Source organism: Emys orbicularis, chromosome 25, assembly GCF_028017835.1.
Source record: "Emys orbicularis isolate rEmyOrb1 chromosome 25, rEmyOrb1.hap1, whole genome shotgun sequence".
Classification (NCBI taxonomy): domain Eukaryota; kingdom Metazoa; phylum Chordata; order Testudines; family Emydidae; genus Emys; species Emys orbicularis.
In genome coordinates, this window is record NC_088707.1 from 13,936,430 (window position 1) to 13,997,563 (window position 61,134).

A 61,134-nucleotide genomic window follows, 5' to 3' on the forward strand; every position below is an offset into this window, starting at 1 on the left:
TGGGTGTGTGTGACGGTGTGAGCCCGTTTTCCCTGGCAGCTTGGGACTTCAGTACCCTGTCTTGTTGAGCCAGACACACTAGCCTGCTGCAAACATAGACCCAGGTCTGAACCACGTCCCCCACAAGCTGCAGGCTTAATTGAAAACAGCTTAAGAAATGGTCCTGTCTCCAGCACCCTGATACCCAGCTGCCAATGGGGCCCAAACCCCAAATAAGTCCATTTTACTCTGTATAAAGCTTAAACAGGGTAAACTCATAAATTGTTCGCCCTCTATAACACTGATAGAGAGAGATGCACAGCTGTTTGCTCCCCCAGGTATTAATTACTTGCTCTGGGTTAATTAATAAGCAAAAAGTGATTTTATTAAATATAAAAAGTAAGATTTAAGTGGTTCCAAGTAATAACAGACAGAACAAAGTAAATTACCAAGCAAAATAAAACAAAAACATGCAAGTCTAAGCCTAATACAATAGGAAACTAAATGCAGGTAAATCTCACCCTCAGAGATGTTCCAATAAGCTTCTTTCACAGACTAGACTCCTTTCTAGTCTGGGTCCAGCAATCACTCACACCCCTGTAGTTAATGTCCTTTGTTCCAGTTTCTTTCAGGCATCTCTTTGGGGTGGAGAGGCTATCTTCTGAGCCAGCTGAAGACAAAATGGAGGGGTTTTCAGGGCCTCTCTTGTGGGTGGAAACCCCTTTGTTCTGTGCAAAATCACAACAACAAGATGAAGTCTGTAGCAACCTGGGCAAGTCAAATGTCTATGGATGATTCAGCTTTTTGCAGGCGGACGCCATTATTTACATGTTAGTTTGAACGTTCCCAGGAAAGCTCAGATGTGGATTGGCATCTCCCAAAGTCCATTGTCAGTTAAGTGTTTCTTGATTGGGCCCTTACTGAGAATAGTCCTTTCTCAAGAAGCTGACCAAATGCTTCACTGAGGCTACTTAGAATCAAACAAGTACATAGCCAATATTAATAACGTCAAATACAAAAATGATACACACATACAGACAGCATAATCATCACCAGCAAACTACAACCTTTCCATAGACACCCCACTTGGCCTCCTCTGTACAAGACCTGGTGCAACCAAAGGACCCTGGTTGCAACAATGATCTATATGGTCACAGTTCCTGTCAGTAACGTCACAGGGGGTGAGGCTCGGTGTGGGGGCGGGGGGAGTCTGGGTATGAGGGGGTCTGGATGCACAGGGGTGGGTGGATGGGGGAGCAGCTTCTCATACAGTGATCCCTCCCCCTGCAGCTGAGGAGCGATGGGTGCAGGAAGTGGGGCGTTGCGGGGAGGGGAGTTTGCAGAGCTTCCTGAAGCTGGGCTAGAAATCTGGGGGTGGGTCTGACCTGGCCCTGGATGCTGTGCAGGGGAAGAGGAAGTCCTGTTCTAACCAGACCAGCCGGAGCTAGCAGCTGAGCCCTGTGCAAGCTTGGAGCCACCACCGGGTTTTCCCGAGTCCCACACTCTATATGCGAACGGCATATTGGGCTGCATTAGTAGGAGCATTGCCAGCAGATTGAGGGAAGTGATTATTCCCCTCTATTTGGCACATCTGGAGTATTGCGTCCAGTTTTGGGCCCCCCACTACAGAAAGGATGTGGACAAATTGGAGAGAGTCCAGCGGAGGGTAACAAAAATGATTAGGGGTCTGGAGCACATGACTTATGAGGAGAGGCTGAGGGAACTGGGCTTGTTTAGTCTGCAGAAGAGAAGAGTTAGGGGATTTGATAGCAGCCTTCAACTACCTGAAGGGAGGTCCTGAAGAGGATGGAGCTCGGCAGTTCTCAGTGGTGGCAGATGACAGAACAAGGAGTAATGGTCTCAAGTTGCAGTGGGGGAGGTCTAGGTTGGAATTAGGAAAAACTATTTCACTAGGAGGGTGGTGAAGTGCTGGAATGGGTTACCTAGGGAGGCGGTGGAATCTCCATCCTTTGAGGTTTTTAAGGCTTGGCTTGAGAAAGCCCTGGCTGGGATAATTTAGGTGGGATTGGTCCTGCTTTGAGCAGGGGGTTGGACTAGATGACCTCCTGAGGTCTCTTCCAACCCTAATCTATGATTCTATAAAATCCAATGCCGCAAACTCTAGCTTTTGGAAAGGTGAAGGCGGGGAGGGCTTAATGGCCTAAGTGTCTGGTTTGAAATCCCAAGACCCCCTGAAACCATGGGGTCAAATGCAGACAGTGCTGAGCCCCAGAGGGATACACGGGATCCCATGCAGCTTGTCAACCAAAACCTTAAACAATGGAGGTCTTGTCTGCTCTGCATCAATGTTCACAACCAATGTTTGCCCTGATATTCTGGGCAAAATAGAGTGGTGGAGGGCAGATCTATCAGCCCTAAAATGATGAAAGCCCTGTTCCCTATGAGCTGAAAAAGGGTGACCTCAAGTTAACTAGAGACACCTGAGCCCAGCCCAGTTAAGGGCTGCCAGTGACCTTTAAAACCCCCTTTTCTGGTGAGAGAGGGGAGGGGAGAGATGAGAGACAGGCTGCAGCCGGGGCAAGGGCAAGGGCAAGGGCAAGGGGAAGGAGGAAGGAAAAGCTTTCTCTGACTGGAAGGCAGTCTCCCCTCCCTATAGGGAAAGAAACGAAGATAACGCTGCTTGGGGAAACACTGGCAACTAGGAGCCAGTGTAGTAGGGTAACACCCTGGAAGAAGAGGCGGGGAAAGCATTTCTGTTTGCATTGGGGGTTTCTGTTGTTTTGCTGAAGGGGACTTCTTGGGCCTACCCTGAGGCCCACTGTAGCGGGGTGGTCACCCGCTCCTGCCTGGGAAGGGTTAAAGCAGTCTGCCGCAGGGCGTGGGGCTGTGGAAGGAAAGACCTGGGCTGATTGGGGGAAGCAGCTGCAGCTGGGCCACGCCCCAATCAGAGCCCAGCTGGCCCTATAAAGGCCAGGGCAGCCAGAAACTCAGCAGTCTCTCTCTGTGCTCAGCGAGAGAAGGGCCTGGCTGCAGGGAGCTGAGATAGAGTACCCGGGTTGAGCAGGGCTGGGGAAAGGCTGAGGAGCTGGGGCGCTCTAGCCTGGAAAGCCCCAGGCTGTGGCCTAGTAGAAGGCCAAGGGGTACTGGGGGTTGCAGAGGACAGCCCAGGGCTAGGCAAAGGCAGCCGGTCCAAACCCAGCCTTGCCTGTGATGAGTGGCTTATACTGCAGTCTGCCCCAGGGCGCGGGGGCTAGTTGGTGACTGGCAGTGACCTTATTCTGAGGTGAGGTGGGGATAGTGGGTGGGGGTTCCCCTGGGAGGGGGAGACCCAGGTAAAGGGACACCGGGGTCCTGGGAGGGACACGGGGCCCAGTAGCGGTAAGGCAGATCACCGGCCTGCAGGCGGTGCTCTGGGCTGGATTGAGCTAATTCCCAGGATAACCAGTAGGAGGCGCCGCAGGGGTGAGTCCAGACCCTTACACCCACCATATAAGAAGGGAAAATAAAACAGGAGTGAAGAGAAAAACCCTCCAGAGTCAGATTGGTTTATTCCAGGCCCCCTATTGCCCAAGGGAGTAACGCGGAGGCCCGTGAGGCACAGGAGGTGCCCTGCCACTCCGCACAGTTGTGCTGTGTACAGGTGATTTACCTGGCTGTTGCCTTGCACTCAGAGGAGGCTGCGTTTCAGTGCTGCTTTTGTGTACACGTCGGTAACATGCCTTGAGTTGCAAGGGCTTGTTTATTGTCTGAGACTCCCATTCTCAGGGCTGTGTTCCCATTCTAGAACCGACATGAGGAAAAAAGAAAAGGTTCTAGAGTTAATGTCTCTGAGCACCCAGTCGATAGCCTTGAACCTTCAGTGCAGGACAAACACGAAGTTCTTTAAAACAGTACACTCACCTTTTACAATAGCTTCCCTAGCAAGCATTAGGCTGTGATGAGATAATCCCAACTACTATCCACCCTCTCCCATCGACCAAAGCTGTTCCAGAGGGGAGAGTCTACTGCCGAACTCGACTACAAAACCCATGCTTCTATAGTGAAACGTATTAAAATCATCTTTGCCCCAGCACTGTTCTCTGGCTGGTAACCTTAGTGACCAGAGGATCAGTAAGGATCTTGGGATGGTTTGATGCCATTTAATTGCACTGCTTGGCTGAGGATCTAGACTGGCTAATGGAGATGAGGCTGGTTGGAATTGCCATTCTCCTTGGGATGGCAGATGTTCTCCATGCCTTTGCAATCATGGAGAAGGAAGATGTATTCAAGAAAACACCCTGCCCGGCCTTCCTGATGTTTGACAATGCTGCCTACTTGGCTGACATGAGTTTTGAGCTCCCTTGTAAGTGCAAGCCAGAGGAGGTCACCTCAGTCGTGTGGTACTTTCAGAAGAGCATGGGCAGCCGGCAGACCAAGGTCTTAACAGACTTTGATGGAACCATGTTCTTGGACTCGGGCCACATCCGCGTGGGCAGCGACATGCTGAAGCGCTTCAGCATTAGGATGTTCAGTCTCATCGTCTTCCAGGCCCAGGTGGAGGATTCAGGCCACTATCTCTGTGGTACCAAGGCAGGGGACTTCTTCTATGGCTATGATGTGGACGTGCAGCCCTCCAAGGCCATCACCGTGGCCTTTGAGGACAGGAGCCAGCACCCACAGAAGGATCATACAGAAGAGCATTTCAGCGTGTTCACCACCTTCTGGGACTGGACCAAGTGTGACCGCTGTGGGGTGAGAGGTGAGCAACGGAGAATTGGCCTCTGCTATGTGAAGAGTACTTACCTCTACCCCAGGTACCGCACAGTCCCGACAGACGTGGTGTCCTGTGGCTCAAGATCTGTCCCTGGGCGCTTCCAGGGCACCATCCAGAGCAGGAAGCCTGAGGTTGTCATCCGAAGCTGCCTGACGCCCTGTGTAAAGACAAAAGGCCCCGAGGAAGGAGTGCTGTCCATCTCCAATCTCATTGCAAAGATTGGCCAGAAACCCTGGCTGCCCAAAGTCCCCATTCAGTTCCACAAGCAACTCCTTGGCAGCGGTCTGATAATTGCCTGCCCCGGGGCCAGGCCAGAGCATGCAGTGGCATGGGACAAAGATTCGACTCGATTGTACCGCACCAGCTTCCTCACTGGGGTCAACAAAAGCATGCGGGTCTTCATTGACCATGGCAACCACCTGCACATTCGATTTACCCAGCTGGACGACAGGGGCACTTACTACTGCTGGCGTGAGGGGCAAATGGTTGCTGGCTTCCGGCTCTCCGTGGGGTTCCGAGGTCACCGCAAGCGAACCCTCGATGACCCCGAGACGAGATATGCCATCAAGGCCATCCTCACAAGCTATGTCCTCATCACCATGGTGTTCGTCGGCATCCACGTCAGCCGCTGCTGCTGTTACGTGTTCAGATGCACTCCCATGGAGTAGCCTCACTGACGAGCGCTGGGTGCAGGCCAGGGAAATTATTTCTCTTGTTTGTTCGTGATTATGTCTTGGAACATTTTCGCTTGGGCTATTGGGAATTTTCCTAATGCACATTAGCAATAAATGCAAGCAAAATGCTACCAGTGCATGCTCATTAATTTCCTTTCATTGTGGAGAAAGAGAGAAGTGAACCATAATGAGAACTGCATTCAGCTTGTTAGGGACAGAGTCTGGGAACCAGGACTTCTGGGGTCTGTTCCTGGCTGTGCCACTGACCTGCTGTGTGGCTTTGGGCAAGTCACTCAGTAAAATAATACTAATATTTTGCATTTCCTTAGGCTAGTCTACACTAGAAGCGCTACATCAGCACCGCTGCACCGCTGTGGCATGTCTGGTGAAGATGCTCTATGCCGATGGGAGAGAGCTCTCCCATCAGCTTAACTCTGCCGAAAGCGGTAGCTATGTCAGTGGGAGAAGCGCTGTCCACACTGGTGCTTAGGTTGTTGTAACTTACGTGGCTTGGGGGGTGGCTTATTCACACCCCTGAGCGACATAAGTGATACCAAAGTAAGTGGCCAGTACCAGGTTTAAAGAGCCGGGCCCATGCTCAGAAGGGGCCCTGGCCTGCTCCACTTGCACTGCGCCCCGAGACCTGCCAGCCCGCTGACTCCCCCCGCCCACCACTTGCTCCTCTCGGCCAGCTGGCCCCACCCACCAGCTCCTCTCTGCCCCCTGGCCAGACCCCAGCACACCTCCAGCTCTGGGCAATCTCTGCTTCCCACCACCTGTGGGGCCCCACCTCTCTCCTCGAAACTGAGCTGCCTAGGACTGGTGCAGAAGCCTGGCTAGTCTCAGCCAGTTGGGGGGAGAGGGAAAGTGTGGGGCTGAGCAGAGCGGGGCCGTCCCCGCCATGCCAATTCCATGCCCCATTGCCACCGGCCAGCCCCTCACTCTGGGGACCGACTTCCCTGCGCCATACTCCATTGCCCCCATGGGGCCCCACAAATATGTTTAGCGCCGGGCCCACAAAAGGTTAATCCGGCCCTGTAAGTGGTAATGTCGACAAGGCTTTATTTTTTCTAGCCAAGGGTCTCAAAGCCCTGCACGGAGGTGGTTAAGTACCATACTATTATCCCCATTGTACAGGTGGGAAACTGAGGCACAAGGGGCCAGCTTTTCAAGGGCTCAGCAGCCAACATGCACCACAGTGTGCTGGGCTCTTCTGAAAGTCCAATCATTTATCTTGGCAACTAAAGGGGAACTGAGCTCTTTGGAACGCTGCCCCCATTCATAGAATCATAGAATATCAGGGTTGGAAGGGACCTCAGGAGGTATCTAGTCCAACCCCCTGCTCAAAGCAGGCCCAATCCCCAACTAAATCATCCCAGCCAGGGCTTTGTCAAGCCGGGCCTTAAAAACCTCTAAGGAAGGAGATTCCACCACCTCCCTAGGTAACCCATTCCAGTGCTTCACCACCCTCCTAGTGAAATAGTGTTTCCTAATATCCAACCTAGACCTCCCCCACTGCAACTTGAGACCATTACTCCTTGTTCTGTCATCTGCCACCACTGAGAACAGTCTAGATCCATCCTCTTTGGAACCCCCTTTCAGGTAGTTGAAAGCAGCTATCAAATCCCCCCTCGTTCTTCTCTTCCGCAGACCGAACAATCCCATTGCGGGTGTTGAGCCCGTGGAAATTCTGGCTCTAGTCTGATGGCTCCAGCAACAAGTCAGTTCAGCCCCTCCCCAGAGCAGCTGTTTGCGGGCTCCTCGGGAAGGCTTCCTGCTGCTCAGCTCCCCCGTGCTCATCCCCTCCCCCGTGCTCATCCCCTCCCCCGTGCTCATCCCCTCCCCCGTGCTCATCCCCTCCCCCGTGCTCATCCCCTCCCCCGTGCTCATCCCCTCCCCCGTGCTCATCCCCTCCCCCGTGCTCATCCCCTCCCCCGTGCTCATCCCCTCCCCCGTGCTCATCCCCTCCCCCGTGCTCATCCCCTCCCCCGTGCTCATCCCCTCCCCCGTGCTCATCCCCTCCCCTGTGCTTGGAAAAAGTTACCCTCGGTTCTCTCTCACGTACACACCCAGAACTACAGGGTGCCCTGTGGGGAGAATCTCCAGCCCAAACCCCCAGGCCTCAGGGTGGGGCACAGGTAGGGGACCAGATGTCCCGATATTTGGGGCTTTGTCTTATATAGACACCTATTGTTCCCCACCCCCGTCACACTTGCTGTCTGGTCACCTAGGCACAGGTAGGTTCCTTATCTCTCTCCAACCTCAGTGGGCTCCCTTTTCTGGGGCCTGCCATGCATTCTGGGGCCTGCCAATGCCACCCAAAGGAGGCAGTCCCCAGTCGAGCACCCAGTCTGTGCAGCTGGGAGCAGGAGCCTCCTGCAGCATGGCCAACCCCACAGGTTCAAAAGTCATGGTCAGACTCCAGACTCAGGAGATTGGCCCAAAATCATGTGATTTAAAAGACCACGATTTTGTGGGTTTGGTCTGTCTTTGACTGTAGATGCTCTGCCCCCGCCAGGGTGTGGGTGCGGATCGGTGCAGCCAGCACTGATTTTACAGCACTGATATTACAGGGATTTTGGCCCCTGCTGCAGCAGCAACCACCCCCATATCTGCCCATCCTGGTCGAGCAACAAATCTGCCCCACATCAATTCTGCCCTGCACCCTCTCAACTCTTCCTCCACGGGCTCTTCACCTCCCTCTCCCAGGCTTGGGGGGTTTCAGTGGGGTCCCCTCTGCCTATTCCAGGCTGGGGACGTGTGACTCCAGGGGCTCTTCAGCCCACTTCCCAGGTGTGTCCTGCTGAGGGAAGGGCAATGGGGCAGAGGCCCCATCCTGTCCACAGGAGGAGGCAGGGCTGAGCTGGTGACTCTCTCTGCTCCTTTTCCCTCCCTTCCTGTGAGAACTGGGTTCTTGGCTCCTGAGGGGAGGGGGTAGAGTGCTGCCTGCTTCCGGCAGCACCCATAATTGGCTGCTCTTCCCCAGTAGGCGGGGCAGTGGGGAAGGCAGCCAATCAGAGGGTGTTTCCCCCCAGGCAGGGCTGGCATTGGCAGAGGCATGGAGGGTCTTGCCCAGCAAACCCATGTGGTGGTGAAAAAGTTGCGAGGGCCGGTGACGCTGCTCCTGGGAGATGGCCAGTGCCTGGGCAAGGGGCCTGTGCTTTGGCCATCTGCCCCAGCTCAGGGTTGTTAGCTGTCAGAGCACAGCACGAGGCTCTCTGCTGCCCCCCTCCAGGCTGCGTCTAGACAAGGACTGAAAGGGTGGATTAGCACACGGAGAGGAGCAGTGGGACTTTAACGTGAGGCAGCTGGTGGTATTAAAGCCAAAGTTTTAACCGAACCAGCCTAGCCCCTAGTAAGGTCAGGGTGCCTTGTCCACATGGGCAGCAGCTGCCACCTTCCAGCAGCACCCCTTTAAATCCTGAGGCCCTAGGCCAGATGGAGGCGCTGTCCATCTCTCCCCCCTTTTCCCTTGTAAGGGTTAAGGCAGGTGTTAGTGTAGTGACGCCGGCTGGTCAGCACACCTGGGATTGAGCCAGGGACTTCCACAGCTAAATGTGTGAGCTGCTAAAGCTGCCTAAATACTGTGCCAAGCTCAGTCTGTGCACCAGGCCCTGTAACCCACGTGCATCAGCGCGTCACGTTACGCCCCATGTCTTTGGGGCAGGGCCTGTCTCTCACTGTGTCTGTGCAGCACCCGGCAGGACAGCACCCTGACCTTGGCTGGGGCCTCTAGGGGTGCTGCTGCCATAGAGCTAATGAATTATAAACTAATACTAATTGACGGGATGAGAGCACAGTCTGGAGAGGATCCCAGGGCACAGAGTGCGACAGACTTCTGTTACCAATCTGCCTGAGGCGTCAGGTGATCAGGCTGAGGCCGCAGGATTGTTAGGGGAGGAGATGAAGGAGCACACCAAGGGTCTACGTTTTAAAGCTTTATTAATAAAATCACAGCGGTGAGTGCTGGGAACGCTCCCATGTCACTCGGAGGAAGGAAGAAAGCGTTAGTGCCCCAGCCCTAACCCACTTTCACACTCACACACGCACGACCCGAGGGAGGGAGAAAGCGTTAGTGCCCCAGCCCTAACCCACTTTCACACTCACACACGCACGACCCGAGGGAGGGAGAAAGCGTTAGTGCCCCAGCCCTAACCCACTTTCATACTCACACACGCACGACCCGAGGCTGGCCAAGCCCGGGTGTAACGTCAGAAGAAGAGGGGGAAGGGTGGACGAGCGTTCTGTCCTCTGCACAGGCCATCCAGGGTCCGCTGTTGATCTCCGATTTGCTTCAGCTCTCAGGAGGGTTTTAAGTCCTGGGGTCTTTTGGGGGCGTTTCGTTCAGGGACCTCTGTCCCCCGTGCTCTTTGTACCAGTCCCAACCGGCTTTCTGTGGCCTCCTCAGCGTTCCCAGAACACACCGGCTTCAGGGATGTGAGACGGTTGTTTTTCCCCTCGCTGGCGTTCACCTTCTCCCCTGCAGTCTGGTTCAGCTCACTTCTCTTTTCTCACAGTGGGCTGGGGTTGGGTAAGATCCAGGTACAGCTGCAGGCTTCTTGGCTGCATAGAGTCTGTTCAAGCGCAGTGACCTTGGACTGGAGCCGGCGTCTTATCTTCAGAAGGGGCTGAGGCGTCGCGTTAACCCATTCTCTTCTCCCTTCCTCCCCCTTCGGCCTCTCGCAACCTGCAAAGGAATCTTCCACTCCAAACTCACACCTTTAACCCTTTAACCCTTCCCCAAATGCCTTGCGCTGCTTGCAACAGCGTTAGCAACATACAATGCTGATCTGCCTCCCCGGGGACCCCCCGAGGGAGTGGGCCATTGGGGTGTGACAAGAGAGCACTGCAGGCCCTGCCATCTGTGGTGCTTCTCTTCCAGCTGCCAGCCGTGTCAGTGCCCAATTGCTCTCCCCTGGGGGCTAACTCCCTGCACCTGCTTCTCTTTCAGAGCCTGCCCAGAGTTTGGCAAGGCCAGGGTAACCAGTGCGTAGGTCCTGGGGTGCTACACTGGAATGGGTCAAACCCCTTGAGCACTGCAGCACTGGGTGTTGCAAACCGTGACTAGTGGAGGAAGATGCTTGTGTCTGTAGGAGACTAGCCACAGGGGGTCCCATGCCAATTCAGGCAAGGGGTCCAGGCGTCCAGCTGGCCCATCTCCAGCCATGGCCAGCACCAGCTGCTTCAGAGGAAGGTGCAAGAACCCCCTACTGGACAATGGTGGAATAACCTGTCCTTAAGGGAAGTGTCTGCGTAGCCCTGTCAGTGGTTGGTTCATTCTCTGAAGCAGGAGGTTTTATATCCACTTTTTTGCCTCTCTCGTGTAACTGTGGATGGTCTCACTAATTAGCCATTGACATCCCACCAAGCTCCTGTCTCAGTGCAGGCTGTGGCAATGAGTTCCACAGGCTAAACCATATTGTGTGAAAAAGCATTTCCTTTCGTCACCTTTCAAGGAGCTGCCTTTGAGTTTCTCTGGATGTCCCCTGAGACAGGGCAGAGAGAAGCAGTTGATTTACCTTAGTTTGGATCTCACTGTCATGTTCTCTAAACTAAAGAGGACTGGTCTTTTCAAACTCTCCTCATAATGAAATCGCTCCAGGCCTCTGATCTTTTTTGTCCCCTGACTCTGAACCTCACTTGTGCTGCTGTGTCCTTTCTGAGACACATTAGTCCAGGTGAGGGTGAACCACTGATCTATATAAAAGCATTAGAAGATTTTCAGTATTATTTACCATCCCAGTCTTTGTGCATCTTAACACTGTCTGACACTCCAGTGGTGTGTGTTGGTTCACACCAGTCTCACTGGCGGTGTGTGTCTTTTCACACCAAACCCTCTGACGGTGTGTGTCAGTTCACACCAGTCCCACCGGCAGTGTTTGTCGGTTCACACCAGTCCCACCCATGGTGTGTGACAGTTCACACCAGTCCCACAGGCAGTGTGTGTCAGTTCACACCAGTCCCACCCATGGTGTGTGACAGTTCACACCAGTCCCACAGGTGGTGTGTGACAGTTCACACCAGTCCCACCCATGGTGTGTGTCGGTTCACACCAGTCCCACCCATGGTGTGTGACAGTTCACACCAGTTTCACAGGCTGTGTTTGTTGGTTCACACCAGTCCCACCCATGGTGTGTGACAGTTCACACCAGTCCCATAGGTGGTGTGTGTCGGTTCACACCAGTCCCACCCATGGTGTGTGTCGGTTCACACCAGTTTCACAGGCAGTGTGTGTCGGTTCACACCAGTCCCACCGGCAGTGTTTGTCGGTTCACACCAGTCCCACCCATGGTGTATGACGGTTCACACCAGTCCCACCCATGGTGTGTGTCGGTTCACACCAGTCCCATAGGTGGTGTGTGTCGATTCACACCAGTCCCACCCATGGTGTGTGTCGGTTCACACCAGTCCCACCGGCGGTGTGTGTTGGTTCACACCAGTCTCACTGGCGGTGTGTGTCTTTTCACACCAAACCCTCTGACGGTGTGTGTCAGTTCACACCAGTCCCACCGGCAGTGTTTGTCGGTTCACACCAGTCCCACCCATGGTGTGTGATGGTTCACACCAGTCCCACAGGCGGTGTGTGTCAGTTCACACCAGTCCCACCCATGGTGTGTGACAGTTCACACCAGTCCCACAGGCAGTGTGTGTCAGTTCACACCAGTCCCACAGGTGGTGTGTGACAGTTCACACCAATCCCACCCATGGTGTTTGTCGGTTCACACCAGTCCCACCCATGGTGTGTGACAGTTCACACCAGTTTCACAGGCAGTGTGTGTCGGTTCACACCAGTCCCACCGGCGGTGTTTGTCGGTTCACACCAGTCCCACCCATGGTGTTTGTCGGTTCACACCAGTCCCATAGGTGGTGTGTGTCGATTCACACCAGTCCCACCCATGGTGTGTGTCGGTTCACACCAGTCCCACCGGCGGTGTGTGTTGGTTCACACCAGTCTCACTGGCGGTGTGTGTCTTTTCACACCAAACCCTCTGACGGTGTGTGTCAGTTCACACCAGTCCCACCGGCAGTGTTTGTCGGTTCACACCAGTCCCACCCATGGTGTGTGATGGTTCACACCAGTCCCACAGGCGGTGTGTGTCAGTTCACACCAGTCCCACCCATGGTGTGTGACAGTTCACACCAGTCCCACAGGCAGTGTGTGTCAGTTCACACCAGTCCCACAGGTGGTGTGTGACAGTTCACACCAATCCCACCCATGGTGTTTGTCGGTTCACACCAGTCCCACCCATGGTGTGTGACAGTTCACACCAGTTTCACAGGCAGTGTGTGTCGGTTCACACCAGTCCCACCGGCGGTGTTTGTCGGTTCACACCAGTCCCACCCATGGTGTTTGTCGGTTCACACCAGTCCCACCCATGGTGTGTGATGGTTCACACCAGTCCCACAGGCGGTGTGTGTCAGTTCACACCAGTCCCACCCATGGTGTGTGACAGTTCACACCAGTCCCACAGGCAGTGTGTGTCAGTTCACACCAGTCCCACCCATGGTGTGTGACAGTTCACACCAGTCCCACAGGTGGTGTGTGACAGTTCACACCAGTCCCACCCATGGTGTGTGTCGGTTCACACCAGTCCCACCCATGGTGTGTGACAGTTCACACCAGTTTCACAGGCTGTGTTTGTTGGTTCACACCAGTCCCACCCATGGTGTGTGACAGTTCACACCAGTCCCATAGGTGGTGTGTGTCGGTTCACACCAGTCCCACCGGCGGTGTTTGTCGGTTCACACCAGTCCCACCCATGGTGTATGACGGTTCACACCAGTCCCACCCATGGTGTGTGTCGGTTCACACCAGTCCCACAGGTGCTGTGTGACAGTTCACACCAGTCCCACCCATGGTGTATGACGGTTCACACCAGTCAGTGATTTGGGTTCTTGTTTCCTTCTCTGCCGACTCGCTGCACTTTGAGCACATGGCTATTTCCCGAGGGCTTGTGGTTAATTTGGAACCTGAACAACGGGCATGAGTAGGTCGAATTATTCCTTCCATTGGGCTTTTCCTTGCAATCGACAACACTGAGTTTCATTTGCCATCGTGTTGCCAGTTCACCCTGATTGGTTGGGTGCCTCTGAATTTCCTGCCCTTCTTCTCAAGTCCAGAGAACGTGGTGTCAGCTGCAGATGTTACCACCTCCCTGCTCACTCCCTTTTCCGGCCTGGGACATTGGGGCACAATGCTGAGAATTGGCTTGGTCCCAGCTCCTCCGAGGCAGCCTTCAGTTCAAGCCTGTGCTTTTGCTGCTACAGTACCCAGGTTCAATCCTTCTTCCTCTCTCCTGAGGCATGAAGGGATCCCTTCCCTGCTTTGTCCCGATAATGCTGCCTGGCTGCTGTATTCCACATGAGGTTCGCACCTACAGCACTCGCAGGCCTGTCCTCCCCAGTTTGGGAAAAATAACAGGAGTACTTGTGGCACCTTAGAGACTAACAAATTTATTAGAGCATAAGCTTTCGTGGGCTACAACCCACTTCTTCGGATGGAAAGAACTGGATGGATGGACTTTGGGAAAGTCGCCATATTATCTTGGAGCCAATTGGTATCCACTGCCTATTTCCCCTTCTGCGTCTGAGTTCCTGTCCCAAGCCCCATGGTGCGGCTGGGTGTTGGCAGCTCAGAAGAAGAACATCTGGGGTTGGGACTGACGTGCATTGGCAGCACTGTTATGGTGGGACTATAGCAGGGAGTGCTGAGCTCACCATGGAGACACACCAGCAAAGACGCTGGGGCTGGGAGCCGGACCTGGCACAGGCTAAGTTTCAGGTCAGGATTGAGCTGCGTTGGCAAAAGCTGTGTGGGACCCCAGGCCTGCAATAGTAGGGGGCCTCCAGGCTGGGCGTGAGGGGCACTGGCAGAGCAGAGGGTTGAGGGGATTGGGAGCACTGGTAGAGCTAAGCTTGCCCAGGAGCTACCCACACTAGTTTCTTGCAGATACAACCAACTGCTCACTTTTCTGAGCACTGAAGGCAGCCTCCCCTGGCCCCTGGTGCGGCGCAGGGAGATTGATCCGACCAGCGAGAAGGCAGTGTTTGCTTTAGCTTTATTTCTCCACTCAGGCTGCTGCGGCTATTAGCGTATGAATTCAGTAGCGACACGCAATGCAGACACTCCAGCGGGAGATTGCTCACGAACGTATCAGCGCAGAGCGAGGGGTCTATGCAAACGACACACAACACACCTGCTCCCTGGCACGCCCCAGGCCACCTCCTACCTGGGCCCCACACCCCCCCAGGCTTTCCAGGGCAGCCAATTCCTGCAGCTCTGGGGACTCTGTCTCTGGTTTGACCCTGCCCCTCCCTGCGGCTGGATGAGGGCCTGCGCTCTCTGAGGCCAAAGATCGTGGAGCAAGATATCCATAAGTGACGAGTGAGTTGGGGGCAGGGCTCCATTTTGGGGGCCCATCTGGAGACATCTTTAAGGGTTCTGGTTTTAAGAAATGCTGGGCACCCACCTCTGAAAGTCACCCCAGAACCTGAGCCGCCCAGAATCTCTGATCCCTTCTGAACAGGTTGGCACCTGGCTGGGGAGTCACGCCAGGGCCCAGCACGGCTGCTGCAGGTGCCTTGCAAGCGCCACCATCCCCTCAACGCTTCGGGAAGCTCTTGTGGAGACTCTACAAGGGGAGTGTTGTCTAGTGGTTAGGGCACAGGCGTGGGAGCTAGGCTCTGCCACTGCCTTGCTGGGTGAGCTTGGGCACGTCACAACTCTCTGCCTCAGCCGGCCCAGCTGCACGTAAAGGATAATAATACGCCCCTGCCTCCAGGGGAGCTGCACGGCCGCGTGGCGATAACCTGCACTCGGAGCCTGCGAGCAGAGTTCCTAGCGGAGGGGCAGATGAATGGCACTAACTGCTCCTGGAAGCAGCCATTAGATCTTTGTTCCTAAACCAACCATGCCCGAGGGAAATGGGGTGGAGGCTCCTAGCACCGGGATGCACCTAGATACGGGCTAGATATGGGTCAGGCGCGGGCAGGCCCAGTCCAGCAGGCTGAGCACTGGGGAGGTCATTCTGAGTTACGGCTGTCCTGCCCTGCGGGGTGGCTGGCTCACATTGGCTTGGCTGGAAACCATGTGTGTAGTGGAGGCCTGCGGGTTTGCCTTTCCACCCCACGCACGGGTGCGCTCGCACTCACAGGATTCGCTGCCCGGGTGTGATGGCTGGCAGGGTCTTTGCCAGGCAGTCCCAGCTGACCGGGCTCCTAGGGGACACAGAATCTGTAAACTCTGGGCCTGCTGCCGCCCTCCCTCGCCCGCTGCCCATCCCTGCATGAGGCGGCAGGGCGGCAGGCAGCGGGGGCAGTGTTGGCACGTAGATCACTGGCAGAGCATGGCCCATGGGGGGCTGCAGCGCAGCTGGGGTTGGAGTGACAATGGAGCCCCCTTCCTCCCCAAAGCAGCTGTGGTCGCTAGGAGCATCTCCTGCCCCTGAACACACAACGGGGCCCCTGGACAGGCCGGCCCCATCCGGCTCCTCTCTTGCCCTTCAGTCCCTTTCTCTCCACCCGCTCCATTTTCACTTGCATTAGAAACATCCAACTGGGGGAAGAAGCACTGGCTGGCTGAGATCAGCCACCTTGCTGGCTCTACACCCATAGTCACATCCCGGCACTGTATTCACCCCGGCTGCAATGCAGCCACCTCTGGGGCAGAAGGTGGCAGCTGTTCACCGGCACACACCACGGTCCAACAGTTCAGGACACACAGAGAACAATCCATAGAGAGGATTTGGCACAGAGCCTGATTCTGCCACCCTCCCGAGCCAGAGCAGTACCTCCCTGAGCCAGGCACCCTCTGCTGGCACTGGCCCTGCCCCACAGAGTGAGCATGTCAGAGCAACCCTGTAGGAAACCGGGAGACAAGGGCACCTGGTAACAACCCCTTCGCGCTGGGAGGGTGCAAGGACCCTCCTGGGCTTTAACTCAGGCCGCCAGCCCCTCCTACCATAGGGCCTGCTCTGTGATGGCTCCCGGCCCCTCCCAAACACCCGCGAGCTCTCCTCAGCCTGTCTGGGAGGGAGGAAAATGAGGGAGCTAACGGCCTGCTCTGCTCCCAGGGGAGCCAATGACAGGGAGCGCCTGACCCAGTCCCGAGCCCCTGACCTGGCTGGAGTTGGCCCAGGCTGTAGCCAAGAAGGGCACAGAGCTCAGCTCACCAGCCCCCTGGCTCTGCCGTGCCGCTCGGAGGGGCCATGACAGCGAGAGCTGGACGCTGCCATTGCCAAGCAGGGCAAACCCTGCGCATCGCTGCTCGGCAGGACCCTGCCGCTCACGCCCCTCGCAGCTGGCCAGCCCGGGGTCTGGGAACAGGCCAGGATTAAACCACGAGGCTGCCAGGAGGCTGCGGCCTGCACCTCTCCTGCCATCATTGGTCTGATTTCCTCTGTGCAATCTGAGCAGGCTTCATGGCCTCCTGACAGCAGCAGGAAGCTGTTTCCCTGCGAGGCTCTGTCCCTCCCGTCCCCCCAGCTCCTCTGGCTACATCTGCCTGGTGCTCAGTCAGCAGGAATCAGTTCCTAGCCCTCAGCACAAAGGGGGGAGACATCAGCCAGCCCCGCCCCGCCTGTGTTCAGGGGCTCCTGCCTCCGGTTCCAATCAGCTGCTCTCCACGTTAGCCCAGCCGCAGCTCCTGGGCGGGCCAGGGCGTGCGGTGCACACAGCTGCCAAGTGCCTTTGCCTCCCCGTGCCCGCCACCGGTGCGTTGGGGAGCAGGCCCCACTGCAGGGGCCAGGGAACAGAAACCCTGCTCCTTTGGGCCCAAGCCCGTCTCCCTCCCTGGAAGCCTTTCAGCCTGATCTCCAGGAGGCCGGTGGGGGGCAGTGCTGAAGGAGAGCTGCTCTCCACAGCATCCCGCGCTCTTGCAACTCCACAGGGGTCTCCCTGGGCCAGACCATGGGCACTGTCAGCATTAACCCTGGGCAGACTCGCACTCAGGGCCTCTCCTGCCTCTCCTGGGGATGCCTGGGCCTGAGCCGGGATCAGGGCCTCCGCCATCCTAGGGGCTTTGAGATCTGGGGCAGGTGGTGGGGTGCAGCCAAATCCCGCCCCTTGGCTCCAGGAGGCAGTGGAAACGCTGCAGCCCCCGGGCCATGGATTTGGCCCTTTCTGTGGGCATGAGCTGGGCCTTCGATTGCTTTGCCTTCCCCGCCTGCCCTCCCCACGCAGCCTCCTGCAGAGCCCCCCAAGGGAGCCGGTGGTAGGGGGTTTCTGGGTGGGCCTGGCACAGCCCTATCTCTAGGGGAGCTCTGGTAGCCTCAGCAGGGCCTCAAACCCCGCCAGGCTCTGGAGCAGCTCAGCAGGCCGCTCCCACAGACTGCAGTGGCCCAAGGCAGACGGGAGAATGGGCAGGGGCAACGGGAGGGAGAGACGGGGCTCGGCCGAAGCGCTAGCCTGCGGCCCGCACCGGAACGGTGCGCAGCAGCTCTAAGGGGCGCTGGTTACTCTAGCTCCTCAGTTAGTCTTGTTAACTCCGCTCCCCGGCAAGCGAAACACGTTCCCTCCGTGTGGGTCCCTCGCAGCCGCTGGGCCCTCCTGGTTCCACGTCGGAGGGGCTGAGTGTCAGGCGGGATCTACGCTGCTAGTGATCTACAGCTACATGCTTTCCTCTGCCGACCCCTTAGTCCTTGTGCTCCTGGGTGGATTCCTTGATCACCTGTGGGCAGACAGAGGGCGAATGTTACCATCACGGCCAGTCACTGCCCCCTCCACTGGCGGGATTTCCTTGGCTCAGAGCCAGCCGAGGGCCCCCCCCTCTCCTGTCGGGGATTTGCCCCTGTGTGGAGCCCGGGCTGGCCCGTGGGTGGTGGGTTAGCACCTCGGGGCTCCCTGAACCCGGGCCCCCACTGCCATGGCACCCCGGGTTCTTTTCCCCGCACGGTCCCTGGACGCTGGCATGCCAGTCCGGATAACGCTAGTGACCCCCCGGCAGGGCTCAGTCCGCCCAGGTTAGCAAAGTGCTTGGCTGGAGACCCTGGGATGCCAGCGGTCCAGAAAGGGTGTTACCGCTCCTGATCCAGTGTGCTCCTATTGAGCCAGCCCGGCTGCTCCCCGCCCCAGCGCTCCTGCGGGCTGGCACAGCTTGCTGGGACTCGCAGCTCCTCAGTGTGCCAAGGCAGCATGTGGGCCGCTCACACCTTGAGGCTGGGTCACTAACAGGCCAGCTCTGTCCCTCCGTGCCCGGTGTCAGGAAGGGTCATGGCCCAGCCTGGGGCCTCCGAGAGCCAACATGCAAAGTCAGGGAGGTCAGTGGGGAAAGCCACATGCTGCCAGCTGGAGCCAGTGAGCACAACCCAGGAGCAGCAGAGGGGACTGCAGCTAAAGAGCCTTCCCGGGAGGGCAGTCGCCAAAGCTCCTGGCAGGCGCATGGCGGGGAACCTCCCCCCCTTCGCGGGCCGGCAGAGGGAGAGACGGATGGATGGCTGTGCAAGCTCTGTGTGTGCACCTGCAGGTCGACTGGCCAGGCCAGAGCTCCACATGCCTGGCTCCCAGTCCCCTCCCGGATCCATCCCCAGAGCTGGGTCAAGGGAAGCTCAAAGTGGTGCATTCTTTGCTCTGTGGAGGCACAGCAGGTTTTATGTGTGACCTGATCAAAATGTCTCCTGCAGGGCTTCCCCTGGGGCGATCTAAAACTCTCCTGCCCTCTATCCTACCTCCCCCCCCGCCCCCTTACCGCGTTGCCTGGAGCACCGGTGGCTGGTGGCGCTACAGCCGTGCCACCTGGCTGGAGCCGGGCCATGCCACCGCTGCCACCACCACCACGCAGCACAGAGACCGGGTCAGGCCTTTGGGACTGGGAATAGCCTGAATATTGCTGTGATTTTTACTGTAACGTGACCATCTATCACATTGTCCAGCTTGCCTGGCTGGCAAGATAGACTGGAATGCCCAAGGGGACTGTCTGTGAGTCCACGGTCAGACTGTTATAGTGCTTTAGGAGGTCACTCTCATTACTGGGTTGGTGAAATCTAATTATAGAACATACAGTACCACCCGTTTGGGGTCTCTGCCCTGCTCTTTGACAGTCGGCCCTGAGGTTGGCACTCATGGTTGTGAGCCGCTCCAGGCAGTGGGCAAGTAAAGGTAGCAGGCAGTGTGGTGTGTTATGAATTGTTGTAATGAGCCATAAAGTGTCCCTGTTCAGTCCATGTTTTTTGGTGTCTAGCAGAGTTATGAATTTAAGTTCCCAGGTTCATTAGTTTGTAACACCACACTGCCTGCTACCCTTAATTACCCACTTCAACCCCTTTATGCATAATAATCTAACCTAGAACTGCCTGCTTCATTTCAAGCCACCGCCTCCAACATGCCTTAATGCTTCTGCTTAACAAGTTCTCCCCATTTGTGTTTAGCTGGGATCTCAAAGTACCTTTCCCAGACCTGAAGAAGAGCTCTGTGTGGCTCGAAAGCTTGTCTCTCTCCCCAACAGAAGTTGGACCAATAAAATATATTCCCTCCCCCACCTTGTCTTTCTCATATCCTGGGACTGACCTGGCTACACCAGCCCTACAAACAGTCTAAGGACATAGGACAGAGGAAGGGTGGGAGAAGGGAAGGATCATTCACCCCACGTTACAGATGGGGAACAGGCCCAGATTCATTAAAAGCCTTGCCCAGCATCACACAGTCTGGGGCGGAGGTGGGACTTGAGCCAAGATCTCCAGAGTCCCATGCGGTGCTGTAACCACAGTGGAAATGGTTGGAAATCAGAATTTCTATTTAGCTGCAAATTCTGATTTTCAGAGAATAATTAGTTCAGAGTCAGAACAAAGAGCCATTTCCTGTGCCGCACAAACTCCAAAACACAGGGCATTTTGGGACCATCAAATCATTGCATTCTGATCATGTTAAAATTGTGGCCCTTTGATAAGGTAAAAACATGTTCTTACTCCGTAGTTCTGATTCATTTTGTTTAGACTTTGATATCACATTAAATATTAAATACAATACAATAGTGACTAGTAAACATAATGTACCATTAAAGCAATGTTTTAACATAATACAAAAGTCCAAGTGAAATGCCTTGAAACACGTCAGAATGAAATGGCTTTACCATATCAAAATGCTTTAGTATTATCAAAATGAAACATTATCGATCTGGTCGAAATGAAACGAGAAAATCAAAACATTCATTTCCACTTTCTTCTGTCAAAAATGGCACCAGAATGGACACCGGGGCCTTGTCTACACTACAAAGTTTTGTTGGCAAAAGTTCTGCCGCTTTAATTAAAACCACTGTTGCATCTCACACTAGCTCCTTGTGTCAGCAGAGCGCATCCACACGAGCAGCTCTTGCATCGACACAGAGAGCAGTGCACTGTGGTAGCTATCCCACGATGCAACTGGCCGCAGGGTGCTTTGGGAAGGGTTTGCAATGCCTCCTGGGGCAGGTACAGCGTCACATGATGCAGGTTTCTCAATCCCATCGGATTGTCAGCCGCGTTTAAACTGAAGTGTGTGGGGGGAGGGAGAGGAGAGTGGTGGGCCTGGGGTGGGGAGACAGCAGGCTGACCGACCTATCCTGAGACGGGGGGAGGGGGACACCAGGGCCGCCCAGAGGATTCAGGGGGCCAGGGGTCTTCGGCGGCGGGGGTCCTTCCGCTCCGGGTCTTCGGGGCACTTCAGCGGCAGGTCCCGGAGCGGAAGGAGCCCCCACTGCTGAATTGCTGCTGAAGACCCGGAGCAGAAGGAGCTCCGGATCTTCAGCAGCGGGTCCTTCACTCGACCTGCCGCCGAAGACCCGCCGAAAATTCTCGTGGGGGCCCCTGCAGGGCCCGGGGCCTGGGGCAAATTGCCCCACTCCCCCCCCCCCCAAGGCGGCCCTGGGGGACACCCTGAGCAGCTCTGTGAGCTCTCCCTGCTGAGGAATGTCAAAGAATGTCAAAGCAGCAGGCAGTCCCCTGCCCCCTGCCCAGCCCGCATTCCCCTCCCCCGCTCCCCGCAGCAGCAGCCTGCCTGCCCCTGTGCTCCCAAAGGGAGCAGCACGCTCAGCTGTCCGATACTTCCTGGGAGCTTTGCAAGGGGAGGGGCGCATGAGCAGAGCGGTCACGGCGGGCCTTGTGAGACACTGGCGGAACAAACCAAACCGCAGTGTCTACACTCAAGTATCAGAGGGTGAATCTGTAAAAAGCAACAGAGGGTCCTGCGGCACCTTTAAGACTAACAGAAGTATTGGGAGCATAAGCTTGCATCTGAAGAAGTGAGGTTCTTACCCACGAAAGCTTATGCTCCCAATACTTCTGTTAGTCTTAAAGGTGCCACAGGACCCTCTGTTGCTTTTTACAGTGTCTACACTGACGCTTTATGCCTCTCGTTGAGGTGGTTTTATTTTGTTGGCAAAACAGCGGAGTTTTGCCGCCAAAAGTCGCTTTGTAGCGTGTACACCTCCACTGTAGTGTAGACAAGGCCTGATTTCGATGACCCCGCATTGACCAACAGAACCTGTTCCATTGAATTGTCTTGCCCAGCTCTCCCGCACAGCAGTACAGGTCTGTCTCATCTTACGCGGGGGTTCCGTTCCGCGGCTAGCGCGTCAAGCGAAAACCGCGTATAGCCAAAATTCCATTGAGTTCAATGGCGGGCGAAATCGCCTGTACTACAGGTATAGTATTAAAATGGTTATTTTTCTCTTTTGTTGTTGTTTTTTTTGTTTTTGCCAACCGCGTAAAGTTGAAATCGCGCATGTTAAATGCGCGTAAGATGCGACAGACCTGTACTTCCTTCCCCAGTGCCTGGCCTGCCATATGCCCCAGCCTCGCTGGGCACCTCACCAAACACACTAGGGGGGTTGCTGACTTGGCAGGCAGTCGACTAGTGGTGAGATCCACCAACCGAACAACCCCCCTGCTTCTCCCCAGGAGAATGCTGCCCCCACTAGGCCATTACAGCTGTATAGCTCAGCAAGCGAGGCACAGGCCCATCACTCCCCAGGACCAGGACCATTCAAGGCCCATTACTTGGAAGCCCCAGACAACAGGGAACTGCATCATGGCAAGGTCAGGTGGTCTCCAGCAGGCAGGGGTGGGGATGGATGACGGGGCAAGGGCAGGGGAGACCATCTCCTACCTCTGCTTCTTTGCTCTCCACAGTTTTGACCACGATGTTCCTCTTCAGGTGAGCCTCAGACACTGACTTGGTATCCAGGCTGGTCTCTGGGGGGAAGAGCAAACGTGGTCGTTGTCTCCACCCTGAGAAAGCCCAGCCAAGCAGAACAAGGCAGAGCAAAGCACCTAGGGCCACACAGGCTGCCAGGTCGGGCTAGCTCTGGGCCTGAGCTGAGATTCCCTGCACATGGCACAGGAGCCATGAAACGTGTCCTGCCGACGGCTAACAGCCCTTCCACACTCACAGGGCTCCGAGCTCTGTGCTCCCCTCCCCTGACTCACACCGGGAGGGGAGTAGCCCACAGCAAGTGGCCCCACAAGCCCACACAGCACAGGTGCTGGAACTAGGGGTGCTGGGGGCTTGACGTGGTTTCCATCATAGGCAGGGTTTAGTTTGGTTCAATGGCTCTCAACACCCCCCACTGTACACATTGTCCCAGCACCTCTGGTACCCTGTGGACTCCCTGGGGCTGTCCCCTGGCATGCGCCTGGCTGGGCTGCCCCTGACGTGATACCGTTTGTTTGGACGGGGCTGTGGAGTTCGTGGGCTGGGTACTGCGATGGCACCGCACCCTAGCCCCCTGTCTGTGGGGGCTGCCCCGTGGTGGGAGAGTCACCATGGGTCTGGCCTGCCTGAATTCCTGCATGGCCCGGGGCGAGGCACAGCTGCTCCGAATCTCCACCTCCTCCTGCCCCAACATGCCCCGAAGCTCTGGGTTCCCTGGGGCTCCCCCATTGCAGGGTCCCCCTGCACCGCAGAGCAGGCTGCAGTGAGAGAGAAGTGGCTTCAGGGACACTCTCATGGCTCCTGTACCTGTTACAGGGTCCCCATGTCACCAGGCTGGGTCCCAAAGGAGGCCACGGCGCAGGCTTCCCTTCACCTGTACCTCCTGGAGTCTGGCCTGGCTGGAGACAGGGAGCATCTACATGCTGGATGGGCTGGCCCAGATCAGACCAGTGGGGCCCCCAAGCCCAGGACCCCACCTCCCACTGGCGCCAGTGACAATACTCAGCCTTTACGCCCCCAGGCTCTGGCGGGTGGCATGGTTATCCCTGTGTGGCACAGAGTGGGGAAGGGTCGCCCAAGGTCACGTAGCAGGTTAGTGACAGAAGCAGGGCCAGCTCTCCTGGCTTCCTGTCCATTGAGCCCAGATGCGTCAGAGGAAGATGGGGGAAACCCCACAATGCAGCTGGCCAATTGCACAACTCTGTGCATTGAGGAGAAGTTCCCCACAGTGATCAGCTTAGGCCCTGAAGCATGAGATCTGATGGCCCCCATCTTAGCGCCTCTAGCTGCAAGTGGCCATCACATTACCCAGCCCTTCCTCCAGTCCTGGCCCAGAGTCAGAGCCTGTGCGTGGGGGAGGCAGCGCCATGGCAAAGTGATTCCACACCCGGACGTGAAGGCGCGACGTAGCCACGACCACCCATCCCATCCCTCCTCCCTTGGGGCGCGCAGCATCCTGACCTCGGATCTGCAGGTTGGAGAAGGTCTGCACGGGGATGGTGATCCTGCAGAAACAAGGCAAACGGAGAGGCACAGGTGTGAGATGGGCCACACAAGAGGCACTTCCCAGGCAAGGCTGCCTCTGACTCACTGAGAGAAGGGAGGCCTTTGCGGGGAGACCCACGTGACAGGCCCAGCTCGTCAGAGAGCTCGAGAACAGTCAGGTGACAGTAGGTTGCCAACCCTCCAGGAGTGTCCAGGAATTAAAGATTAATCTTTAATTAAATATTATGTCATGTGATGAAACCTCCAGGAATCCATCCAACCAAAATCGGCAGCCCTAGGTGACCAGAGGCCCATTCCCACCACGTACCCAACCCAGCCATATACCCTCAGCGTCTGGCTGTCTAGATGCTTCTGCTTGCACTGATGCTCTTGAGGTCAATGGGGTTGCAGGGGGACAATTGAAAGTCATTCGCTTCCAAGAGCATATGGGAGAGATGGGCCCACGCTGCCAGGCTGGGATCCGGGCTAGCTTTCCTCCAAAGGTTAGGAGAGTTTGGATCCAGGGTTTGGTTCAGGCCCTTCTCTAAGTGACAGAGCATGAGACTCAGGCCACTCAATCCAGCAGTGGCCTGGAGCACCTGTTAGCTAAGACAAGGGGTGCTGGGTTGGCAGCCCTGGGCACTGGTGTCCTCTGGGTATCCACGGAACAGGTTCCTCAGAGTCCCCCTGAAAGAATGAATTCGCCTTCCTCATCCTGCCATTGTCCTCACCCTGGAGGGACCCCTTGGATGGGGGAGGTGAGGCCTGGGGATAGCCTCTAACGCACCTGGAGATGGTTATTAGCACAGCAAGAGAGGCAGTGGCCCCCCAGGGGCGCATCCCTCCATCCATCTGCAGGAGGCTCACCTGCTTTCCTCTCCCTCCAGGAGCTTGCGGTAGGTGGCAATCTCAATGTCCAAGGCCAGCTTGACGTTGAGCAGGTCCTGGTATTCCTGGAGGTGCCGAGCCATCTCCTCCTTGAGGTTCTGGATGTCCTCCTCCAGCCGGATGACTGTGTCCTGGTAACTGGCTGTCTCAATGGCATAGCGGTCCTCCATCTCCCTCAGCTGCCTCTCCAGGGATTCATTCTGAGAGGGGTGGGGATGAAGGGCTGTTACTAATCTGGATTCTCCCTGCCTTCAGCTGTTCGCCCACAGGGATCATGTCATAGTTGGTGACATGGTGCCAGCAGACCAGGATCACGTGATCCTAACAGGGATCATCAAGCTCCAGGGCTGCTACGGAGAGGCCAGTGTGGGCCGCCCCATTGGAGCACGTAGTCCAGTCCCCCACCTCCTGCCTGCACCAGACCAGACACTCATTCGCTTCAGCTGCTACTCTTCCTCCTTGCCCTACAGGAGCAGACCCCAACCCCTAGCCCAGTGTCCTGCCTCTGCCCTATGGGAGCAGACCCCAGGCCTAGCCCAGTGTCCTGCCTCTGCCCTACGGGAGCAGACCCCATCCCCAGCCCAGTGTCCTGCCTCTGCCCTACGGGAGCAGACCCCATCCCCAGCCCAGTGTCCTGCCTCTGCCCTACGGGAACAGACCCCAACCCCTAGCCCAGTGTCCTGCCTCTGCCCTACGGGAGCAGACCCCATCCCCAGCCCAGTGTCCTGCCTCTGCCCTACGGGAACAGACCCCAACCCCTAGCCCAGTGTCCTGCCTCTGCCCTACGGGAGCAGACCCCATCCCCAGCCCAGTGTCCTGCCTCTGCCCTACGGGAGCAGACCCCATCCCCAGCCCAGTGTCCTGCCTCTGCCCTACGGGAGCAGACCCCATCCCCAGCCCAGTGTCCTGCCTCTGCCCTACGGGAGCAGACCCCATCCCCAGCCCAGTGTCCTGCCTCTGCCCTACGGGAACAGACCCCAACCCCTAGCCCAGTGTCCTGCCTCTGCCCTACGGGAGCAGACCCCATCCCCAGCCCAGTGTCCTGCCTCTGCCCTATGGGAACAGACCCCAACCCCTAGCCCAGTGTCCTGCCTCTGCCCTACGGGAGCAGACCCCAACCCCTAGCCCAGTGTCCTGCCTCTGCCCTACGGGAGCAGACCCCATCCCCAGCCCAGTGTCCTGCCTCTGCCCTACGGGAGCAGACCCCATCCCCAGCCCAGTGTCCTGCCTCTGCCCTACGGGAACAGACCCCAACCCCTAGCCCAGTGTCCTGCCTCTGCCCTACGGGAGCAGATCCCATCCCCTATCCCAGTGTCCTGCCTCTGCCCTACGGGAGCAGACCCCATCCCCTAGCCCAGTGTCCTGCCTCTGCCCTACGGGAGCAGACCCCAGGCCTAGCCCAGTGTCCTGCCTCTGCCCTACGGGAGCAGACCCCATCCCCAGCCCAGTGTCCTGTCTCTGCCTTACGGGAACAGACCCCAACCCCTAGCCCAGTGTCCTGCCTCTGCCCTACGGGAGCAGACCCCATCCCCTATCCCAGTGTCCTGCCTCTGCCCTACGGGAGCAGACCCCATCCCCAGCCCAGTGTCCTGCCTCTGCCCTACGGGAGCAGACTCTTGGCCCATCTTGTTTGGCCACCTTCCTCTTCGCACATTACAGGAGCACAAGGGAGCCCAGCATTGTTTGATGTCTGTCGAGTCCTTATTTCCAAGCTTGGCATGTTTGATTCTGAGCCGAGGTTTATTTGACGAGGTTAATTGGAGACGAAGGGAATTTGGAGCCCAAAGCAGGGCTCAGTGACGGGGGTGATGTTCATTGGGAGGCCTGTGCTAACGGAGGGCACCCAAGGGCCCAGGCACTATCTCACTGCTGCCTGCCCCTACCCCCAGCACCCACACCTACCATTCCCCGCAGGGACTCCAGGTCGCAGGTGAGTGCCTGGAGCTGGCGCCGGTACTCATTGGCTTCTTGCTTGGCCAGGCGCAGGGCTTCAATGTTCCGAGCTGCTGCGTCCGTCAGGTCTGCAAACTGAGGAAGAGGAGTTAGTGTGCCTGGCTCGGAGAGCTAGGGACGTCCTCCCCGGGGAGAGCGCTCAGCAGGGGCTTGGTGCCCACGGGAACAGGAAACTGGGAGAGAACAGGGTACGATGACGATGGTGATACCAGCTGATTGAACAAAGTATTCCAGTGGCTGGGAGCAGGGGCTTGGTAGCCAGGACACCTGGGTTCATGAAGCCAGGGGACTCGCTGCAGGGGAATGTCTCATGAACCAGCCCTTCCAACCTGTCTGGTAACTCCCCTGGGTGGCATATGGCACATGGGGCATCACGCAGGGGACAGCCACAATCAGTGCCAGTCAGACCAGCAGCGGCTGGGGTAAGAGACAGGCACGGCATGTGCAACCCACGGTGTGCGTCACTGTCTCAGGCCCCGTTACCTTGGACTTGTACCACTCCTCGGTCTCGTGCATGTTGTTGGAGGCCATGGACTCGTACTGAATGCGGATCTCCCGCAGCGCCGCCGTCAGGTCCGGTTTTGACATGTCCATCTCAATGTGGACCTGCTGCTGCACCAGCTGCTCCTGCAGCTCTCTCAGCTCCTGCCAAGATACAAGCGAGGCGGGTCAGCGGCACGGAGACAGGGCTGTGCCATGCCGGTGCCGCTGGGAGACAGGCAGCGGAGCCTCACGCTGGGCGCGGGACTGAACCTGCCACGGTGGCCAGTGCGGATCGCGGCATGGAGGGGACAGTTACCGGCACCGCACTAGATCCCGGTCTGACCGTGTGGGAAATCAGGCCAGCCACATCCCTTCTGCAGCGCCCACTGCTGGTCACTCTGTGGTATGACATGCCATTGCTGTGGCTGCTGCAGAAGACCTCCATCCATCCGTCCTTCTCTGGGTCTCTGCACAAGCTGGTGGAAGTTCCCCGTCCGTGCCTGGGTTTACGGGAAGGAACTCCCATAACTCACACACCCAAAGGCTGACAGAAAGGGTGGAGCTGACAGGACAGCAGAAGAAGGTGCAGGCCCTTCTCATGTGACTGTGGGGTGTATATTACACCGGCTAAGATCCCCTGACACCCCCTCGCAGATGCAGAATTTACATATCACCCTTTGAGTTTGGGCCAAAGATTTCTCCCTCCTTCTCCCTCCTGGCTGGCAGGAATAACAGGACAGGCGATGGGAACCCAGCACGCAGGTGCACAATGGAACCCCAGGGAGGGCCTGGGGGAGAGGAGAAACCCCTCAAAGGAGAATGACGAGCCAGTCCCACTGTAAGGTCCCTGCCTCTCTGGATAGCTGGGCCCAGGCTGCAGTGCATGGCAAGGCAAAGACAGACCATCCCCATCCAGGAACCCTAGGGGCTTGGAGGGTGGGTCACACACGATACCTCCTCATGGACTTTCCTCAGGAAGTTGATCTCCTCCTGCAGGGACTCGACTTTCCGCTCCAGGTCCAGGCGCACTAATGCAGCATTGTCAACATCCTGCCATGTGGGCGAGAGCAGGGAAGGCGAAGTCACAGCTCCTGCCAGGAGCACATGCAGTTCCGAGCGCGCTGGTCTGGGGACCCAGCCTGACTCCAGGGCCAGCCATGCTTTTGTGCACAATGGGTTAGGGACTGAGCAACTGGTGTGGGCTCAGGTACCTGGGCCAACCAAGGGCTCAGCCTGCTTCCTGGGGCCTGGTCACCAGCTTAGTCGTGGAGAAGAGTTAGCTCTTACTCCACCTGTTTGCGTCTTCCCTGCTATAAAACGTCTGGTAACATCACCCCTTGCACCCAGGTTCACTGGCCTGAGACTCTCAGTCATCCCCCGCTCCCAACTCCCAGTTACAGCCACCTTCTCTGGAGGTCCATCAACAGAGAGCTGGTGCTTTGCCCCTGCAGCGCTCCCACCGGAACAATACCCCGGCTGCCTACACTGTGCAGCCCGAGGCAAGGCTAGAACCCAGGGCCGTCAGGCCCAAAGGGGCCGGGGTAGGACTGTCCCTCACACCCAGGCAGGCTGCAGACACGGCCATACGCATGGAGCAGGACGCAGAGTCTTTCTAGCAGGCAGCAGGGTGACACAGGGCCTAAACTTCAACCCCCGCCTCCAAACGGCAGCACATCACACCACACTGTGAATGTGTGTGTGTCTGTGTGTCCATGAGGGATCAAGGGTGAGGGGGATCGGGGTGAGCGTGATACCTTGTGTCCGTGGGAGGGGGATCAGGGTGAGCGTGAGACGGTGTGTCCGGGTGAGGGGGATCGGGGTGAGCATGAGATGGTGTGTCCAGGTGAGGGGGATCGGGGTGAGCGTGAGATGTGGTGTCCGTGTGAGGAGGATCGGGCTGAGCGTGAGACGTGGTGTCTGTGTGAGGGGGATTGGGGTGAGCGTGAGATGTTGTGTCTGTGTGAGGGGGATCAGGGTGAGCGTGAGACGTTGTGTCGGTGTGAGGGGGATCGGGGTGAGTGTGAGACGTGTTGGTGTGAGGGGATCGGGGTGAGTGTGAGACGTTGTGTCGGTGTGAGGGGGATCAGGGTGAGTGTGAGACGTTGTGTCTGTGTGAGGGGATCGGGGTGAGTGTGAGACGTTGTGTCTGTGTGAGGGGGATCGGGGTGAGTGTGAGATGTTGTGTCGGTGTGAGGGGGATCGGGGTGAGTGTGAGACGTTGTGTCGGTGTGAGGGGATCGGGGTGAGTGTGAGATGTTGTGTCGGTGTGAGGGGATCGGGGTGAGTGTGAGATGTTGTGTCGGTGTGAGGGGGATCGGGGTGAGTGTGAGACGTTGTGTTGGTGTGAGGGGATCGGGGTGAGTGTGAGATGTTGTGTTGGTGTGAGGGGATCGGGGTGAGTGTGAGACGTTGTGTTGGTGTGAGGGGATCGGGGTGAGTGTGAGACGTTGTGTCGGTGTGAGGGGGATCGGGGTGAGCGTGAGACGTTGTGTTGGTGTGAGGGGGATCAGGGTGAGCGTGAGACGTGTCGGTGTGAGGGGGATCAGGGTGAGCGTGAGACGTTGTGTCGGTGTGAGGGGATTGGGGTGAGCGTGAGATGTTGTGTCTGTGTGAGGGGGATCAGGGTGAGCGTGAGACGTTGTGTCGGTGTGAGGGGATCGGGGTGAGTGTGAGATGTTGTGTCTGTGTGAGGGGGATCAGGGTGAGCGTGAGACGTTGTGTCGGTGTGAGGGGATCGGGGTGAGTGTGAGACGTTGTGTCGGTGTGAGGGGGATCGGGGTGAGTGTGAGACGTTGTGTCGGTGTGAGGGGATTGGGGTGAGCGTGAGATGTTGTGTCTGTGTGAGGGGGATCGGGGTGAGTGTGAGACGTTGTGTCGGTGTGAGGGGGATCGGGGTGAGTGTGAGATGTTGTGTCGGTGTGAGGGGGATCGGGGTGAGTGTGAGACGTTGTGTCGGTGTGAGGGGATCGGGGTGAGTGTGAGATGTTGTGTCGGTGTGAGGGGATCGGGGTGAGTGTGAGATGTTGTGTCGGTGTGAGGGGGATCGGGGTGAGTGTGAGACGTTGTGTTGGTGTGAGGGGATCGGGGTGAGTGTGAGATGTTGTGTTGGTGTGAGGGGATCGGGGTGAGTGTGAGACGTTGTGTCGGTGTGAGGGGATTGGGGTGAGCGTGAGATGTTGTGTCTGTGTGAGGGGGATCGGGGTGAGTGTGAGACGTTGTGTCGGTGTGAGGGGATCGGGGTGAGTGTGAGATGTTGTGTCGGTGTGAGGGGATCGGGGTGAGTGTGAGATGTTGTGTCGGTGTGAGGGGGATCGGGGTGAGTGTGAGACGTTGTGTTGGTGTGAGGGGATCGGGGTGAGTGTGAGATGTTGTGTCGGTGTGAGGGGGATCGGGGTGAGTGTGAGACGTTGTGTTGGTGTGAGGGGATCGGGGTGAGTGTGAGATGTTGTGTCGGTGTGAGGGGGATCGGGGTGAGTGTGAGACGTTGTGTTGGTGTGAGGGGATCGGGGTGAGTGTGAGATGTTGTGTCGGTGTGAGGGGATCGGGGTGAGTGTGAGATGTTGTGTCGGTGTGAGGGGGATCGGGGTGAGTGTGAGACGTTGTGTCGGTGTGAGGGGATCGGGGTGAGTGTGAGATGTTGTGTCGGTGTGAGGGGGATCGGGGTGAGTGTGAGACGTTGTGTTGGTGTGAGGGGATCGGGGTGAGTGTGAGATGTTGTGTCGGTGTGAGGGGGATCGGGGTGAGTGTGAGACGTTGTGTTGGTGTGAGGGGGATCAGAGTCACAGGGTTGAAGGCAGCAGGGACCCCCAGCTCACCGAGTCTGACCTCCTGTGTAGGCCAGGGCACCAGCCCCACCCAGCACCTGCACCCTGAACCCAACGGGTCACAGCCCTCAGGACACTGGACTATGCCGTGCCACAGGCCGAGGGGCGCCAGGGCCCCTGCAATGGCAGGGGAATGATGAAGTGCGAGACCCCAGATAATCCTGGCCAGTGACCCGCCCCCCACGCTGCAGGGGAAGGCGAAACCCCCAAGCTCACCACCAACCTGATCTGGGGAGAATTCCTGCCCCACCCCACATACAGCGCTCGGTTAGACCCTGAGCTTGTGAGCTAGACCCACCAGCCAAGCCCCTGAGAGAGAGAGAAAATGCCCAGTGCCACCCCAGAGCCCTGGCGCTCCCCAGCCAGTGTCCCAGCCCAGCCACAGCCATCCTGAGGCTTCAGAGAAGGGAGGCAAAAAACAACAACCCAGACTACACTGGGGAAACCAAAGCCCTTCCTGACCGCTGCAGGTGACCGGCCGAAACCCTGACTCCTGAGTTATAGAAACAAAATTGGAAGGGACCCCAGAGCTGCTGAGCCCTGCCCCCACCATCACAAGCAGCCCCGTCACCCAGCCACACACCCCCATGTGTCCGGCTCGCCTCAAACCCATTCCATTGTTTGCCCCCTACAGCTATTGGGAGGCTGTTTCCTCGTGGTTAGAAGCCTCCCTCATGGCCAGGTTATCCCACATGTGCGGGGACCAGGAGTGTGGGGGGCCATGTCTGTGTGCGGGGACTGTCTGTGTGTGGGGATTGGGGTGAAGGTGAGACATTGTGTCTGTGTGTGGGGGAGTTGGGGGGTTTCTGGGGATATGTCTGTGTGGGGGGACTAGGCATGTGGGGGTTGTGTTTGTGTGAGGGGGAATAGGGGTTAGTGGGGTCATGTCAGCGTGGTGGGGATTTGGGGGGTGTGGGGACTGTGCCCTATAGGCCCACTGAGAAAGTTCACATCCAGTACTGTCAACCTCGAGAGATCAAAAATCATGACTCCGGTCCCCCAGAAATCATTAGGTTTGAGAGACCATCAAATCATGGTTTTCAGTCTCTTTTGCCCTTTTAAGTCCCCTCTGTTCCACTGCCAATATGTGTGTGAGAATTGCAGACTGAAAAGTCGACTTGTCATGCCCACAGACACATGGGTCTCCCTGGCTACTCAGGGGAGACACCACTTGTTCTCTCCCCACCCCCAAAACAGGGGCCTACCGTCCACTGCCTATTACTGGCTTCACTCTCCCCCCTTCTAGTTGATATCCTTTTAGAACAGTAGGGCTGGGTGGTAAATAGGGATGTAATTCAATAATGCAAAGGGCAAGTTCATGCACTTAGGGTTGTAGCCTATAAGACTAACCTGCTTGCTTGTATATATATATCTTTTCTTATAGTTTAAGTATTTGATGTATTAGGCTTATAGATTTATATTAAAAGTAAGTTTGGCTGTAATGCAAGATCTACCTACAGGCCAAAACCCTGTATGTTAAGCTAATGAGAAGTTAACACCTTTTGAGATCCTCACCCAGAAAAGTAAAATTAGGCCTGGTCTACACTACCCGCCTGAATCGGCGGGTAGAAATCGACCTCTCGGGGATCGATTTATCGCGTCCCGTCAGGACGCGACAATCGATCCCCGAATCAACGCTCTTACTCCACCAGCGAAGGTGGGAGTAAGAGCCGTCGACGGGAAGCCGCGGAGGTCGATTTTGCCGCCGTCCTCACAGCGGGGTAAGTCGGCTGCGATACGTCGAATTCAGCTACGCTATTCGCGTAGCTGAATTTGCGTATCGTAAATCGACCCCCCCCCTGTAGTGTAGATGTAGCCTGACAAAACACCCACGCAGATGTCTAGAGACCTTTACCTGGACCAATAGCCTTAAAGGGTGGAAACAGGGGTTTTTCCCACAGACTTAACAAGTACACCACCAGAGACTGATGTGCGTACATACCTGTCATCAATACGCACATACATACTAGCCTATGGGGTAAGTGTACCCTAACATTTCTGTGGGTGAGGAATAAAATTTGGGCATAAGAGAAGGAGGTCCGGCATTTGCCCTATAAAAGAGGTAACTCATCTCAATAGAGTATCTCCGTTCTCCATTTTCTCCGTTCTTACTTTACTCCATCTCCATTTCTCACTATCTCCGTTCTCACTTTACTCTATTCTCATTTACTTTCTCCACTCTATCTACGATGACTGCTACTATTCGTAGGCTGTACTTGTCCTTCTTAGACTTTAAGTTTCAAGGGAACTAGGCTAAGCTGGGTTTCCCTACGTTTTATTCTTAGTTTGATTATTAGGTTTTGATTTAAGTTTAAGTTAGTCAAGTAAACCCTAGTCAGCTTGGATAGCTCTTAGCATTTTCTAAGCACTGCATCCCTCACTCAAGAATTGAGAAACCTGAACCACAAAGCTGTTCCTGTGTCTCTTACCACCAGGTTATCAAGGAAGGGTGTGAGTATATTAACCAAAGCTTTGTTACCTATAATACTATATTATCATATGTATCTTTTGAATAGCAGTAATGCAATTGTAACTTTGTAACTCTGGATATTTTACCATTTACTTACTATTATTGATTTTAATAAAAAGTCTTTAAGACTATATCTGTCTCAGTGTGAGCTTCCTGTCATACCCCCGAGGGTCCTTTATAAATTCTGTGGAGCCTGATTCAGGACAAGAACTTTTATCTTCTGATCAAACAGATTGGCGAGCCTAAACCCATACTAATTAATATTAATAATAATAATTATTAATATTATTAAATAAAATAAAATAAATAAATTAAATTCCCATATTATCCAAATTAATATTATCAGTACACCCTAAATCAGGCTACAGGGTGTCACGGAGTATGGGGGACTCAGGGCCCTGCAACCCCGGCGTCCTGCGATTCACCATGACTCTCAGCCAGCCAGTAAAGCAGAAGGTTTATTTAGACGACAGGAATACAGTCCAAGACAGGTCTTGCAGGCACAGACAACAGGACCCCCCTCAGTTAGGTCCATCTTGGGGTCCCAGGGCACTACACCACAGCCCCCTTGGGAGGTCAGAGCCCTGTCTCCCTCCCAGCCACATCACCAGCCCGCTCCCGAAACTCTGCCTTCAGCGACCCCTCCCACAGCCTTTGTTCAGTTTCCCGGGCAAAGGTGTCACCTGGCCTCTAACCCCTTCCTGGGTTCTCATGTTACATGCTCAGGTATTCTCAGTCAGTCTCCCATCCCCCAATGCAGACTATCCTAGCCACACTCCCCTGTCAGCATTCAAAGACCACATTAAGAACAGTCCCAGTTCGTCACACAGGGTCTCATAAGAACTGCTATAAATTAGAGGCTAATCAGTTGGAAGTAACTGAGGAGAGAGACCTGGGTGTGTGGGTCGATCACAGGATGACCACCAATGTGACGCGGCCGTGGAAAAGGCAAATGAGATCCTAGGCTGTGTCAGGCGAGGTATTTCCAGGAGAGATAGAGCAGGGTTAATGCCATGGTACAAGGCACCAGTGAGACCTCGTCTGGAACGCTGTGGGCAAGTCTGGTCTCCCATGCTCAAGAAAGGTGAATTCAAACTGGGACAGGTGCAAAGAAGGGCTGCTAGGATGGTCAGGGGTACGGAGAGCCGACCTTATGGGGGGAGAGTGGAAAACCTTGGCTTGTTTGGTCTGGCAAAACAAAGGCTGCAGGGGGTGGGATGGAGCGGGGGCTCTGGTTGCTTTCTATAAATACATCGGGGTGAACACCAGGGAGGGCAAAGAGCTATTGACGCTGAAGGACAATGTTGGCACAAGAACAAATGGGGATAAACTGGCCATGAACAAATTCAGGCTGGAAATTAGAAGCAGGTTTCTAACGATTAGAGGTTCTGGAACAACCTCCCAATAGGAGTGAGGGGGGTCAAACAACTGAATTAGGTTTAAGAGAGCTGGACACATTCATGGGTACATTGTGTGACAGGATGGCTTGTGATGGTGGGGGGCAGGGCTCGGCAAGTCTGGGGGTCCCTTCCGGTTTGTTGCATGTTCCTAAAATCCCATGCTTCAGAGCTTCAGCTGCTCACCTGCAGGGTCAGGAAGGGATCCCCCCCCCCCCCGCTTCAGTGTATTCTGTTCCCCGCTTTCCTCTGCAGCATCAGGAGTGGCCACAGCTGGAGATGGGACACAGGCCGGGGCTCTGAGGTGGCACTGGCTGGTCCTTGCTCACAGTTCAGGTGGTCCAACTGGTGCTGCAGTGGCTCAGGGAAGTGCCTGGTCTCCAGTCTCCTCCCAGCCCACACCACCAGGACTCTGGCAGGGGGTGTCCCACCGGGAGGGGATTGGGTGCCCCTCTATGGTCAGTGCAGCTGGCACCCCCTTCCCCGGGGTGGGGCGGGGAGGGCGACTCACCACTGCACAGGCACTGCCAGGGTCTCCTCCCCGAGCCAGGAGGGCAGGGCATGCGGCCCACCTGACAGATGTCGGGCGCGCCTGCCTGGCTCAGGTCTGCAGTTCATGTGAGAGCTGAGCTATTCTGGTCTTTCACTCGGTTCTATCATCTCCTAACCCCAGCGCAGGGTCTGAGGCTAGACTCTGGAATGATGGCTGTGGACGTGGCCTGCAGAGGTGCCCCGGCCCCAAAACAGGCATCTTGCTCACAGCATTGAAATGTTTGGGCCCCCTGGGCAGGAATTTCCTCCCAGGTCAGATTGCTAGGGCCATGGGGTGTTTCTCCTTCCCCTGCAGTGTGGGGGGGCCGGTCACTGGCCCGGATTAGCTGGGTGTATCTCACGTAATCCTTTCCCTGCCCCTGCAGGGGCCGCGAGCACTGGTGCCCCTTGGTCCTGCCTCATCTCTCCCCGACACTGGGCTGCCCGACTACTCGAGTCCCACCCTCTCCCTGTTCCACTGCCACAGCGGCCTGGGCTCTGGGGTTTAGTGCTCGGCTTTCCAGGTTGAGGGGCCTGATCCAACAAGGAGCTGAGGGCCCCCAGCTTCCAGGACAGGGCCTGGCTGGCTGCAAGCAGAGCACGCCTCACCTGTCTGTAGGAAGACAAATTGTTTTCAGCTTCGAGCCGTAGATTAATCTCGTCCTGTAACCTGAAACAAGGAGCAAACAGGCAGTTGGCAGTTTTATATAATTATCGGCTTTTCTGAGCTAAATCCCAACAAAAACCCTCAAGGTCAAAACAACCAGGGAGTGTGCAGAGCCCTTAAAATTCCCTTTCATTGATGTACATCCACCCTCTCACACTCCTCTTCACACAGACACCCACATCCGACCCTCCTCTGTCACCCCCCCCCGAGTATCCCTCTTCACACAGACGCCCACATCCGACCCTCCTCTGTCACCCCCCCCCGAGTAGTATCCCTCTTCACAGACACCCACATCCGACCCTCCTCTGTCACACACCCCCCGAGTATCCCTCTTCACAGACACCCACATCCGACCCTCCTCTGTCACCCCCCCCGAGTATCCCGCTTCACAGACACCCACATCCGACCCTCCTCTGTCACCCCCCCGAGTATCCCTCTTCACAGACACCCACATCCGACCCTCCTCTGTCACACCCCCCCCCGAGTATCCCTTTTCACAGACACCCACATCCGACCCTCCTCTGTCACCCCCCCCCGAGTATCCCTCTTCACAGACACCCACATCCGACCCTCCTCTGTCACACCCCCCCGAGTATCCCTCTTCACACAGACATCCACATCCGACCCTCCTCTGTCACACCCACCCCCCTGAGTATCCCTTCTCACAGACACCCACATCCGACCCTCCTCTGTCACACCCCCCCCCCCGAGTATCCCTCTTCACAGACACCCACATCCAACCCTCCTCTGTCACACACACACACTCCCACGAGTATCCCTCTTCACAGACACCCACATCCGACCCTCCTCTGTCACACCCACACACACCCCCGAGTATCCCTCTTCAGAGACACCCATATCCGACCCTCCTCTGTCACACCCACACCCCCCCGAGTATCCCTCTTCACACAGACACCCACATCCAACCCTCCTCTGTCACACACACCCCCGAGTATCCCTCTTCACAGACACCCACATCCGACCCTCCTCTGTCACACCCCCCCGAGTATCCCTCTTCACAGACACCCACATCCGACCCTCCTCTGTCACACCCACACACACACCCGAGTATCCCTCTTCACAGACACCCACATCCGACCCTCCTCTGTCACCCCCCCCCGAGTATCCCTCTTCACACAGACACCCACATCCGACCCTCCTCTGTCACACCCCCCCGAGTATCCCTCTTCACAGACACCCACATCCGACCCTCCTCTGTCACACCCACACACACACCCGAGTATCCCTCTTCACAGACACCCACATCCGACCCTCCTCTGTCACCCCCCCCGAGTATCCCTCTTCACACAGACACCCACATCCGACCCTCCTCTGTCACACACACCCCCCCGAGTATCCCTCTTCACAGACACCCACATCCGACACCCACATCCGACCCTCAACAGTGTGCTCTTGTTGCCAAGAAGGCTAATGGCATTTTGGGCTGTATAAGTAGGGGCATTGCCAGCAGATCGAGGGACATGATCGTTCCCCTTTATGCGACATTGGTGAGGCCTCATCTGGAGTACTGTGTCCAGTTTTGGGCCCCACACTACAAGAAGGATGTGGAAATATTGGAAAGAGTCCAGCGGAGGGCAACAAAAATGATTAGGGGTCTGGAGCACATGACTTATGAGGAGAGGCTGAGGGAACTGGGATTGTTTAGTCTCCAGAAGAGAAGAGTGAGGGGGGATTTGATAGCTGCTTTCAACTACCTGAGGGGGGGTTCCAAAGAGGATGGAGCTTGGCTGTTTTCAGTGGTGGCAGATGACAGAACAAGGAGCAGTGGTCTCAAGTTGCAGTGGGGGAGGTCTAGGTTGGATATTAGGAAACACTATTTCACTAGGAGGGTGGTGAAGCACTGGAATGCTTTACCTAGGGAGGTGGTGGAATCTCCTTCCTTGGAGGTTTTTAAGGCCCGGCTTGACAAAGCCCTGGCTGGGATGATTTAGTTGGGAATTGGTCCTGCTATGAGCAGGGGGTTGGACTAGATGACCTCCTGAGGTCCCTTCCAACCCTGATATTCTATGATTCTATGATTCTATGACACCCACATCTGACCTTCCTCTGTCACACCCACACACACCCGAGTATCCCTCTTCACACAGACACCCACATCCGACCCTCCTCTGTCACACCCACACCCCCCCGAGTATCGCTCTTCACAGACACCCACATCCGACCCTCCTCTGTCACACATACACACACCCCCAAGTATCCCTCTTCAGAGACACCCACATCCAACCCTCCTCTGTCACCCCCCCGAGTATCCCTCTTCACAGACACCCACATCCGACCCTCCTCTGTCACATCCACACACCCCCGAGTATCCCTCTTCACACAGACACCCACATCCGACCCTTTTCTGTCACCCCCCCCGAGTATCCCTCTTCACAGACACCCAAATCCGACCCTCCTCTGTCACACCCACACCCCCCCCTAAGTATCCCTCTTCACACAGACACCCACATCCGACCCTCCTCTGTCACACCCACCCCCCCCCCGAGTATCCCTCTTCACAGACACCCACATCCGACCCTCCTCTGTCACACCCCCCCCCGAGTATCCCTCTTCACACAGACACCCACATCCGACCCTCCTCTGTCACACACACACACACACACCCGAGTATCCCTCTTCACACAGACACCCACATCCGACCCTCCTCTGTCACACACACACACACACACACACACACACACACGTATCCCTCTTCACACACACCCCCACATCCGACCCTCCTGTCTCTCACCCCCACACCCACACACATACCCCGAGTATCCCTCTTCACACAGACACCCACATCCGACCCTCCTCTGTCACTCACACACACACACGAGTGTCCCTCTTCACACAGACACCCACACCCAACCCTCCTCGGCCGCACCCATACACACAGTCCCCCTCACACAGACACCCACACCCAATACTCCTCTATCGCAAACACATACACACAGCCCCGCTCTTCACACAGACACTCACTTCTGATCCTCATCTCTCATGCATACATACACACAGTCCTCCACATACACACACCCACACCCAACCTTCCTCTGTCACACACACACACATCCAGTCCCCCGCTTCACGGAGACACTTATGTTAGGATATAGATATTCAGGCCTGTCTGCAAAGGCCTATACTTTAAGAATTTAGGTGTATTCTTATCACTTGGCTAGTTATAGAGGTATAAAAGAAAGAATCAAAATCACTGTCTGCCGGTGTAAGGGCCTTTTCTTACGGTGACAGTCTGAGGCCCTGTTCTTAGGCTAAGGCCTTCGGCTAAGTAGCAGAGGCAGCCATAAACTGGGAAGTGAACGGTCACATCCTCATATTCCAAACGTGTCACATTGAAATAAGGTGCTATTGGGCTGTTAGGAATACAATCCTGTCCTGTATCTAAGGGGTAGCCGTATTAGTCTGGATCTGTAAAAAGCGACAAAGAGACCTGTGGCACCTTATAGACTAACAGATGTATTGGAGCATAAGCTTTTGTGGGTGAATACCCACTTTATCAGATGCATGATATCCTGTCCTGATATTCCTATCACCTCCAGAGAAAGGGAAGAGCCTAGAAGATGTAAAAGGAAACTTAGTTTGATAGCATCCTGTCTGGCAAGAACTCACTTATCAATAGCTGGGATGTGAAATCCTCATTTCTGTATTGTTCTATCACTGTAGTCTCCACTTCCCTATTGTTTGTCTGTATAATCTCTGTCTGGTTCTGTGATTGTTTCTGTCTGCTGTATAATTAATTTTGTTGGGTGTAAACCAATTGCTTATTAGGACTGGAATTGCTATTTTCAACAGCCATTGCTTTTTTATTATTATTATTATTTTAAGTTTTAGTTTTATTTGTTTAAAAGGAAAACAGTGATATTGCATTGGCAAATTCCCCATAGAAACAAAGAATGGAACAAAAGAATAATAAAGGCACCTCAACTTTTCCTCATTTATGAAGGACAGTCTTATAATATGCATCCAGATATCCTCCAATCACACAAGCTGAAAATTGTTCCACTTTACTGCAGTTCTGTAACCATATGGGAACCAATCCTGTCTGTGTTCTGTGCACATCCAAAATTCCTGCTGAATGACCCGCCCTGGGAGTGAATTCCAGTGACCCAGGGCTGGGGCTGCAGGAGGGTGCAGTGTGTGTGTGGGGGGAGGGGGCAGCCAAAAATTTTTTTGCTTGGGGCAGCAAAAAACCTAGAGCCAGCCCTGCCCCCCCCCCCCCCCCCCGCCTCTCCCTTGCCTGCTTGTACTGCCAGAGCCAGAGGCAGCTGCTGTCTGCTGCCCCCGGGTCCTAGCGTCCCCCATCCACTACTGGGAAGACAGGCTGCCCTTAACCTGCCCTTCCACCCTAGCCCCGAGCCTCTCCAACGCCCCAAACCCCTCAGCCCCAGCCCTCATCCCCCCACACCCTAATCCTCTGCCCCAGCCCTGAGCCCCCTCCTGCATCATGAACCCCTCATCCTCAGCCCCAACCAACATCCCCCTGCACCCTAATCCTCTGCCCCAGCCCTGAGCCCCCTCCTGCATCATGAACCCCTCATCCTCAGCCCCAACCCTCATCCCCCCGCACCCTAATCCTCTGCCCCAGCCCTGAGCCCCCTCCTGCATCATGAACCCCTCATCCTCAGACCCACAGCCCTCACCCCTGCATCCCCTCCTATCCCCAAACTCCCTCCCAAACCCACTCCCCCTTCCCATACACCCCCTCCTGCCCTCAAACTCCCTCCCAAAGCCTGCACCCCCTCCCTTTGCAACACCTCCCACCCCCAAACTCCATCCCAGAGCCTGCACCCCTCACCCCCTCCTGCACACCCACCCCCTGCCTCAGCCTGGAGCCTGCACCCAGCACCCCTCCTGCACCCTAATCCCCAGCCCAGGACCTGCACCCCAGACCTCCTCCCCCCACCCAACCCCCCTCCCAGAGCCTTAGGCAGGTGGGGGGGGTTCTGGGCACCACCAAAATTTCTACAACCCTGCCACCCATGCGAGTGGATAAGGGTCGGGGCAGTCAGGGGACAAGAAGCAGGGGGGGTTGGGGTTCTGAGGGGGGCAGTCAGGGGGTGGGAAGTGGGAGGGAGTGGATGGGGATGGGGCGGGGGCGGGGCTAGGGCGGGGCTTCCCTCCCCAGTGTCCTCTTTTTTGATTGTAGAAATATGGTAACCCTAAAATACAGTAAAAGCATGCTTTCGCTGTGGATCCCCACAACATCTTGCAAGCTACACAGGATGTCCAGCAAAAGTAGCTCAGTGCAATCATTGCAAAAAGATTGGGCATTTTGCTAAAGTATGTCGCAGTAGCCAGTTCAATCAACAGGTGCATGCAGTTACAATACCAGATGTTACTGTGCTGAGTGTGGACAAAACCACTACTGCACATATTCCAGAACAGATACAGTACACTGTAAACATTTCTGCCATACCCTCAGGCAAATCACACTCTATTCAGCTAATGTTGGACACTGGCTCAGCAGTATCTATACTACCTGATTCCATCTATTTGCATTACTTTAAAGATGTGCCTCTTAGTGAACCCAAACTTCAGTTGGTATGCTATTTGAAAAACCATATTCCAGTACATGGCTGCCTGCCAACAAGAGTTACTTTTGGTGATTGCGGTGTAACTGCAGAGTTCTACATTGTCCACAAAGGCACTCCTATCCTTGGCAGAGATCTATTGGCTGCTTTAAATCTCAGGGTAGTTAATGGACGAATTGATCTTCCTCAGCAAAGCACTCTTGCGGTACACACACTAGTTTCAGCTGGGACCCAACACCAGGTTGAGGAGAAACTCGGCTGTGCTTACGGGTTTCTGCATAAAGTTAAAATGCGGAATAATGTGATGCCTGTATGACAGAAATTACAGTGCTTACCATTTTCAGTCAGGGAAGCTGTTTCAGAGGAACTTAGAAAACTTGTTCAAAATGACATTATTGAAGAGATTAACTCCTCGGAATGGGTTTCACCTATAGTGGTGATGCAGAAGAAGGGTGGAGGCATTCGCCTTTGTGTGGACTTAAGGGAGCCAAACAAAGCTATTGTGATTGACAACCATCCTCTTCCTCACATAGAAGAAGTATTTGCAGAACTCCGTGGAGCAAAGATGTTTTCTACTCTTGATTTGCAGAGCGCATACTACCAGGTTATGTTGCATGAAGACAGCAGAGACCTCACAGCATTTATTACAAATGAGGGACTATTTCGTTTTGAACGTGTTCCATATGGTCTCGCATCAGCCCCAAGTGCCTTCCAAAAAATGTCATTGATTCTGAAGAATCAACAAGGAGTTCAGTGCTATTTGGATGATATTATGGTGTTTGGAAATACTACTGAGGAGCATGACAATAACCTGCAGTCTGTACTAAACTGCATCAGCAAAGCAGGCCTCAAGCTCAATAGGTCCAAATGCAAATTTAGACAAACTGAACTCGCCTGCTTGATACAACAATAGTCTGCAATCAATCAGGAAGTAAGGGGGGGGGGAGAATGGGAACAGGGAATGGGGGTGGGGGTATTGGAATCATGTTTCACTAAGGGGGGGGAATGGGAACAGGGACACAGGCAAGGCTCTGTGGTGTCAGAGCTGGGAAGGGGGACACTGAGGAAGGAAACTGGAATCATGCTTGCTGGAAGTTCACCCCAATAAACATTGAATTGTTTGCACCTTCGGACTTCGGGTATTGTTGCTCTCTGTTCATGCGAGAAGGACCAGGGAGGTGACAGGGTGAAGGAATAAGCCCCCTAACAACTTACACCTGACCCTCCTATGTCACACACATACCCACAGTCCCCCTCACACAGACACCCACAACCCATCCTCCTCTGTCACACACATACCCACAGTCCTCCTCACACAGACACCCACAACCCATCCTCCTCTGTCACACACATACCCACACTCCCCCTCACATAGACACCCACAACCCATCCTCCTCTGTCACACACATACCCACAGTCCCCCTCACACAGACACCCACAACCCATCCTCCTCTGTCACACACATACCCACAGTCCCCCTCACACAGACACCCACAACCCATCCTCCTCTGTCACACACACACACACACACACACACACACACACACACACACAGTCCCCCTCACACAGACACCCACAACCCATCCTCCTCTGTCACACACATACCCACAGTCCCCCTCACACAGACACCCACAACCCATCCTCCTCTGTCACACACACACACACACACACACACACACACACACACACACACACACACACACACACACAACCCATCCTCCTCTGTCACACACATACCCACAGTCCCCCTCACACAGACACCTACAACCCATCCTCCTCTGTCACACACACACACACACACACACACACACACACACACACACACACACACAGAGTCCCCCTCACACAGACACCCACAACCCATCCTCCTCTGTCACACACACATACATGCACACCCGACTCTCCTCTCTTGCGCGCGTGCGCGCACACACACACACACACACAGTCCCCTCACACAGACACACCCACCCAACCCTCCTCTCTTACACACACATACATACAGTGCCCCTCTTTACACAGACCATCCGCTCTTGCACACATGTACACACAGTCCCCTTCCTCACACAGACACCCACACCCAATCCTCCGTTGTCACATACACATACAGACAGTCCCCCCTCTTCACACAGACACTCACATCCTAACTTCCTCTGTCGCACACACAGTCCTTGTCACACAGACACCCAAACCCGACCCTCCCCTGTCACACACACATACACAGCTCCCCTCTTCACACAGACACCCACACCTGATCCTTCTCTCTCGCACACATGTACACACAGTCCCCCTCACACAGACAGCCACACTCCCCTCAATATACACACACTCCTCCTCAGCCAGACAGCCCATTCCCCTCCCACTGTCACCAGCACAGATAACTCATCTCCTGTCACATGCACACCCCATCATCTTCCCACCCTCACTAATACCCACCGATACACACCCATATCCGCCCCTCCAGTCATAGACTCATAGACTCATAGACTTTAAGGTCAGAAGGGACCAATATGGTCATCTAGTCTGACCTCCCGCATGATGCAGGCCACAAAAGCTGACTCACCCACAACAGAATCTTCCAGCCTGCGACCCCTGCCCTATGCTGCGGAGGAAGGCGAAAAACCTCCAGGGCCTCTGCCAATCTACCCTGGAGGAAAATTCCTTCCCGACCCCAAATATGGCGATCAGCAGAACCCCGAGCATACAGGCAAGATTCTACAGCCAGACCCTCATTTTACCCGCGATGGCCCGTTAATGCCTAATTGACTAAAATCACAGTCATGTGCACTCCCACACTGGTGCAGCGCGGGCAGTGGCAGGGAACAGCTCCGTCATAGCTTCCTGCCAGGAGGCATCACCCTGCTTTATGGCGAAGAGTGGAAACAGGGGCCTTGAGTTGCAGGGCTCCATACTGCCAGTCCCTTGAGCCACTCAGTCCCTAGTGCAAAGCAGGGGCACAGAGCAGCAGAGGGAGCTCTGCATTGGCAGGAGAGGAAGGCAGAGCTTGAATGCACATTATCGAGGGGCCACAGCAGGAAAACGGGACCCAGAACAGCACCCCCGAGAACAGCAGCCAGGCCAACGACAGCTGCTGCCCAAAGGTGTCACTGGGCCAAGGGACCAGGGACGCTGAGGTGTGGGTGGACAATGCAGAGGACACAGATACAGTTGCCCCATCTGGAGAGAAGGGCTCTTCCGAGATGTCAGTCCAGGGGGAAGTAGAAGAGAAGGGTGTGAGGATTGTGAGGTGTGAGGGTTGTGCATGTTAAGTTAATCCATCCATGGATTGTGCGGGTTGGGTTAGGTAGGTAGGTAGGTGGGATGGATTGTGCGGGTTGGGTTAGGTAGGTAGGTAGGTGGGATGGATTGTGCGGGTTGGGTTAGGTAGGTAGGTAGGTGGGATGGATTGTGCGGGTTGGGTTAGGTAGGTAGGTAGGTGGGATGGATTGTGCGGGTTGGGTTAGGTAGGTAGGTAGGTGGGATAGATTGTGCGGGTTGGGTTGGGTTAGGGAGGTAGGTGGGATGGATTGTGCGGGTTGGGTTGGGTTAGGGAGGGAGGTGGGATGGATTGTGCGGGTTGGGTTGGGTTAGGTAGGTGGGATGGATTGTGCGGGTTGGGTTGGGTAAGTAGGTGAGATGGATTGTGGGGGTTGTGTTAGTTGTGATGTCCCATATTAAAAGCAGTCTTCCCTGCAGTCACTTAGTCAAATGTTTTTAACCCGTGGTCCGAGGACCCCTGAGGGTGCACAGACAATGTCTAAGATTTCCACAGTGGTCCGCACCTGTATTCAGAATAGTTTAGGTTCTGCACATAGAATAAGGTTGAAAACCACAGGCCTAGTGTATGTATAATAGGCCAGGTCTGGACACACCTGGGCTGGTGATAAGCAGAAGGGACAGGGAAGGGGGTTGGACCATGGGTCCCATTCCTTGTTCTGCAACGGAATCGCTGTGTGACTTTGAGCCAGTCGCTTTGCCAGTGCTCGTTTTCCCTGCCTCTGACAGGGGGACATTGTTCATCCACTGCCCACAGTGCAGAGTGTGTGAGATTGGATGTGCTGGTATTTGTGCAGATCGTGGAGGCAGGCAAAGGTCTTATTGCCAAGTGAACCAGGACTTCTTTCCTTTGAGCCCTGCTCCATGTGATCTGTGTCGGGGCATCCCCAAAGCACATCGTCTGGATGTGTCCCAGGCTTCTGGGTAGCAAATTCTGCCAAACCCAAGATCTTTTATAGACAGCAACATTGCTTGCCCTCCAATCTCTGTCTGGCTCTTGGATTATAGATGGTGTGTGTGTGTGTGTGTGTGTGTGTGTGTGTGTGTGTGTGTGTGTGTGTGTGTGTGTGTGTGTGTGTGTGTGTGTGTGTGTGTGTGTGTGTGTTGCCCCTTGCTTTTTTAACTGCTGGTTTTATCCCCTACACCTGCCATTGTCCGCAGCCCAGTGTTATTGTAACTATTGAGTGTTAATACGCTAGAGGCCCAGCATTCCCCATGCTGCAGGGACACAGAGTAAGAGACGGTCCCTGCCCAGGCAGCTCGCATTCGGAAGAGACAAGAGGAGGCCGGGGAGAAAGGAAGGAGCAGTGTCCTCACCTTGCACATGGGGAGCTGAGGTCCAGAGAGATTCAGGGCCAGATTTTCTAAAGCGCTGAACTCCACACAAGCTGAACACTTTGAAAATCCGGCCCCAGTTGCGAGTGCTTGCCAAAGTCACACAGAGAGCCTCTTGCTGCCCTGCCCCCACGATTCGCTCAGTGACAGCTGGGTGGGGGATGCTGTCCCAGACCGGGAGAGTTTTACACATATCAATACTTTCCCCATCCTGAGTTGGGATACAAAAGTAGAAATGTGAAAACTTTTCATGACCCAATCATCTGAGAAACGTTTCAGATGGCGTCAACTGAAATGCTTCAGTTTGATCAGTTTTGTTTCAATTTTGTCCTTTTACATTTTTAACCTTTTTTAAAGCATATATTCTGTACAACTTTTAAACCCAAAGTCATTTCTAGCAGAAACATGAAACTTTTCCTTTTGAAAATGTCAAAATGGGACATTTCAACAATTTCAAACCATTTCGAACCCGGAGATTCGTCCAAACTGCCCCTTCCCGGGAAGTTCTGTTGCAATGGACCAGCATTTTCTGATGAACCAAACTTTCATTGGAAACCTCCTGATGAGTTCTTGCCAGCAGCAGTAATCCTGTGCCCTTCTCCAGCACAGACATAAACTAACCCCATGTCTAACTCCCTGCAGTGCTATGACACTACTACTACCTGCTCCGACACAGAGAAGTCAACATCTTGCCCTAGTCAATGGTGAGGACCCAGGAGCTATGACTCCAAGATCCTTCTACCAACTACTAGACCAGCCTTCTTCTCTCCAGCAGGGGATGGAATTTAGGAGTCTAGGTTTTCCATATGCTAACTACTAGACCACACTCCTCTTCCAGGGCTGGAGCTAGGGCTCTGAGTCCATTGCACTAACCATTAGATGACACTTCCTCTAGAAAGCAACAGACTGTTGGTATAGAACCAGCAAAATACAAGAGCAAACCTCTATTTGAGGCTGGTAAACCTTTGCCTTCTTCCGCTGCCCTCCCCGCATTCTCGTCAGACAGAGATTTTATTACATGTAGAGAGTGAGCAGCCTGGCTCCCAGATCAGGGTCTTTTCTGCGGCGTCTCAGCCAGAGCACATTGGGACAGGAATGTTGCAGATTTCTGAGCACAGGCTCAGCAAGAGAAGCGCCACGGCCCCGACTGAGTCAGGTTGAGCAGGTCCCTCTGCAGTACACGTCCCCATCTGAGGCCTGGGCCAGCTGCCACCCCTGAGATCCAGCTGTTTGTGCGTGCCCGTGTTTACGCCTGCTCAATTTGGGCAGGCACCAGTTTTGTGCAGGTACATGGGGTTTTGTGTGTAGCTGCTCACCTAGCTAGAGGTGTGTGTTTTACGAGCCTGCAGGTTTACCGGTCCAGACATTTGGGTGCGGATTTTTGAACACTGAAAATGGGAGGCTGCTCTGTGGCTGTGGAATAACACTTCGCTCTTCCCACCCGCAGAGCCCTTCCAGGGACCAGTGCCTCACCCCCGTTGTGCAGCTGGGGCACAGAGCGAGGAAGGGACTTGCCAGCAGGGGAGCGGCAGAGCTGGGAACCAGGAATTCGAACACCCAGCCCCATGCACTCGCACTGCTCCTCCCTGCCTTTGCAGCCACACACAGATTCCCCACCAGCAGCTACTCCGCGTTAGTGACTGCTCTCTCTGGGTGTAAGCTGTCTACGCCATTCTCCTTGGCTCGGTGACCTGCTCAGCTACTGTGGCTGCTCTCCAACCCGGCAAAGGAGGCTCCTTACTTTTGCCGGAGGCCGTTGACGTCGTCCAGCAGATTTTCCCTCTCGATCTCCAGCCTGGTCTTGGCATTAGACAGCTGGTCCACCTGCCGGCGGAGCTCTCTCAGCTCGTCCTGATAGATGTCGGCCAGCTTGGTGGGCTCCTTGTCTCTGATCTGGTTGAGCTCCGCCACCAGCACCTTGTTCTGCTGCTCCAGGAAGCGCACCTTCTCGATGTAGCTGGCGAAGCGGTCGTTCAGCTCCATCATCTCCACCTTCTCGTTGGTGCGTGTCTCCTTGAACTCGGTGTTGAGGGCATCGGCCAGGGAGAAATCTGCCTTGTCTTGGAAGAACCTGGGGCTGGCACGGATGCTCAGGCTGGAACTCTTCTTCTTGGTCATGGAGACTCTGGTGCTGGGGCTGGGGGACATGAGCCAGAAGAGGGGCGAGGATCTCAGGGGCTGTTGGACAGCGGTGGCTTGGGGGCCAAACCGCCGCCGATATGAAGACAGTCGCTGACTCTCCATGCTCAGGCTCATCCTCCAGGCTGTGCAGCCCTTGGATGGAATTCGCTCTGTGCTGCCGGGGGTTTATACCGAGGACCAGCCTTCCCAGGGGTGTGTGTGACAGAGGCAGAAGGAGGGGGAGGCCAGGAGGAGGTGGGGATTGTGCCTGGTCCTAGTGTCTGCCATGTATCAAGCCAACCACCCAAGCCCCTGGCAAAGAAACAAAGAGTGACAGAACAAGCAGAAACCCTCAGCTATTGCCTTGTGCGGAGGAGAACAAATGCAAATCGACATGCTCTGTGGTGATGTGCGTGGCACTGCTCCAGGAGCCCCATGCCCCTCTGGTGGGTGGGCACCGGCTTCCCATGAACTCGCTTCATGGCTGCATGTACCTGGGCAGCAGGGGACAGCCTGGTCTGCACGTGCCCCTTTCCCAGCATCCTGGAGACTCGTAAGAGTCAATGTGGCCTTTTCCTCTGAAGCACAGGGTGAGCCAGCCCCTCAGAGCAGGAGTGTGCAAGGGATGTGTGTGCAAGAGGGGAGCATGTGGCTGTGTGTGTTTTGTGAGTGGGGTGTGCATGGGTTTGTATGGGGGGGGTGAGAAGGGTGAACATATGTCTGCTGTGTGCATGTGAGGGATGTGTGTGTATGTGCAAAGGGTGTGCATGTGTGTATGTTGTGTTGGGGTTGTGTATGTATGGGATGTGCATGTGTGTGTTTTGGGAGTGCAAGTTGTGTGTGCAAAGGGTGTGTATTTTGTGTGTGTGTGTGGGGGGAGGTTGTGCATGGATGTGTGTGGATTGTCTTCAGGATGCTTTTGCTTCTAGTGACCAAGCTGCACAGAGCTGATTCCCCAGATGTTGTTGTGCAGCTAAGGCCCTCTGGACGTGGAGGAACTCCAAACCAGAGACAGCTTTGAGACCAGGTGCTGTGATTACCCTTGTCAGAGCTCTCTGCTTTGGCTGGAGATGGAGCCAAGCCATGCGCACGCACTGGCTTTGAGACCCAGCCCCTGCTCTGAGCTGCTGAAATACTTGGAGGAGTTGGGGTGGGATTTTTCCCCGTCTGGGAGAGGCTGTCGTTTCCAGCCAGTCCCCTGAGACCCTGATTCTCTTCTAGCCTGAGGGGCATAGCCAGCCAGCAAAAGCCAGAGCAGCCCCTAACACTAAGGGTATGTCTACACTACGGGATTAATCCGAATTTATCTAATTCGAATTTAGGAAACCGATTTTATAAATTCGAATGTATTCGGCCACACTAGGCACCATTAATTCGGTGGTGTGCGTCCAAGCTACCGTAGTAGCATCGATTTCCAGAGCATTGCATTGTGGGTAGCCAATAACATTGAATTGCCAATAACATCGAATTGCGGCCACACTAACCTTAATTCGGATTAACAATACCGATTTTGACGCTACTCCTCTCGTCGAGGAGGAGTACAGAAATCGAATTAAAGGGCTCTTTAATTCGAATTAAATGGCTTCGTTGTGTGGACGGGTCAAGCGTTAATTCGAATTAAGGCAGCTAAATCCGAATTAAAGTCGTAGTGTAGACCAGGCCTAATGTATCGTGTGCCACTCCGGCTGGAGAATCAGGGAGCCAAAACTCAGATCTCAGCCCAGGAGAGAGACTCGCCCGTCCTCCAGAGCTGGCCTCAGAACCCCGGGATTCGTGGTGGAATCTCACACCTGGCCTTTCGGGGAAGGAAAGATTCGGTATAGCAAGGGAGCTGTTTGGGTTAAAGGAAAATATCGTTTCCAAAATAACACCAGTGATGCTTGAAGGAGTCCCGGCAACGGGGGCATGTCTTGTATTTCATTGCACAACGTACGTCTGTTGGCTGAAGTTTACTTTAATCCTTAGTGAAAAGAAAACACGTGCTTGGGACCATGCTAGTCTTTTCTTTTCTCTCAGCTTACACACAGTGGGGAAAAACCTGCCTGCTAGGCTGGGCTCCATTATATGCGCAGTTCTCTTTATTCACAGGACATGACTGGAGAAATGGTCATGTAACATATTTAACACAATGTGTCCTGTCAAAGTCCTGTTTAAACTTGTGTCCATTAAAATGTGTTCGCTAACACAGTTGAAAACATTTTTCTAGCTTAGACATGCCTCCCCCCCCCAGCTTGCCCCCACACCCAAAATTAGGCTATTAACATGTTTATGATTAGCTTCCAATAGGTTGTTTGAGAGTTTGAATTAAGCAGTTTGAATCATTTCTTGAATTATCATATGACTTAAAAAATGGGCTATGGGGCAGGAGACCTGGGCTCTGTTCCCAGCTCTGCCCCTGACCTGCGGGGTGGCCTTGGGCAAGTCCCTTCCCAGCTCTGTACCTCAGTTTCCCCTCCCCACCTTTCTCATCTCTTCAGACTATATGCTGGCAGGGCCGGGCCTGTCTCTTGTGGTGTGTATGTAGTGAATCCAGCACTGCAGTGCCCAGATCTCAGTCGGGCTCTCTAAGCACTCCTGTGATATAAATTAATAAATAATCATTTTAATTATGATTAATGAGCCTTTTTGGAAATTTTGAGCAGTGTCCCCGGGATTCTCTGTGTCCCTAGAGCACTTTGAAGCGTCTGCACTTTAATCTGCGTTACAAACACAGACACAACGCCCTTTGATAAAGTATAGCGATCCCATGCTAGGTCCCTGGCTCCCGTTCTCATCTCTCCAGTACGGAGGCCACCATTGAAACCTTTGGCTTCCAAGAACCCGGGTGTGAGTGATCCTGCCAGCAGGTGTCTGTGGGGGTGGGGGCTGAGCACTGGGGCATTTTACACTTGACATTAAGGGCCCCATTTAGCAAAGCACGTGCCTAATAACCATACTCTTAAGTCCCATGCAAGTTGTGTTATCTGAGGGTCCGTCTACACGGGAGCTGGGCACGGAACTTCCTGCGCGGGAGATGTGCATGCGCTTGCTTTGGTGGAACCAGCACACTCACACTAGCAGTGCAGCTATGGTGGGGCGAGCGGTTGCAGGGCCGAGCCGCCCTGGGTACGTACTGAGGGTTTCAGACAGGATCGTGCTCGGGACAGCTAGCCCCTCCCGCCAGCAGCAGCGGTCCATGCTAGCTCCGGGGTGTCCACGGGAGCTGGAAATTACACCTCCAGCTCCAGTGTAGATGGACCCTGCTTCTCCTCCAGCCTGCCCACCCGCACTCCCAGTGCCCCACACATGGTATCTTCTCCAGGCAGTGATGGTCAGCTGTATTCGCTGCCATCCTGGCTGGTTACCATCAAAATCAGCCTGACGCCAGAACTTTGCTTTATCTTGAATTGAGAATGTCAAGCTTAGCCAGACCGCTGAGAAGCTAATGAAGAAAGACTTAAATTAAGTGTCTGTTTGAAAGCTCTGGACTTGGTTTCCAGCCCAGCAGTTCTGTAAAAGCTGCGGAAACTTACAGACTGTTCTGTATTTTTCATTGTGATTTTTCTCAGGGATGCTTCTAATGCTACTGAGTCTAGCAGGGAGAGCAGGGGGCTGGAATTCAGGCCTGCTGGGGTCTGTTCCCAAGTCTGGAAGAGGGTTACCCAGCGGTTAGAGCAGGGACCTGGGAGTCGGGACGTCTGGGAGACACCAGTAGCTAGAGCAGGTAACGGTGATTGACATAGGACTCTGGGGTGCTCATGCTGATTTTGAGCTCGGCACCAGCTAAGCATAAGGCCCCAGTAGCTGTATGTGAAGCTGAAGGCAGCCGGCCAAGGACTCCAGTTGAATGAGGAGCAGGAAGGGGGGGCCTGGGCAGGCCCAGGCGGGGCTCCCTCCGCTATAACCTTTCATCTCAAAGGCTGGAACGGTCTCAGGGCTGATCTGCAGCTGTGTTCATTACGAATGAATTTGGGAGGGGAGCAAGACAGAGGGACCTGAAAAGCTCTGACCATTTGCAAGGCCTGCAGGGCCGGCTCCAGGCACCAGCATTCCAAGCAGGTGCCTGGGGCGGCAATCTGCAAGGGGCGGCAGTCCGTGTGTTTTTGCCCCCAAGCAGCGCGCCGAATTGCCGCCGCGGACGGTGGGGGCAGTCCATGTGCTGTTAGGGCGGCACGCGCGTTTCCGCGGCGGCGGCAATTCGGCGGCAGCTTCTGTCCGTAGAGTGACAGCTCACAGCAGTGCAGGGAACCTGGGAGTGTGCCCCCAAAAGCTGCTGTCTTCACCTCACACGGGTGAGGACAGCAGCTGCCCATAGACTGTAAGGCCAGAAGGGACCATCATGATCATCTGGTCTGTCCTCCTGCACATCACAGGCCACGGAACCTCACCCACCCCCTCCACTAACAGACCCAGAAACTCTGGCTGAGTGACGGAAATCCTCAAATCATGCTTTAAAGATGTCAAGGTTACAGAGAACCCACCATTTACACTAGTTTAAACCAGTAAGTGACCCATTCCCCACGCTGCAGAGGAAGGTGAACCCCCCCCAGTGTCTCTGCCAATCTGACCTGGGGGGAAATTCCTTCCCAACACCAAATATGGTGACCAGTTAGACCCTGAGCATGTGGGCGAGACCCACCAGCCAACACCTGGGACAGAATTCTCTGTCGTAACTCAGAGCCCTCCCCATCTAGTGTCCCATCACCAGTCATTGGAGATATTTGCTAATAACAGGTGCCCGTGGGCCGTATGCCATTGTTGGCAGTCTCATCGTCCCCTCCATAAACTTGTCAAGCTCAGTCTTGAAGCCAGGTATGTTTTTGCCTCCCACTGCTCCCCTTGGGAGGCGGCTCCAGAACTTCACTCCTCTGTTCTTCGCCTAGTTTCAAACCTAAACTTGTTGAGGGCCAGTTTATAGCCATTTGTTCAGGTGCCAACATTGGCCCTTAATGTAAATAACTCCTCTCCCTCCCTGGTGTGCAACCCTCTGAGATATTTACAGATCGCTATGGCCTCTCCCTCCACCTTTCCCTGCTCCTTGAGCCTAGTCGCCCGTCTCTGCACCGAGTCCAGTTCGAATTCATCTTCTGAAGTGGGAGACCGGAACTGCACCCAGTGTCCCACATGAGGCTCATCCCCCCACCTCTACTGGAAATGCCTCGCCTGAGGCGTGCCCGCCCCCCGCCATCCCCTCTGCTGCACCCCTGGGCCTCACTATGGAGAGACCGAGGCAGGCTCAGCTATGCCCTGCCATGGGACAGCGCATCCATCGGGCTTCTCTGGGGCCAGGAGCCAACAGCTCCACAAAGGCCTTATTAATGGGGCCGGGGCCACAGCGTGACTCTCCCCGACGGGGCCGGCACAGAAGGTGCTTTGTGCTCCAAGGTGTCGTCCAGCCAGCGCTCAGTGCCAGGGATTGATTCCTTTTGGCTGCCCCACAGAGCCCTGGGGCCCCGTCCTGCCACGGGAACAGACAGACCCCACGGCTGGGCTGGGAACTCACCGAACGGGGCCCTCATCCCCGGAGACAGGCTGAGGGCCTTGGGAACCAGGGAACATGGCCCCACCCCAGGCCTCCTCCATGCACAGGCTACAGCCAGAGCTGCCGGCGTCCAGAAAACCAGGGGCAGGAGCCGAGGGCAGACACCTCCTCCTCCCCCACCCCAGCTAAAGAGCCAACCCCCTCTCTGCCCCACATGGGAGAGGCTGTCTCTGCCCCCTCCCCTCCCAACACCTCCTGCCCCACACCGAGAGGTGCTATCTTAGCCCCCTCCCCTCCCAACACCCCCTGCCCCACATGGGAGAGGCTGTCTCTGCCCCCTCCCCTCCCAACACCTCCTGCCCCACACCGAGAGGTGCTATCTCTGCTCCTTCCCCTCCCAACACCCCCTCTGCCCCACATGGGAGAGGCTGTCTCAGCCCCCTCCCCTCCCAACACCCCCTCTGCCCCACATGGGAGAGGCTGTCTCTGCCCCCTCAACTCCCAACACCCCCTCTGCCCCACACCGAGAGGTGCTATCTCTGCTCCTTCCCCTCCCAACACCCCCTCTGCCCCACATGGGAGAGGCTGTCTCAGCCCCCTCCCCTCCCAACACCCCCTCTGCCCCACACCGAGAGGTGCTATCTCTGCTCCCTCCCCTCCCAACACCCCCTCTGCCCCACATGGGAGAGGCTGTCTCTGCCCCCTCCCCTCCCAACACCCCCTGCCCCACACCGAGAGGTGCTATCTCTGCTCCCTCCCCTCCCAACACCCCCTCTGCCCCACATGGGAGAGGCTGTCTCTGCCCCCTCCCCTCCCAACACCCCCTGCCCCACACCGAGAGGTGCTATCTTAGCCCCCTCCCCTCCCAACACCCCCTCTGCCCCACATGGGAGAGGCTGTCTCAGCCCCCTCCCCTCCCAACACCCCCTGCCCCACACCGAGAGGTACTATCTCTGCCCCCGAGCCCCACACCGGCAGGGGGATGTGCCCCCCAGACGGATCCCTTCCCAGGCCGGGGTCGGGGGTGGGGATTTTTGCACTCAGTATATAGCTCAGAACTGACCCGGGGATGGCAGCCAAAGCACAGGAGGCCAGGCTGGGGGCTGGGGGCTGCGCTGAGCAGGGCCCCCCAGTGGGGTTGCCAGCTCTCCTATTTTGGGCAGTAAGACGGAGGGACAGACCTCTCCCCCTGCAATCAAGGGGAGGGGCACCCAGCCCAGAGACCATGAGCTCTAGCCCAGCTGATGGCTGACCCCTTCTGAGGAGCCAAGGGGCACAGGGCACGCTGACCATCCGAGGGTCTGGCACTCCCAGGCCAGAGAGCCGAGATTCTGTGTGAATGTCACTGCAAGCACAGCTGGGACTTAAGCCCTGGCCTCCACCGTAACAGGGCCAAGCATCGGCGCTTTGCCACACACCCTGTGACGTTGCACTCCATACGTTTATGGAAGTATGCTTATGAGTGAATATAATGTAACTGGAACATGCTTCATGCAAAAGGTTTCTTGTAAGGTATCGTTACAAAGCTTATCATCTACTGAGTGTGGTCATCCTATGTGTATGAATGTATCATTCTTGTATCTGAAGCTAGAAATATGAAGTATAACTCTGAAGTCCTATTGTAACTATGAAAAGGGTGGGCCATTAATGGTGGCTTGGAATCTTGCTAGGGTGACCAGACAGCAAGTGTGAAAAATCGGGACAGGGATGGGGGGTAATAGGAGCCTATATAAGAAAAAGCCCCAAATACCGGAACTGTCCCTATAAAATCGGGACATCTGGTCACCCTAAATCTTAATGGCTCCCATTAACTAGGATAATTGGTTGTAAATGGCTCTGTTTACTTGTACGCCTTCCTGTATCCGTGGGTGCCAGCCAGTGAGTAATGAAGTCTCACAGGACATGTCACACGATACTGGTATCCGGCTTAAACCTGGTGCTTTTCCATTTAGAAGGAAGGGTGGGAACCAGGGGCAGCTCTAGCTTTTTTGCCGCCCCAGGCACGGAAGTCAGGCTGCCTTCGGCGGCATGCCTGCGGGAGGTACGCCGGTCCCGCGGCTTCGGCGTACCTGCCGACAAATTGCCACCAAATCCGCGGGACCGGCAGACCTCCCGCAGGCATGCTGCCAAAGGCTGCCTGACTGCCGCCCTCGCAGGGACCGGCCCCCTCCCGCAGCTTGCCGCCCCAGTCACGCGCTTGGAGCGCTGGTGCCTGGAGCCGCCGCTGGTGGGAACCCAGAGAGAGACAAAGGATTCCCGCCTTCTGCCAAAGCTATAAAAGGGGGTGGAACAGAACAAAGGGGGCTGCCAGTCATGCAAAATCCCCTAGTTACCACCTGAGCTGGAATTAACAAAAACTGTACCAGGGGAAAGGATTGGGCCCAGACTAGGAGGAAGTCTAGTCTGTAAAAGAAGCTTATTGGAACATCTCTGAGGGTGAGATTTACCTGTACTCAGTTTCTTAAATGTATTAGGCTTAGACTTGCATGTTTTGTTTTATTTTGCTTGGTAACTTACTTTGTTCTGTCTGTTATTACTTGAAACCACTTAAATCCTACTTTTTATACTTAATAAAAGCACTTTTGTTTATTAATTAGCCCAGAGTAAGTGATTAATACCTGGGGGGAGGGGGGCAAACAGCTGTGCATATCTCTATCAGTGTTATAGAGGGTGAACAATTTATGAGTTTACCCTGTATAAGCTTTATATAGAGTAAAACGGATTTATTTGGGGTTTGGATCCCACTGGGAGAAGGGTGTCTGGGTGCTGGAGATAGGTGACCTGCTGAGCAGTTTTTGGTTAAAGTCTGCAGCGTTGGGGTCTGTGTTGCAGCAGGCTAGCGTGTCTGGTTCAACAAGGCAGGGTTCTGGAGTCCCAAGCTGGCAAAGAGGTAGTTTCAGCACATCAGGTGACAGTCCCAAGGGGATCTCTGTGACCGAACTCGTCACACACCCCTTCAAAGGAGTTATTCAAACATGGAGCCTCTGTAACGCGCGAGCAGCGGCTGGTGTGTCACCCTCCGTGGCCAGGCCACAGAGCGTTTAGTGATCGGCCACCGCTGCCACGCTCCCAGAGCTGGCTCCCTTATGCGCCCAGCTTGGGCTTTGCCCTGCGGAGGTCGTGGGGCCAGGCCCTGCGTTCGACTCGGCTGTCTGCTCCCCGAGCCAGCAATGGAACCCACGCAGCCTGTGCCCAGCGCCCCCACGGGCTAGAGGGGTGCCAGGTCCCTGCATGGGCTGGTCCACGCACAGAGGAGCAGCCGGCTTCCTTCGGCCACTGGCTCCTGTTGCTGATGGGAAGACGAGGCCTGTGCTGTGGCTCTCCAGGCCTGTGTGTTCAAACCCGGCTGATGGTCCATGTGCGAGTGACACAAGCTCCAGCGGGGTGTAACAGTGAGCGCAGGGTGCCTGGAGGGACTTGGAATTATCCCGAGTGCAAAGTAGGGTGTTTAGAAGTGAGCTCGGGGCTGGTACTACTGGCTGTTGGTTTTTATGGGCTGTATCTGGTTATGGGAGCGGTCCCTTTAAGGCCAGGGCGGGGCAGAGCGGGGTGTCTGAGTGGGAGTGCAGTGTGGGGGAGAATTTGCAGGGAGTGGAGGGGAGACCCGGCCCGTGTGGGCTCCCACCAGCTCGGAAGGTGATTTAGCAGACGGATCTGTCTGGAGGGCTGCCGTGCCCGTGGGGCAATGCTGGCACTGCTGGGCTGCAGCCTTTCTCCTGTCGGCCCCAGTGCGGATCCTGCCCAGCGCAGCAGGGCTGGGAAGCTGGGCCTGGCTCCTGGCAGTTTGGGGGACCCCGTAGATGAGTTGAGTCCCCGTTCCTGCTCCCATGGCACTGACTTGCCCACCCTGCCAGCCCCCCAGGTTCAAACCCCCCAGCCTCGTCTCTAGAGACACACCTCAGGTTTGGGGACAGGCTCAGGGGATCTTGGGGGCTGGCTCCTGAGTTTGATCTTGGAGGTTGGTGAGCTGGCCCGACGAGACTTGTGACGACATGAGCCCTGCGCTGGGCCACAGAGCAGCGCTTGTCCCATGGGCAGGGAGGGGACCCCGAATCCTGCCTCCGCCTGCAGCGCCTGCCTTCACCCTGGGCCCTGAGTGCACATAGCAGGGAGGGGTATGATGGGAACCAGGAACCTCCTCCCCCTCGACACACACGAACACACACACTCTCCTATGGGAGTCCCAGGCCAGAGGGGACCCCTGGGGTCAACTGGTCTGACCCCCTGAGCCCTGCCCCGAATATTCCCTAGCACAGACAGGGAGGTTGGAAAAACAGCCAGTCTGACACTCTCCCACCCCCGCCTGGGTAAGATGGTCCAATGGTTAATTACTCTCCCCGTTAAAACCCAGCCTGAATTAGTCTAGCTTCTATTTCCAGCCATTGGAGACACACACTGCGCTATGGGGACTCACACCTGGACATATCACTCAAACACACACTTGGACAGAGACACCGCCCCCCCCCGCCCCCCCATCATACTCTGATATGGACACAAGTTCACAAAGACCGACGTGCTCCGATGCAGAGGTGGACGCACTGTCATATCACCTTGCCCCCCTACCCCCTGCCCCCCTACTCAGCCCTTGAGAGCTGACTCTTTGTTCTGTTGCTTTTGACAAGCCCAGCATCATTGGGAGGGGCCTGGGACTTCCCCGGCCCTGCCCCAGCTCCCACGCCGGTGGACACCGGCCAGTTTGGGAGTCTTTTAAAGCATGTCGCCTATTGGAGCGGCATGAAAGGAGCGTTGTTCGTTGTGGCGCGGCTGCTGGGAATGATTTGTCCCTGTGAATGTGGGGAACTGGCCCCTGTGCATAGCAACGAGGCTGCCTTTGTCTCCCAGCTTGCACTGAGCTGGCCTGCGGGGAAAGCACATGTAACCCGGCTCCCTGGTTCAGCGCCACTCGGTTCTGGGAACCCTCCGGACTTGAGAGAGCCACAAACAGGCCAGATCAGGAGATTTCCAGCCCCCTGCTGCTGCTTTTTGACACCAGTAGCAATGAGGCCAACAAGGGAGGCTACAGCAGCTACTTCCCACATTGAGAGGCGAGGGGCAGAGACCCACAAAACATCCCGGCCGACTGAGATGAGCGAGCCACAAACAACCAAGACCCACACTGTTTGGTGTGACTCGACATTGTGCAGCACAGCCACCATTTTGGTGTAACAACCAAAACCTGTGTGAGCTCCCCCCGCTGGCTGTGCAGAGCAGTGACACTGACACGCCGTGTGAGCTCCCCCCGCTGGCTGTGCAGAGCAGTGACACTGACACGCCGTGTGAGCTCCCCCCGCTGGCTGTGCAGAGCAGTGACACTGACACGCCGTGTGAGCTCCCCCCGCTGGCTGGGCAGGGCAGTGACACCGACACGCCGTGTAAGCTCCCCCCACTGGCTGTGCAGTGACACCCACACACTGCGTGAGCTCCCCCTGCTGGCTGTGCAGGACAGTGACACCGACACACACGGTGTGAGCTCCCCCCGCTGGCCGGGCAGGGCAGTGACACCGACACGCCGTGTAAGCTCCCCCCACTGGCTGTGCAGTGACACCCACACACTGCGTGAGCTCCCCCTGCTGGCTGTGCAGGACAGTGACACCGACACACACGGTGTGAGTTCCCCCCGCTGGCTGGGCAGGGCAGTGACACCGACACACGCTGTGTGAGCTTCCCCCGCTGGCTGGGCAGGGCAGTGACACCGACACGCTGTGTGAGCTCCCCCCCCGCTGGCCGGGCAGGGCAGTGACACCGACACGCCGTGTGAACTCCCCCCGCTGGCTGTGCAGGGCAGTGACGGTGCCATGCCAGGAGGGCTGATCTTGCTGATAAAACATGGGACTGGAGGTGCAGAGCTCTGGGCTTTAGCCGTGATCCTTTCCCCTGTTGGTCACACACCCTGGACACACACATCCTTCCTCCCACACTTTTGTGACATTTACACGCTCCCTGCTCAGGGCTCACACACACCCCTCCCCCCAGCGCACACCCCTCAGCCCCCGGGGCTGGCCACCTTGCTGCACCCTCCTCCTGCCCCACCAGGCCAACCTGCAGACTTGGGGATGTCGCATGCTCAGCGCTCTCAGGTGGGAGCCCTTGAGCTCTGTACTGATTCACTGACTGCTAGCCCGAGCCTGGGGCCTGCTGGTATCCCCCGGAGACGGTGGGATGTTCCTTCCCTGAGCTACGACACTGATTAAAGGAAGAAACGTTGGCGAAGGCCCCCCACTGACCTCATCAGGAATCCCCCCCTCCACTCCCCTGGGCAAGACCCCGTCTTGCTGAGCCCCAGAACAGAGCAGCCATTCACGGCTCTTGAATAGCTGCAGGAACCCACCGGGTCCTTGGCAAAGCCTGCAGAGCAGGGCCGTTTGGCTGGAGGTGGAGGGTGGAGAATGGGCCGTTGTCATGGGGTGATTTGTATGCAGCTGCCGTGCTGTGTGGGGCTGGCTGGCTGTGGGGTGGACAGGGGTGCACATTCATCACCGAATGGGGAACACACCTCAGCCATGTGAGCCAGGAGGGAGGCAGGCTGGCTGCTTTGTGGAGGGGCGGGGAGGCTGGTGCTGAGCTGGGGCCTCACCGGAGTCCCAGGGATGGTGCCAGAGGCAGGGGAGGGGAGGGATGGGGGGGGGTGTTACCAGCAGGGATGGGGAAGGCTGCATGGGGCTGGGTCTAGGCAAGCACCAACTCCTCCCCTCCAGCAGCCTACCAGGCCCTGGCTGTGATCACTGGCGCCTGCTCCTGCTACACTCCCTGCAGCATCCAGGGTCCTCTGAGCCTGTGTCCATGTTCCCAGCCTCCCTGGCTGTTCCCGTCTGGGGCGCGAAGGGCAGCGGCTGCGGCAAAGTGGGAAAGGCCCATCGTGAGCTGCGGGAGCTGCCTGCGTTATTTGACGCAAGGGCACGTGCTGCACCGTGCAAGTGAGGCCCGTGACTGTCCTGGGGCGCAGGTGACGAGCCTCGACAGAACAGCACGAGTGGCAATTTCCAGGAAAGCCAGACACCAGCTTTCAGCACCCTGGGAGGACGCCGGGCGGCTGCTCACGGCTTGGGGAGCTCGCCGCAGTCAGAGCAGTGGGTGGGTTGTACCCACTGTACCCTGGGTACAGCTCGAGGGATGTCCTGTCTCTCGCGATGTCCGTAGCGCTGAGCTCTCATGGGCAGGCTGCCATACAATGGGGGCGTAACCCCTCTGCTGGGGGGGGGGGTACCTCGT

At 55.8% G+C, this 61,134-nt stretch overlaps 2 protein-coding genes across 2 annotated transcripts; one reads left to right on the forward strand and one right to left on the reverse strand.

Moving 5' to 3' along the window:
* Positions 1-4,116: 4,116 nt before the first annotated feature.
* Positions 4,117-5,361, forward strand: FAM187A (family with sequence similarity 187 member A). Its single transcript, XM_065422465.1, has one exon. It carries the CDS (start codon positions 4,117-4,119, stop codon positions 5,359-5,361), a length of 1,245 nt encoding a protein of 414 aa, XP_065278537.1.
* Positions 5,362-17,998: 12,637 nt separating this feature from the next.
* On the reverse strand, positions 17,999-48,599 carry GFAP (glial fibrillary acidic protein). Its single transcript, XM_065422479.1, has 9 exons — positions 48,085-48,599; positions 36,129-36,189; positions 28,252-28,347; positions 27,298-27,459; positions 26,764-26,889; positions 24,841-25,061; positions 23,950-23,993; positions 22,444-22,529; positions 17,999-18,034 (listed from the first exon to the last, which is right to left on the reverse strand). Exons 1-9 carry the CDS (start codon positions 48,597-48,599, stop codon positions 17,999-18,001), a joined length of 1,347 nt encoding a protein of 448 aa, XP_065278551.1.
* Between the last annotated feature and the right edge of the window lie 12,535 nt (positions 48,600-61,134).

Bases quoted from the DNA above. Each gene is read 5' to 3' on its own strand.
- GFAP (XM_065422479.1), bottom strand. From the start codon at position 48,599: ATGAGCCTGAGCATGGAGAGTCAGCGACTGTCTTCATATCGGCGGCGG. The intron at 26,890-27,297 runs GTAACGGGGCCT...CCTCTTCCTCAG, and splicing joins AGGAGTGGTACAAGTCCAAG to TTTGCAGACCTGACGGACGC. The intron at 25,062-26,763 runs GTAGGTGTGGGT...CACCCCTCTCAG, and splicing joins TGGAGTCCCTGCGGGGAATG to AATGAATCCCTGGAGAGGCA.
- FAM187A (XM_065422465.1), top strand. From the start codon at position 4,117: ATGGAGATGAGGCTGGTTGGAATTGCCATTCTCCTTGGGATGGCAGAT.